The 72,089-nt window shown below is 42.6% G+C and overlaps 1 protein-coding gene and 1 long non-coding RNA gene across 2 annotated transcripts in view; both read right to left on the bottom strand.

Moving 5' to 3' along the window:
• Positions 1-32,597: 32,597 nt before the first annotated feature.
• Positions 32,598-51,819, bottom strand: EMP1 (epithelial membrane protein 1). Its single transcript, XM_090272873.1, has 5 exons — positions 51,660-51,819; positions 37,720-37,831; positions 35,861-35,960; positions 35,607-35,747; positions 32,598-34,881 (listed from the first exon to the last, which is right to left on the bottom strand). Exons 2-5 carry the CDS (start codon positions 37,795-37,797, stop codon positions 34,715-34,717), a joined length of 486 nt encoding a protein of 161 aa, XP_090128999.1. The 5' UTR covers positions 37,798-37,831; positions 51,660-51,819; the 3' UTR covers positions 32,598-34,714.
• A 19,565-nt stretch (positions 51,820-71,384) lies between these two features.
• LOC150011428 (uncharacterized) overlaps positions 71,385-72,089 on the bottom strand; it is a 12,120-nt gene continuing 11,415 nt past the window's right edge. Inside the window, exons 2-3 of the long non-coding RNA XR_016510657.1 lie at positions 71,770-71,917; positions 71,385-71,441 (exon numbers count right to left, since the gene is read on the bottom strand). This is a non-coding gene — a long non-coding RNA (uncharacterized LOC150011428). The remainder of the gene's footprint in view (positions 71,442-71,769; positions 71,918-72,089) is intronic.

Genomic DNA, 72,089 nt, shown 5'->3' with positions numbered 1-72,089 from the left:
GAGCTATTGAAATCTCAAGATTTTAATTAACCTTATTTCCTCACAGATAATGGAGAATTGACAACAAAGTCGTTTTTTCTGAAACCTTCTTCAGAAAAAAAAAAATTCATTTCTGATGCTAACTTCACACTGGGATGACTGAGACCCATAAATAATACATGTCCTCAAAGCTTGGTGAGAGAGACTAGAGACAGAAGACCACCCAGGTCTCTGGGTCATAGGGAAGCAGAGCCCACCTCACCCTCCCTCCACTGGGTTTTCTTTGTACCCACTTGCACCAGCATCAAACGCTACATCATTCCAGCCAGCCAGCTCCAGCCCACCCCTCCTGCACAGGCTTTATGCTACCAACCCCTGCACCTGGTCAGACTGGTCTGTAATTGCTCCTGCTCAATTACCCTCCCCTGCCTCACTCCTTTCTCCCTTCTAGGCCCCTTCCTAAAAGGCTTGACTTTTCCCAACCTGAGCCTTCAAGGCCTGGCTCAAGTCCAGCCAGACCACAGTGACCTCAAGGCAATGCCACTCAGCCCTGCTTTAAACTCTCTACAACAACCCCATGTTGTCCTCTTGGCACATCCAGTGGGCATGTCCTGTCACCAGCACAGAGTTCAAATTGGCACCAAGGGCAAGGATGGCAGCCATGTGCCCTGGGGCCAAGTCCACCTGCTGCAAACCCAGATCCTGCAGCTTCTTAGCTCTGTCCATGAGCTAAGTCACCCTCAGTTTCCTCTTCTGTAAAATGAGACTGGAATTAGAATCTACCTTTTAGATTTGTTTTGAAACCTAGATGAGAGGAAACTACAAAGCACTTAGCACGGGGCCTGGCAGAAAATAGGTTTTGGGTGCATGCCGATTATGGCCATCATTTGTAATGTCCCCACCAGCCTAGTCAGCTGTCACCTGGGATCTGCTCTGGGCCCACCGCTGGTGCTACACTCTGTCAAGAGTCCCAAGGTTGTGTAGCTTGTACCTCAGTGCCTTCTAGGAGTTTTAATAAAAGATCTCTTCTAGTATTTACAGGGATCTGTGTGTGTGTGTGTGTGTGTGTGTGTGCACGCGCGCGTGAAAATGCAGGTTTGTGTTCATGACTCTGGAGTCATTTTCAAGCCATTCACACAATTAGCATTTAGCGATCTAGGACCAAACTGTTACTGGTCAATTTCAGCGCCCACTTCCCGCTCCCTGCCCCCACCTTCTTCCCTCAGGTTGAATTTGTCCCCAGAGGAGCCTCAATTCTCAAGCAAAAAGGTTACTAGGAGAACCAGCTCATCCTGTTTCTAGACATTCCCAGATCTGTCTGACTTAAACCGAGTGTCTCCTCCCACCTCAATTACAATTAGAATTAAATTACGCTCCCTTCAAAATCCCAATTCGTATTTCCCGAACCATCGAACCATCGGAACACCTACCACTGCCACTGCTCAATCCTCCCTCCCTGCTCTCCCCTCTCTTCTGGTCACAGCCTGCTCCCTGCTTCACCCTGACTACCCCTTCCTCCCAGGTCTTGCAAGCAGCGCCACCTTCTGGATGCAAACTCAGCTGCAGTTTCCCCTTCCAGTTGCGGGGGTGGGGTGCTCGGAGCTGGCCCAGGATGAATGGATAGTTATGCAGCAGCACTTGCAATAGTTAGTCTTTGCTTTTAAAAAGCAAGGAGACACACATTGTAAGGGAAGAATGAAGGGCCAAATATAAATAAGAGGTATAAGTTAGGAAAAATAAATTTCCTCTTAGACAGCCTTTTACCTTAAAACTGTGAAGTGTTAACAGTGATGACTGCACATTTACATTTCTTATTCATCTTCTCTTTTCTCATGGGAAAGTGTCAGCTTTATAATTTGACATAATGGTATACCTTTTGCCTTGGCTTAAAAATAATTACCAGGCTAGAGACCCTCCCTAAGTAAAAAACAAGAAGACATAAACCCTGCTGGTGATGTGTAGGAGTAGGCTGGGGTTCCTCTCCTAATAGGAAAGCCTTGTTATTATAGAAAAAACACCTTATGAACAATGGATCCCACTTCTCACTGGGTCTCAGGAAAAAGTCCAGGATGGTATCCTAGTTACCCTGTTAACCTACAATTCTTATTTAAGAGTAAGGCACCTTAAGGAGAGAGGAGTTTGGTTATTTTTGTTGTTTTCCTGAAAGGAGGATTTCAGTGGCAGTGTTTCTCTTAGTAATCTTGAATTTATTATTTATAGTATGTCATGCTTTGCATATAAGTAATTATATTATGGGATTTTAAATAATCAAAATTAATAATAATAGCAGCTAACAGTTACTGAGCACTTACTAAAATATATTATTCGAACATCCATGCATATATATATATATTAGATTATTTAATTTTTATAACAATTCAATATGGTGGTACTATCATTATCCCCATCTTTAAAAGAGGAAAACTGAAAGACTGACGGAATTAATTGTCAAAGTTGCACACAGCCAGGATTTGAACCCAGAAGTCTAGTTTCAGAGGCTGTGAGATTAACCAGTACAACCTTCTGCCTTATAATAGATCAGCATCTCCAAGATGACACACCAACAAGCTCCCCAGAAAAAAAAGAAGGAAACATTCTAACTGCATAGCTCTTTCTTGCCCTCTACTATTCTATCCATTCATCCATTTATCCATCACAATCCTGATCCTAATCCTAAACACATTAGTGAAGTAGATGGAAACAAACAAAGAGATATAGGCAGAGATGAGAGAGAGACAGAGAGAACATGTGGGGCAAAAAAAACATCAGACAGACAGACAACAAATGAGGAGACTTTGACCCGGTGTTCTTAATCTGAAGTCTATGGGATCCATGGATATCCTGAGATTATATGCAAAGAGTCATGTGTATGTGCATTTTTCTGGGGAAAAGTCCTTAGCATTTTTTAAAATTTTATTGATTATGCTGTTACAGTTGTCCCAATTTCTTTTCCCTCTACTCCCCTCCACCTGTGACTCCTCCTCCCCCAGTTGTCCCCACCTTTTAGTCCATGTCCATTGGTTGTGCATATAGTTCTTCTCAACATCTTTCTGTCTACTCCATTGCCTCCTACTATGCTTCTTAATTCCTGCATCATCTCCCTCCCTTTTCCCCCTCCACCCCCCTCCCCTGCTGACCTCCCCTCAATATGTTCCCCATACCTATATTTATTTTCCCCTCTCGTTGCCTACTTAGTTTGCCTTTGTTTTGATTCCCTAGCTTCTGCTTTTGGTTGTTGTGATACAGTTTTTATTTTAATGTTTGTAGTTTTGATCCTCCTTCTTCTAAACAAGTCCCTTTAACATTTCATATAACAGTGGTTTGGATCTAACAAACTCCTTCAGTTTTACTTTGTCCTGGAAGCACTTTCTCTGCCCTTCTATCCTGAATGACAGCTTCGCTGGATGGAGTAATCGTTATTGTAGGTTTTTGATTTTCATTACTTTGAATATTTCTTGCCAGTCCCTTCTTGCCTGTAAAGTCTCCTTTGAGAAATCAGCTGATAGTCTAATTGGGACCCCTTTGTACATAATTCTTCTCTTCTCTCTTGCTGCTTTTAAGATTCTCTCTTTATCTTTAATTTTTGACATTTTGATTATAATGTGTCTTGGTGTGGTTCTCCCTGGGTCCAGTTTATCTGGAACTCTCTGTGCTTCCTGGATCTGTAAGTCCATTTCCTTCCCCAAGTTAGGGAAGTTCTGCTTCATTATTTTTTCACATAATTTTTCAATTTCTAGTTCTTTTTCTTCACCCTCTGGCAATCCGCAATCCTAGAATTTGAATGTTTGTTGGCTTATAGCTGTCCCAGAGGTTTCTGAGCCTCTCCTCATATTCCTCACTTTTTGTTTCCTCTTTCTGCAGTGGTTGAGTTTGTTCCCTCCGTATGTTCTGATTTGTTGATTTGATCCCTGGCTTTCCCTTCCTCACCACTTGTCTTGTATGTATTTTGTTCATTTCAGCAGGACTAGCCTTCATTCCTTCCCTGTCTTGATTAAGTCCCGCTGTTAGGTCTGTAAGCTGCCTTATGACTATAGCTCTGAACTGAGACTCAGAAAGATTCTTTATTTGTTCATTTGTCAAGTCCTTTATTTGTTTTTTACTTAGCTGCGTGATTGGTATTTCAGTCATTAATTCTGCCATTCTGACTGTTTTGTTTATATTTCTTTCTTGGGCAGGGGGGAGGGGAGGGCGGGGCACTGTCACGCCTCCTAGGCTATCTTGGGCGGAGCCCGTGTACTCATCACAACCTGGCAACGTTTCTCACCACACTGTGGCGCTTTGCGTGGGGCAGGGGTCCAAGATGGATTCCTGCTGTTTCTCTCCACTGACAGACCAGGGCCTCCTCCTCTGTCTCCATGCCCTCCGGGCCTCACAGTCTAAGACAATGGGGGTCTGCCCTCCCTGGCATTGGAATCATGAGCCGACCGGTCTGGTCTGCAGCCGGGGCCGGCTCCCAGGCGCTTCTCTCCTCCCCCCAAGTATGGGTGTCTGCTTACCGGGTCCCACTGTTCATTGCTGCAGCTGCTGCCTCCAGCACAGCTCGATTTTCAGCCGCAGGCTCGCCCCTCCTGCCTGTCCAGATGAGCACCACTTGTTTATGACTTCATACGTTGGACTTCCATGTAGCTTTATTTTCTGGAACTTCTGGTTATTTTTGGTTTTGTGGTAGTTGTAGTCCTTCTTAGTTGTGGAGGGAGACAGAGTGTGTCAGTCTAGGCCTCCATCTTAGCCAGAAGTTAAAGTCCTTAGCATTTTAAAGATCCTCAAAAGGACCTGTGTCCCCCAAAAAATTAGAAATTACCAATTGCAATTAAGAAAAAATGGTGCAAAAAGCAGCTATCTCCTCTGTTCTTTCATATGGAACCATCTCCTACACAACCTACATTTTCCCTTTTGGTCAGAAATTGAAAGAAAACAAAAAGGAAGCCTAGAACATCAGAAGATACTAAGACTGTCTTAACTCATGAACATGTTCTTAGTTACTCAAAAGTTAGTGCATTATGTACTAGATATTAATTCAAATGTAGATAAGGAGGAGAGAGATGACCTATTTCAGTAGTCTCCTCTTATCCATGTCTTCTGTGTCCCAAGACCTTCGGGGGATGCCTGAAAACACAGAGAGTGCCAAAGTTTCACTTTTTCATCAAAGGAAGCACTTCACAGCTTCTCTTTGGTGCACCCAAATTGCCGGCATCACTACTCTTGTGCTTTGGGGACATTCTTTGATAAAACAAGGGTTACTCAGACAAGCCCTGTGATGCCATGATGGTCGATCTGATAACCCAGATCGCTGCTAAGTGACTAATAGCTGGGAAGCCTATATAGCTTGGAGATGCTGGACAAAGGACTGATTCACATCCCGGGCAGGATAAAGTGGGATGGTGTGAGATTTCATCGTGCTGTTCAGAATGTCATGCAATTTAAAACTAACGAATTGTTTACTTCTGGAATTTTTCCATTTAATATTTTTGAACCACAGTTCACTGCTAGTAACTGAAACCACAGAAAGTGAAACCACAGATAAGGGGTGGGGGGGACTACTGTATAAGCTAGGCACTTAATTTTTCTAATAATATTGTAAGTATTATTACTGTTGTTCTTGTATTATTTATTAAAAACACACACACACAGGGCTTTGAGAATGTCTGGATCATGCCCAAGTTCAGGCAATTAATAAGGGGCTGCTACCTGAGTCAAAGGCAAGTCTACTTGAACCTATAAACCTGGACTTTTGCCTCTGTTTCATTCTGCCCTGAGAAAGACAGAAAGGGCTAATCACTGTACGCACCTCTGATGATCTTGGAAAATTTTTCCAGGATCTGTTCAAATGAATATAGGTATGTATATGAGTTCTTGAGTCAAGATGACCAAGCTCCATTGCATGGCTGATGTACCAAATATTCAGGAAAAAGATCATTATTGGAGATTAAATAGCTGAATGCTGTTATTATTTCTAGTTTCTGAATCTTCCCATTAATTCATCACCTTAATCCACAAATTACACTGAGCAACTGTCTAGGCTAGGCATTGGGTAGAGCCTAGCATATCATCTTGTAATGTTACCTCCGATAGACCCTATGGTCCCTGCCCTCGGAGGGCTCACAGGAGTGCGACCCATCAATTACAATGCTGTGGAATATGGATTAGAATCTAAGTATGTGCTGAGTCCAGTGGTGAAACAGAGAATGAGCAATATGTTTAGGCTGGACCTTAAAGAATTAGGAGAAGTTCCCAGACAAACAATGTGTCAACTTGGCTGGGCTTTGATGCCCAGATATGTAATCAAACATCATTCTGGAAGTTTCCATGAGGATATTCTAGATGAGATTAACATTCAAATCAGTGGGCTTTGAGTAAAACAAAGTGTCCTCCATAATGTGGGTGGGTCTCATCCAATAAACTTAAGGCCTGAATAGAATGAAAGATTGACCTTCCCCAAGCAAAAGGGAATTATACCAACAGATGGCCTTTGGACTTGAACTGCAGTATTATCTTTTCATCCTGCAGATTTTGGACTTGCTCACCTTCTTCCATAATCATGTGAGCCAATTCCTTAAAATAGATCTAACTTTCTTCTATATCCCCAACTCATCTCTCTATCCAAATATATATATGCTCCATATATATTGTATATTTTATACACAAACACTTAGGTCCTCAAATACATTGTTTTATTATAACATTGATGAGATGCCTGCATAGGAACTTAACTTGTTTATGTCAATTAACCTATGGCAAAACTAATGACATAATACATCTTTTTGCTGCAGTTCCAAGAACCTATCAACATAGTTATTGAGGATTTATATATTTGTTGTTGTGCTTATTTATCTCCATTGGTTCTGCTTCTCTGGAGAACCCTGACTAACACACAATGTGAGTAGGGATATTCTAGGCAGAAGAAACAGCATGGCAGCTCTGGACACCTACAAGTGGTTCAATCCATCTGTTAGTCTCATTGACTGGCTTGATCACGCTCTGTCTTACTCCCATAAAATAGATTCTAGGAATCTGATATTTTCATTCTGTTAGTTCATCCCAGTGCTTTTGAAAGTGCATAAATTGCTTACACTTGCCTAAAATAATAAGTCTCAAAGGGCAGTTGTAAGATTTGTCAGTTGGAACAAGCACATATTTTATCTGCCACCTTGGCAGAGGCAAGTACAGCTACTACTGTCAGGAAACAAGGTGCACTCTGGACATCATATTCCTTTTTGCCAAAAAGACATCAGTACCCTTTGGGAAAATCTGTGTCAGTCAAGTTTCTCCAGAAAATAAAAGTAACAGAATGTGCAGTTTGAGTCCAAAGGCAGTCTATTGGCAGAGTTCTTCTTGCTCTCCATCAAGACACCCCTGGAGGCAGGTGAAATAAGTCATGGTCATATCTTGTCAACTTTCCTAAGCCCTAGAGTCTCTTTAGAGCTATCTGAATGCTGAACTTATCCCATGAATAAGATTCAAAAAGTTCATGAAACCGTTGAAACTGTTTGTAAAATTATGAATGTATGTACAAATGTCTGGGGAAAAGGTCTATGGCTTCCATCACCTCTTCTAGAGACCCACAGCTTGCCCCCATCCAAAAAGAAGGTTAAGAATATGTGTTTTAATAGATAAAAGATCATTTTGATATAAAAGAACAAATCAGAGCTATAACCCAGGTAACTGGACATACATTGTTCAATGACTTTGCAGGAATAATAACTGTGAAAATTGACTCCAAAATTTCCACAGCTTCATTCATCTTTGTTGGATTCTCTCTTCTCAAAGTTTTGGCCAAAGGAACACAGTTTCTTTCTCCCTACTAAGGCAGCATTGGGATCAAGGACTGGGTGTTAGGACAGTTGAACTACCTGGTCTTGATTCTGACACTCATCTGCTCTGTGACTTTGATGACTCATTTCACTGCCCTGAGCCTCATTACATCACAAAGGTTGGGTTAGTTGATCTCTAATGTCCTACCTGACTCTCAAGAGTATTATCATCAGTGACTCTAAATTACTGTCATCTGCCTGTTGGTGGCATTGCTTCAGGCTGCTCTTCAATGCTCTGGACAAGTGACATCTTAGTCCTTCCTCTACCTGCCCCTCTAATAGAGCTAAATAGCCATGCAGATTATAAAAGGCCATGCAAATTAGTTTGGTTGGGAAAGAAATGCTACTGTGCAAAAGGAAGAATTTTAATACAATTCAAAATTATGAAGCACAGAACCTACACCATGGTTCTTTAGGCCATGGATACCCACTGCTGTTGAAGGAGGCATCACTGAGTGATTAGAAGTAGAGATAGACCAAGGACAATTTGCAAGATAGTTTAAAAAGTATTCTGGTTGTTATTTTCATCTCATTTGATTCATTAAGCCTGTTCAAAAGAGTCTTCCACAAGAGGTGAACTGTAATTATTTTTATTATCCATGCCACATCTCATACATTAGCTATATTTCACACATTAAGGAATCAGTTGCTATGATGAAAGAGACAGTTTGATGCAATGAAAAAAAATATTAGATAGGGAGTTCTGAGACCTGAGTCATAATCCCAGTTCTTCCATTAACTAGCTGCGTATATGTCTCCAGGTATGATTACCAGTGTGAATTCACTATCTTTCTATCATACTAAATTGGGAATTCACTGGGATCAGAAGTCTTATCTTACTTCATCTCTGTGTCCTGACTTCTAGCACAATATCTATTACATTGCAGGCATTTATTAAATGTGCTGGATGGAGAGGTAGACAAATAAATGAATAAAGTTACATTCCCTTTAGGCATCAATTTTCTTGTCTATAAAATAATATCTGCCACATTAGATTGTTTGGGAAATCAAATGAGATGCTATACATAAAGCTTTGTCCTGATCTAGTATCAGAATAGATAGATTAGGTACCTGAGAAAGCCAATCTGTACTAATGGGCTAGTGGTGCATTACAAACCATAGGTTGAGGTGTTAATCCTCCCAAATTGTGTCAGCAGAATCTTTTCACTTTGATCCAAAAGAATAGTTAAACTTGAAATTTCACACTCTTGGATTGAAGGAGTTATTTGTGGACAGATGTCTCTCCCTCCCACAGATTACTCCACCAGGGAACACCATCCTTGAACATCTTATTATCTCGTGATCCTGCATTGTACTTTTATCCAAGTTAGTTCTGATCGAAATGACCTTCAAAGGCAAAAAATAAATAAAAATAGAAAATAAAAAAAGGGAGGCAGCGGCACAAGAGGGTGGGTTGGTTTGAAAGGCTTAGAGGGAACTTTTGAAGACAGAAAGACCTCCTGACCAAAATCACTCGAACAGAAGGGAATGTGAGGTTTTCTATAGTGCAGATGAACTAGTCTGCCTCTCACTGCCCCACCAGTGCCTACATCATGGAGTCCTCTCAGCAGGGATGGATGCGGTCTCTGCAGAGCCTGGGGCACTCACTGAATTTGGATCATTGTATATCAGAGTGTGCTAACATTCTACCTACTAGAGATGCCACACGTCACTGACTGAAAGGGCTCTTGGGAACTTTGACCACAGTAGTCTGTTCTCTTTCCAAAAGTGACTTCAGGGTGTGAGAAAAGAGATGAGGGTGGTGTTCTTCTCTTTCATATATGGGAGCACCCAATGGGTACTGAAGAGTCAGCATGTGGAGGTGTCCGAGGGTTTGAATCCACTGTCCCATCCTGGCTCAGGACTCCTGTAGAAAATGGGCCCTGCCTGCTGGAGAGTTCCTACAAGTTACAGAAATGACCTCCTCTGGGGAGAATTCTCTGCAACTGCAACCTGAAACATTCCCAGCTGTGCTTCAGATGCCTCTGAATGTCCCTCCACCTTTCTTCCCCAGGGCATCTTTGAATGTAGAGGTTATCCTGTGTTCTGCATCATTCATTCATTATTATCTTCCATTCAAGGCAACTGTGTGACAGTGTATTTTTTAATGTGTTTTGGAGAATGACAAATGCTACATTGTACACCAAAAGATTTAGCTGGAAGGAGGAGGTAGGGATGGGTCTGGGAAGGGAAAGGTATGTCATTTAATTGACTTTCTATATCAGCCAGTTTAGCATATGTAAGTTAAAGGACAAAGTCAGTTTTGAAGGTAGACTGTCTCTGAATTCTTACAGTGGGCATTTTGATTGCCTCTCAACATCTATTCCAACTTCTCCCCAGTTTTTACAATGTAACACCCAGAGTTTTTTTGATTGAATACAACCCACTCCTGGCTGTAAGGGAGGCCTTGATTGGAATCATTCACAATGAATGATCCAGTATAGGGCAATAAATTGAGGCATTAAGTCAATATACACATGTCAGTCCTTTGCCCATGAGTGTGGGCACAAGATCCAATGTGGTTAAAAATAAAAAAACAAAAACAAAGGGAGGTTGTAGGTGGTTTCTTTTCCTTAGCCTTGGAGGAAGCAGTAGTCCCTGTTCCTGTTATAAATCATTCCTTCCTTTATTCCTCTCCCCATCCTTGTCTTATTGGTGGTCTATGCACCAAGCACAGCTCCATTCTTAGTGTTAGGAATACCAAGTCTTCAATCTCAAAATTTAGTGAAAGAGGCAGAAAATAAATAAATATAAATACATTGCATCCTGTCAAATGACAAGGTCTAAGAAGTAAAAAATAAAGCAAGATAAGGAAACAGAAAGTTGTGAAGTGTGATACCTATTTAGGAGAGATGCAACCAAAGAGTTGCTTAGAGGAAGGTGAGAGTCCCCTGAGCTGAGGACCCCTATGAAGACTTCTCAAGGAATGGAACATCTGACAGAGTCATAAAATAGAAAAAAAGACTGAATATTGAGACTTTTAGACAAGATGGAGGCCTAGATAGACATGCTACATCTCCCACCACAACTATGAAGGAATACAACTACCTCAAAACTAAAGACAACCAGAAGTTCAAAAAAACCTAGCTGCATGGAACTCTAACAAACAAAGATGTAAAGAATAAATACTTATCCAGACAGGTAGGAGGGGTGGGGCCGGGATGGAGAGAACACGGTGCGGTGGCAGCAACGGCGGCAGCAGCAGGCCAGTGGAAAGCGCAGTCACACGTTTTAAAAAGTCAGGAGTGACACTTGGGGAGCCCTCTCAGCACCAGACCAGACCACGCAGCTCATGGTCGCAGCACTGGGAAAAATAAAGCCTTATTGCTTCTGACTGCAAAACAGTGGAGGTTGGGGTAGAGGAAGAAACTGCCAGTCTCTCAGTAAAGTCTGCTTGTTTAAAGGGTCCCCAAAATCTACAGGTCCTACAAAATCTGCAGACTCACCCACCCTGGGAACGATGGCCAGGCAGCAGTTAGAGGAGCGCTAGTCCGATACAGAAGTGGGAGAAGTGTCTGGAAAAGGGGTGAGTACTGAGCAAGCGGCATTGTTCCCTCTCAGACCCCTCCCCTATATACAGTGACACAATGTAATGAAACGGGTCACTTGATGAATACCTAAGGCTTCATCTCTTACAATGTAACAGGTGTGACAGCTCTACCCAGAGGCAAACAAACATAGGAGCCTGTCCAGATGAGGAGACAGAGAAATATAGCCCAAAAGAGGGAACAGATCAAGGTTCCAGTGGGAGAACTAAGTGATGAGGAGATAGCCAACCTAACAGATGAGGAGATAACCAACCTAACAGATGCAGAGTTCAAAACCCTGGTAATAAAGATGCTCACAGACTTGACAGCTATGCTTGAGTACAGCAAACGCGTAAGGGAAGAAGTGAAGGCTATGCTCAATGAAACAAAGGAAAATTCACACAAAACCAATGGTGAAGGAAAGGAAATGGGTTAAAATCAATAATTTGGAACATAAGGAAGAAAAACAGTCAACCAGTACAGAATGAGGAAACAAGAATTGAAGAAAAAAAAAAATGAGGAGAGGCTTAGGAACCTCTGGGACAACTTTAAATATGCCAACATCTGAATCATAGGGATGTCAGAAGGAGAAGAAGAAGAACAAGAAATTGAAACTTATGTGAAAAAATAATTAAGGAAACCTTCCCAAATTTGGTGAAGGAAATAGGCATACGAATCCAGGAAGCCTAGAGAGTCGAAATAAGCTAGACCCAAAGAGGACCACACCAAGACACATCATCATTAAAATGCCAAAGGTGAAAGAGAAAGAGAGAATCTTAAAAGTGGCAAGAGAAAAGCAGAGCGTTACCTACAAAGGGATGCCTATAAGACTATCAGCTGATTTCTCAAAAAAACCTTTGCAGGCAAGAACGGACTGGCAAGCAGTATTCAATGTGATGAAAAGCAGGGACCTACAAGAAGATTACTCTATCCAGCAAAGCTATCATTGAGAATGGAAGGGCAGAGAATGTACTTCCCAGATAAGGTAAAACTAAAAGAATTCATCATCACCAAGCCATTATTATATGAAATGCCAAAGGAACTTACTTAAGAAAAAGAAGATCAAAACTATGAACACTAAAATGACAACAAACTCACAACTATCAACAAATGAATCTAAAAAATAAAAACAAACTCCAACTAAGCAAACCAGAATAAGAATAGAATCATAGGTATGGGGATCATTTGGAGGGTTATCATCTGAGAGGAGGAAGGGGGAGAAATGGGGAAATGGTGCAGGGATTAAGAAGCATAATTGGATGGTACAAATAGACAGGGGGAAATTAATAATATAAGAAAGGGTGAAGCCAAAGAACTTATATGCATGACACATAAACTTGAACTAAGGAGGGTGGGATTGCTGCAGGGAAGGTGGGTACTGGGTGGAGAGGAGCAAAGGGGAAAAAAAATTAGAACTACTGTAACAACATAATCAATAAAATATAAAAAAAGACTGAATATGCAAGTCATTTTTAAAATCTGTTAAGTGATAACTGATTAGCTTTGCGCATTAAAAAAGAAAGATGAAGCAAAGATTATATAAAAGCAATATTTTTAAACTGCAATATCTCCTTAGTGGGTCATGAAAGTGATTAAGTGAGTCACACGATTAGACTTTTTAATGGAATAGAACAAATTAGAATAAAATAAATTAGAGCGCATCATATATAGTAAGGGTAAGTACTGTTTCATAAAATTTTGCTTCATTTACATGTGTATATATGTCAGTATATGTATGTATACCAGTCATGATGTAAAATGTATTCCTTACAGTGGATCATGGTAAAAAAAAAATTTTGAAAACATTTACTTGAGATTTTAAATCTTCATTAATGTAACACTTTGATACCTACCATTGGGTTTTTTTTTAATAGATACATTAACAAATTCCCATGGTTTTGAAGATGAAGACTTTTAGTTTGAGTTTAAGGTTTCAGCTGAATATCTAAATAGAAAGGAACAAAGGCAGTAGAAAAAGTGAATACAAACAAGAAATGTCAAAGCTCAAGATAGCAATTTGATTTACCAACTGTTCCCCCTGATATTTCCAGTACCCAACTGACACCATACATAGTTAGTATGTTGTTGGCAGCCGTCCGTCTCGAGAGACGATGGTGTAGCTTCTTAAGAGTCTATCTGCACCGCCGAGAATGGCTGTGCAGTCCGACTCGGGAGTGACACGGTATCTGTCTCCTCCCGTGTTAAATCGACATCTTGCGATGACACTGGAGTGTCCTCTCCAGTGAAGCTGAAGCTACAGAGCCTGTAGTATGTATATTACAAATTATTGACTATATTTTCTATGCTGTACTTTACATCTCCATTACTATTTTGTAACTATCAATCTGTACTTCTCAATCCCTTCACTCAGTCACCCAACCTCCTTTCCTTTGGCAACCATAAGTCTGTTCTCTGTATCTATGAGTCTGTTTTTGTTCTGTTTGTTTGTTGATATTGTTCTTTAGATTCCACATATAATTGAAACCATATGGCATTTGTCTTTCTCCAACTGACTTATTTTACTTAGCTTAATACCCTCTAGATCCATCAATGCTGTCACAAGTGGTAAGGTTGTTTTTTTATGACCAAGTAATATTCCGTGGTGTACAATTCAAAAGAATCTATGCATCTCTATGTTCATAATAATGTTATTTACAGTAGCCAAGTTCTAGAAACAGCCTAAGTACCCATGAGTAATTGAGTGGATCAAAAAACTGTGGTGCATTTACACAATGGAATATTACACAGAAGAAAGAAAGAACTCTTACCTTTTGCAATGGCATGGATGAAACTGGAAAGTATGAATGCTAAGCGAAATAAGCCAGACAGTGAAAAACAAATTCCATAAGATCTCACCTATAACAGGAACTTAATGAACAAAACAAACAAATGAGTAAAATAGAACCAGAGGTATGGAAACAAGGAACAGACTGATAGTGACCAGAGGGGAGAGGGGAGGCAGAGAAGGAGGGAGAGAAGGAGAAGGATCTAGACAAGAAACATGTATAATTGACCCATGGACATGGACAACAGGGTAGGGATTGACTGTGGGAGAAGGGGTGGGGATGGAGCAGTGGAGAGCAATGGGGGAAAACTGGGAAAACTGTAACAGAAAGCAATAAAAAAAAATATTCCATTATGTATATGTATCACAGCATTTTTATCCACTCTTTTATTGGGTACTTGGGTTGCTTCCATAGCTTGGCTATTGTAAATAACACTGCAATGAACATAGGGGTGCATATATTCTTCTGAATTAGTGTTTTGGGTTTCTTCAGATATATTCCCAGAAGTAGAATCACTGGTTAGACCAGTTCTTAAAGCACCTCAGATTTTTCCTCAAGATGATGAGCATCAACAACACCAGACATGCTTTAAGGGCTCAAAAGGAGCATATCTTTGTCAAGGGGTGTGTTTTTAATATTTCCAGTGCTAACAGATGAATCCTGAGACTCTGGAGGGGCTCCCACTCCACTGGGAATGGCAGAAAAATGCCTCTGTGGGAAATTCCTGAACGGAATCTGTGTTTATGCAAATGAAAGCCTCAGTGCCCAATCTGGGGGAGAGATTAAGGCCATGATGACTTAAGGCTTCTAAATAGTAAAAGTGAAAGAATTGCCTGTCTTGAGTACAGAGACAGTAGTGCTGTTTACCAGTTTTTGGCTTCCTCGGGACTCAGGGACTAGGGATTGTGGTCCAGGATGTGGGGGAAATGGGAGATGAGAAAAGAATGTGTGAACTAAGGAAGACTATGATTACAGCAGGATGGGGAGGCCAAGGACTAAGAAGAAAACAACCCGTTGGGGACTCTGTACCACAGAGTAGCCGATGGATTCAGCAGCAGCAGCATCTCATATCCAGTTTCATGTTATTCTTCCCAAGGCTGTAATTTTCCTATAACCTAAATTCTTCAGTCAAGTTTCTTAACCATTACAACCTATCAATAGTAATAATTCACATACATTAAGAGTTTACAGTGTGCCACATGCTCTTCATATTATTAATTTATCGATCCTCTCAGCAACTCTCTGAAGGAACTATTATTTGCACCCCCAATCTCACAGAGAAAGAAACGGAAGTATAAGTAACTTGCTTAAGGCCACTCAATAAGTAAAGGTCAGAGTTGCATTTGGCCTGAATTTGAACTCATGAAGTTTGACTACAAAGCTCATAATCTTAACCACTACTACTCTCTGTATCTTTATCTTTGTGTTAGCTGGGGAAATAAACGGAGGATCTGTGATGACCTTTTGGGGTAGAGTGCACCAGAAAGGCTGGTCACTATGAAGAGGTGAAAATGAGCCCCGCAAAAGAATATAAGGAGAATATAAGCAATTCCCAGGAACCTCAGAACCCCTTGGGAAGGACCCTGGAGTTCCTGTTGTACCTTTGGGTATGAGGACACTCACTGGAGAAATTTGCATGTAAAAAGGGTGAGTTTCACCTCTGTGAAATGCGTCAACTGCACAGCGTATCACAATGCTTGGATGCCCAGTAATTGGCTGTTATATGTGTTAAGTCTTCCTGCCACTTTCTGATGCTCTTTCTAATAGTCCTTGAAGGACAATCCAGATTTTTCGTTCAGTCTCCATGATTCAGCTCATGTTCATTGCCTATTTTTGGCAGGTCAGCAAAGTTGACTCTGTGGCATAACTTCCCCTTTTCTGCCAATGTTACTGATAAAGCATATATATATGCACTCTCCCAAGATGCTCTACATACTGGAAAATAATTATATTTCTCCCCAGATAAACAGACCAGAATGAAATCAATTTTCCCCATTAATAAAAAACGATTCAAGTGAATATTATTTTTGATCAAGGAAATTGAAAGCCGATGGAGGAATACAAAGTTTATATGAACAGTTAGGAGTCAATTCAGCGGAGATGAAAATGTATTAGACTAAAACAAATATTAGTTGGAACAATATGTGGTCATTTTGTGTCTTTGAAGGAGGAATGCCAATGAGAACTGCAGGTGTGGAAAGACAAGATAACTGCCCTCCACCACCCAAAAGGAAAATAAACTGCTTATCAGGCATGGTGGGTCTATGGCACCTGGTCAGCCTTATTAGCATATCTTAATTGAGAATTAGGCTGTCATGGGCAAAGCATATTGTAAGTTAAAACTTTGGGATACAAAATAATTCATTTAAATTTCAAATGCACATATTGTTTCCTACCTGTTTCTTAAAGTGTTTTTACCTTTTTCTTTTCCTCTGCCTCCCACGCCCTACGTTGTTATTCATGTCATCTACCTTCCTTCTGTCTACAGCCGTACTCTCAACATTCCTGCTCACAGTTCTAACGCCATCTTTTCCACAGTACTGTTTGTGATAAATTTCCACAATTATCCAAAGTTATTATTTTATTTCTATCCCTCTGTTTTATATTGCTTTTCTTTTATCTCTACCTACCATTATTTTTTCCCATTCATCGTTTTCATTGTCTTTCCCACTTTCTCTTCTCTCATCCTCTGTTCCTCTCTACCTCTCTCATTCATTCACACAAGCTCCATCTGACATAAAAATTATGCCCAGAGACTTGGGATTGCATAAGATTGGACGTACCTCACAGCCTGTTGCTCTAAGTTGCAACAGTTTTCTTCACCCTCTCCCACCCCACTTCACACCACCCAATGGAATAGCATTATCTGTCATCTCCTTAGAGCAGGGCTGAGGAGAACACACTGCTGAATATACATTTGGCCAAGACTGCATCTGTATGATTGAAGACAACATTCACTCTCAGAGCACAAGACAAGAGCAGCCGCTTTCATAGCCTCATCTGTAAATGTGCCTGCATTGCTCAGCAGCAAGTGCCCCGGTGGACAAAATTTCCCCTCAACGGTCATGAAAGCTGTTGAGCTCGGCTCATATATAATCTACGAGAGAGTACTTTTATTTATTCAGGGCCAGTAGTAGTACTAGTGGGTGAGATTTTCAAACAAAACAAAGTAACCATACACCGTAACTGGTATTTATGTCACAGACCTGATCTGGTTATTAGAAGACTGTTGTGAGATATGAACCATTTGCCAGGGAATATACACAACTCTGTTGATGTGGGCTTTGGCTTTATTCTCGTGGCTGGGAGCTTACATTCGCCAGAAACATGATATGAATTACATGCTATTTTCTGGGTACGTGGTGGCTGGGACTCTTGGAAGAATTCTCCTACAAGTTAGCATAAGCATGAAAGATCGGACCCACAGGAACACTTTCTTCTCAGAGTGGGCCTGAAAGTGCCAAGTTCTAGCTAACCCCCCTCAAGAAATCTCTGAATCTTCACCTGAGGATGACTTTGAAGGTCCCCAACAGATGAGTGCCAAATGAAAAGTTGTCCTGGCGAGTCAAGAAGAAGCCCTACTTAATTGGTCTTCAAAGTACTTAAGATCCATTTGGCCTAGGATTTTTAAAAACCCCAGGGAATGTGGGAATTTGCCCTAAAACCACCAAATTGTAATTACTCTAAAACTTACACTCAGTTATTTAGTACACATTGCCATAAGCCATAGAGCTAAGCATTTATGGCATATCTTGCTTATTAAACCACATGGTGCAAATGATTATAAGCAATATGGCTTGTCTCCCTTTTTTATCAGTAGAACATGTCTGAGAAAATTTATTCTTCTACCCAGAAGTAGAGATAGAAACCCAAAGGCTGGCTGAGTGGCAGCTACCAGTTTCTAGTTGGTTTGGATCTCTCATTGAGGTTGGGTTGTTGGGACTTGGCCTGGTGTAGCCTTCTGCATAAAACCTGACATTAGATATGCCCAACTTCACCACTTGAATGCAAGAAGATTGTTCTCTGAGCCAGGCAAATGCCCTCCCCAAAAACCAAGAAAAGCAAGAGAGGACAATGCACCCTATAATACTGGTCTCAGGGTGTAGGTCTATGATCCAGAAAGACAAGTCCCAAGTACACAAATTTAGCTTTTTCTGAGACAACTGGCACTTTTCTGGAAAATGTCCAATTTCATAGGACTAACTCAATGAGTTTTCACTAGACACCTAACTCGTTGGTAACATTGGAAGTCACATGTTTCCAAATTTCAGATGAGAAAACTGAGACAAAAGATTATTAAGAAAAACAGCGAAGTGAATCAGGAAAAAGATGAATTTATGTATCTAGTTACTGAAGCTTCTGGACTGTATTGTATTCATTAGATATTACTGAGTCCTTTTTCTCAAAATTAGTTAAGAGATTATGTCATAGCATCGGTTTTATTTGTCTCAATTACTTATAATGTACAACTACCATGGGATACAAGAAAAAATAAAACTCAATTAAATTTTGGAAAGACATAGTGTTGCAGAAATACAATTTCCCATACACATGTGATCGATAGTCTAATAATATCAGCTTTCACAGTTTGCCTTTTATTTTGGCATATCAGATTATAGAAGACATTATCCCAAGATCTCCACCTTCTTCCTTTCAATACAAAGAAGGAGATTCAGAAATAATAACATGCATCATTTCTCTAAGGAAGCGTGGGCTCACAGAATTGCAGTGGAGACTCAACTTTCAGTTTAGGGTAACTATGCATCCCAGGTTGCCCAAGTCTATTCCAATGTTAACAATTCTGTCCCACTATCAACACAGGTGGCCTCGTTCTTCTCAGAAAAGTCTGCCTGGGCTCCAGAAAACATGGACTCCAGCCTCGGTGTTGATACTCATTTACCCATTCAGCAAGTATTATGAACCTACTATGCACACGACCAGTGGCCGATTAAGGTCAGTTGAGACCCTGGGCGCAGAAGAAAATATTGGGCCCCTTAAAAAAAGAGAGAGATAGGGAAAATAAAAATATTTATTTATACTTACAGAAAACTATTTTTTAAACTGTAAATGAAACAAGTACATATCCACAAACTAATTTACATCCCTGCGTATTTGCGTATATCATAAGTTTGCACTGCAGGAGAACCTTTGTAAGTACAAAGTAACAAATACAATTCCATTGCTCTGATGAGCAGTAGCGCAGCCGCACGGGGCCTTTGTATCTTAGTATGTGTATAGTATGCAGCATAGCAATGAAATAATGAAAATAAGCAAATATAAACATACTATCAGGTTTTACTGCCGATTGTAAACTTGTACATAATTAAAATTGTACATATGAAACCAAACTTGGTGTCATTAGAAAAAGGTGTAAAGTTGGGATTTTGCAGGGCCCTTCAGAAGTCGGGCCGCAGGGCAGGCTCCCGGTGCGCCCACTGTTAAATCCGCCTCTGCACACCACACTGTGTTAAAGTAGATCAAACACCACCCCTGCCCTAAAGAAACTTACAAACCTGGCAAAGCCAACTCTGTAAAATCAAACCAATTACAAGATACAGTCTAATTGTCATGGTGGCAACATGAACAATGGTCAGGCAGTTCATGGAAGTCAGAGTCTTCGAGCTGTTTTTGAGTAACATGGGATCGAATGAGCAGATCAAAGTGAAGGGACAGCATTTCAGATAGAGAAAACAGCATGACAGTCAACTTGACTTTAATGAAGCTTTGAGAAATGGTTAAGATGCCAGACACATAAGCGTGTGAGTGAAGGTCGGGAAGTCAGGGGAAGAGTAGAACAGACTGAAACTGCAAAGACAAATTAAGCCCAGACTTTGAAGTGTCTGGAATACCAGGTTAGGAGACAGAACCTTATTCTTCATATAATTGGGAGCCATTGAATGTTTTTGAGCAGAGTAATGACCTGAGAAAATATGAACTTTAAGAAAATGATGGTCCCAAAGAAAGAGGATGTGTGGAAGGAAAATCAACTGGAACCTGATTATTCCGATGAGAGGAGGCAATAATTCAGATGAGGTGCTAGAACCCAAACTGAGGTCAAGCAGTGAAGTCATGAAGAATGCCTATGGAAACCATAGTTTCCGTGGGCCACGCTTTTATCCTAACTTGGGGCTGGTATCTCCCCTCTTAACTCATCCTCACATTCCCCACAACATGTCATATCTGAAGTGGACACCAGGGGGCACAGTTATCCTACCAACGGTGGAAGAGACCAGAAAACAAGCAGGCCCAGTAGGATGTCCACACTAGGGATTAAAGCAGAACATGGATGAGAAGAGGTAAGGGATAGCGGGGGCAGATTGGGGGGCTGGGGGCTGGACGGGGAACCAAGGTGAGAGGAATGGAATTCTTATCGTTTTAGGAAACCTGAGATCAGTTTGTAACATGGGTAAGTGAGAATGGAAAATCACATTTATTGAGTTCCTAATCGGCAGCCGTCCGTCTCGAGAGACGATGGTGTAGCTTCTTCAGAGTCTATCTGCACCGCCAAGAATGGCTGTGCAGTCCGACTCGGGAGTGACATGGTATCTGTCTCCTCCCGTGTTGAATCGACATCTTGCGATGACGCTGAAGCTACAGAGCCTGGGCAGGGTAATATGGAGGGTCTGCTGTTGCCCATGCAGCAGACCCCCCCTCTCTTCGCAGCTGAAGGGTCCAAGGGAAAGACGGAGTCGATACAGCTTGGGTTCAGGTGCGCCGCAGGAGTTGCCGGTGTTGACTACAACGTCAAACCGCCTTAGGGACTCCGGCTCCGGATTTTCTGTCGGGGTTTACTCCCTTAGCCTTTCCCCTGAAGAGGTATGCCGCAAGGCAGCGGAGGTTTTTTGGAGTCAGAGTTTTCCTTCTCTGATGTACCCTGACTGGAAGATCGAACCAGCGACACTTAGCTCGCAGGCCGACGCTCAATCCACTGAGCTAAACCAGCCAGTATATCAGTATATCAGTAATATGTGCTAGGTGCTTTTCTCCTGTGTCTAATATATACATGATTTCTATATGATCACTATGTGTGGTCTCACTTTATAGCCAACAAAACCAAGTCAGAAATTCGCTCCCTGGGATATTTATTGTGCACCCACTATATGCCAAGTGCTCTTCCACACACTTGGGATACAGTGAGTGAACAAGACAACCCCTGCTCTCATGAAATGTATGTGACATGAGAAGTGGGGGAGGGGATCAAAAACAGTGAACAAATAAATGAATGAGACAATACAGATAGTGTGATTGCTATCAAGGTAATAGCAGCTCATTCACAGGGCTGGCAAGTTGACACTGGCTGTGGGGAGGAGGCTCTCTAGTGGGCTGCTTGAAGGTCCTCGTGACATGGCAGCTGGCCTTCCCCAGACTGGCTTATTAATGGGAGAGCACAGCGGAAGGTGCAATGTCATTTTTTCTTTTTCTTTTTCTTTCTTTTTTTTTTTTTGTAATTGTGGCTTGCGGTATCTTTTATGACCTAGCTTCGGAAGACACACTGATGTTTTTGCAATGTTCCACTGGTTACACAGGTCAACCCTGTTCAGAGTGGGAGGAAATCCATAAGGTCATGATCATCAGGACACAAGATCAGTAAAGAAGAGCTTGGAGGCTGGCTTGCATGGGAAGCAAGAACATTTACCTATTGTACATAATCTTACTGTGATATCTTCTTTCATTCTTCCAACAACCGTAGGAATTAATTATCATTGTTCTCCATAAGAAAGTCTAGTTTCAGAGGGGTTAAGTAAAAGTTGTCCCAAACTCGCAGTTACTAAGTGGTAGGGCTAAGAAAGAGGCAGACACAGGAGAAATGGTCCCCAGGATTCTAGCCCTAGATGTCAGTACTTAGGCAAGTTACTGACCCTCTTCGTGCCTCAGTTTACTTATCTGTAACATAGGACTCATATTGGTACCAACTTAGTAGGGTTGTTTTAAGGATGAAATGAATTGATAGTGGCAAAATTCTTAGAATGATACCTAGCATATAGTATGTGCCATGTGAGTGTTATATTAATAAATAAATAAATAAATAAATAAATGAGTCAATAAATTAATAATACTGACAGCCTTCCATATTTTTATTCCTGTCTGAATAATCTTCTAATCTGAGTTACACTGAGTGACAACCTTTATTGTTTTGGTCCACATCAATTTTTATCTTGAAGTTTCAGCAGGGTGGGGTCAAGATTGCTGTGTGTGGCAACAGGCAATCCTTACACATATCTATTATGAATGTTAGAATGATTTGTTGGCATGTTTCTCTCCTGTCTGCACTGTAATCCTTCAGAGAAGCTCTTTTTCTTCTCATGTTCCCTGTGCCTCGCCCAATATCCAGCTCACAGATAAATGAAGGTCACACCCATGTGACATTAATGCTATTTTTGACGATGATATAATGCCTTCCAGAATCACCAAGAAGACTCCTTCTGGGTGGACCCTCCTCCCGCTGTGGGAGTGCTATTTTTAACCTTGGGCAGATAGATGATGCCTTATTTTCAAAAGATGATTGGGAAGACTAAGGCCACGACCCTTTTGAACCGGCGGGAGGGGGTGGAATGTACAAAATGAGGAAAATCATGTATCCTTTTCTGACTTTGTCCTTTACCACTGTCCTGACTGATTTCAGTTTGTTCATAGTGCTTTCTTTGAGGTAAGAGAGAGAGAGAGAAAGAGAGAGGCACAGTGGGAGGAAAACTTTTTGACTGTGCCATTCACAGTAATGAAAAAGCACATGGCTCTTTATTACATCAGAAAGCCTGTTAAGGGGCTGAGAGCCTTGGGAATCCATCAATATAACTAAAGCAGGTCAAGATTTAGTTATTCTGCAGTAAAACCACATTTTTACTTAATATCATCTAAAACAAAATGACATTTTTACAAAATGAAAGGAGCTACCACAGAGTATTGCAGTGATCTTATGAGACATTCGTGTAATTTTTAATCAGTTTGGCTGTTTCCTCATTCACTAACAAAAAAGTTATAAGAACATGACTATGTTATATCTACCGTCCTTTTCTCTCCTAAGTAAAACTGAGTATCTTTAATAATAAAGTCGAAAGAGTAAATTGGTGATTCTCGGTTCTCCCCTCCCTCCAAAGAACCTAATTCTCTGAAGTGACCTTGATCTAACGCATTCTGTAAATGGGATTTAACAGCATCGAGGATATGTCTAATAGGGCGTGTGCAGGGTATGCTGCTTTGGCATAAGAACCCTGGTGTCCCCAGTAGTCACAGTGGGAAATGTGCCAATTTTCAATACCTGATTTCTCTCAGCAGGGAGCCTTCCTTTCTGCTGAAGTGGTGTTGAGACCTGCATATTAGAATGCTAAGTCTTTCCCTGACACCTAGTGTCAAAGTGTGAAATAACAGACTGGGATCCAGCCACTCATTAAGACAAGGATCTTAATCCCATTTGTTAACTGGGTTGACTAGCAGCGCTCCATAAGCGGTGGCTCTTGATCTCAGCCTTGAAGGGTCCCGTCTGTAAGCCTCTCTGAACTTCAGCCCCTCATAGGTGGCCCCAAGACAGAAGAAGCAAAGAAAATGGAAATGCATTATTTTTCTTAGTATAAAATATGCCTTACTGATATAGCGTTCTTTGGGCTTATTGACCTCCTTGTTGAAAAATATCAGAAATTATGACATATCTTCATAAATTGTCTTCTTATTCCAGGTCCTCTTATTCCAGATCCTCTCCAACCCATTCTCTGCCTGCACACGACCTTTTTACTCTTGATTTTTCCAGTATATGGAATTTACACAGAATGTACACTATAGGTCAGCAGATGCCACTGCAGGAAAGAGAGGAAGGAAGGAAGGAAGGACGGAAGGAAGGAAGGAAGGAAGGGAGGGAGGGAGGGAGGGAGGGAGGGAGGAAGGAAGGGAAGGAGGGAGGGAGGGAGGGAGGGAGGAAGGAAGGAAGGAAGGGAGGGAGGAAGGAAGGGAGGAAGGAAGGGAGGAAGGAAGGAAGGAAGGAAGGAAGGAAGGAAGGAAGGAAGGGAGGGAGGGAGGAGAAAGGAAAAGGAAAGAAGAGAGCAAGGTGGGGGAGGAGAAAGGAGGGGAGGGAAAGAGAGAAGGAAAAACAGAAGAAAAGAAAAGATGGGTGGGAGCAGATCCTGAATCAGGTTCTTAACACTTGATTACTAGCACTAGGATGTTCTGATGCACTTTATTTTTTAGCAGAGGGGTCATTGGCCCTCTCACATTTTAGTCCTGAAGGCACCTCAGCAGATGATGCCATTAATGTATTAGAGAAGCTATCATCTTTGCTCTGAAAAAGACTTTGCCAGTAATCATACTGTCAGAAATGCCTCAAGATCATTGTCTCCTATACTGCAGTGACCGTAAGGAAGTTAGAATGATCTGAGAAAATAGACTCAACCAGTTACGGGAGTAGGAAAGTGGGGAGAACTTCCTGAGGATCAGAACCATCAACAGCAAGAGAAGGATGACAACCTGGAGTAGCTAGTTCCATGCCCTCTTCCAGGCAGCCCACTGAAATCATTCCAGAACTCTTGACATTCTACTGTGGTCATCATTTCCTTAGATTACATGCAACTTCCTCAATAACCCATAACAGACTTTGACCATATTCCCTTCCAAGAAGTTCCCCTACAGGTATACGGCATACCCCTGATGCTTCAACAGAGTCCATTTCTCCTTCATGTTGGTCAAAATTCTTTTACCCCTTCTCTTGTTTAATTTGTTCATTGACTGTTTACTCTGTGTCTACTCTGAGCAGGCAATGTGGCCAGCTCTGGGAAAACAACCTGGAAAGCATCACAGAACAAGCCCTCAAGGCACTTACCATTGACGGAGATATACCTGGTGTTCATTAGGTCAGGCCTCCGTAGTCGTTACGATCTGGCCTTAAGTCAGCCCCTCAAACCACCATATCTCTGCATCACAGCCCTGAGGTCTGGAAGTCTCCCCTGGTTGCTTTTTTTAAAAAAATTTTTTCTCACTCTCTTTCAAAATAATTATTATCGAATCTGGCAGGAGGCTCTGCCTCCTTCTGAGCTATGGTCTATAGGTTTGTCAAATGAGTTTGCAGTTCATAAATAGGCAAGACAGGCATGAGAAGAGCTAACCCCTCCCTCTGTAGTTACCAGGCCCAGGGTGATAAGGGCACTGCGCTGGGAATGTTCTCTCTGCACTCTTGAATCCGGACACCCCCTCTGAGCTTTTCCCAGAAGGTACCTGGTGGCTACCTCGGGAAAGAAGCAGTAAAGCACCATATGTATAGCTAGCTACAAGAAGGCTCCCCAGTGAGGTCTCATACATTTCTTCTGATTATCAGCCTCATCAGCAAATTTCCTAACAGCAGCCTTATTAGCTCAAATTTCAAGAAGCTACTCCATTCTTTTACCAAAAAGGCAAGCGTGAGGGGAATATAAATAAAGAAAAGACGGTAAAATAAATAAACACTAAAGGTCAGTTGTTAAATTGCCCCAAAAACAGCAAAAATATCTTTGAAGACTAATTATATTTTCTTCATTATTTTTCAAAGATGAAACTTCAAGTGAGTATATGTAAATATCTGACTGGAGGAATATGGTGAATTTATCTTAAAAATGGTAAAAACTGTTGCTGACCTCATTGAAAAAAGATGCTTTTTAAAAAATCTATCTTATTTTTGTATTTCCAATTTAGAGTGCATGTTTGTGAGCCAAATAGCATTGAGAAAGAAGCTGCCCTTGAACTTAGCATTAGGAAAATCTTAAGGTTCTTTCATAGCATAATTAGTTCTTTTTATTTTATTTTAATCCATTTTGTGATCCAAAAACCTTCCTTCAACAAGACAAATGAGTCATTATTAGAAAAGCTAGAGAAATTAGATGGTAGAGAAGAAAATTCAGACATTAACAAGTTGGATTATTGGTCCCCTTTTTAATTGCCCTGATATATATCCCCATATGATGAGGGTACGCATGGCAAAGACAGAAACTTAGACCCACAGGGAGGGAGGGAATTTATAAACAAAGAAAGTTAAAACAGTGTGATTTGAAAAGTAACGTCTGTCCATGTGGTCCAGCCCTTTTCATAATTTACGCCAGTGCAACAGCAAGTATTGATTTCGGCCCTCAGCTTCCTGATCTGCCCTTCATCACTGTTTACCACCCGGAGACTCATGTCAGAAAAGCACTGTTTATCAGATTCTTTCACAACAATGCATAAAGAGCTGCAGAAAAGGTAGAGATTTCAACTCGCTTCATTAGAACGCCAGGATGCCTTCCTCAGCCAATCAGCATTCAAGGTCAACCTAGAGCCAATTTTCTTCTCCTGGACTAAGTAGAACATTTTAAAGAGAGGATCCTGGCTGAAACACTTTCCTTTTAACTAGCTCCATCCATATATTTCTTTTTGCTCATGCATTATGAGACTTTTTGTTAGCTTTATGAAACTCCCTAGGATGCCCGTGACGAGATTGTTTGAGAGGACAACTAAACTGTATGTGATCAAATAAGCAGCAAAATCCCCAGTTCCTTCAGTAAAAGTGTTCCGAAGATGTCTAGCTTAATCAAAGGGCCAAGATCCATTATCATCTATAAATTAAGTTCCTTCCTCATGAAACTCATTTAACCAAATGATTAAGTAGAATCATGGTTCTGCAAAGAGCTTTAAGAAATTATCTGATCAAACCTCAAGCCCTCAGAAAATTGAATATCTAAGTAAACCTAGAGTAGCATATGGGTTTCTTCTTAAGTAAAATTTTCAAAAGACTGGTAGAGGTTGCCTGGAATTCCAAGTGGAGGATTTTGAGAGTTGGCCCAAACTCTGCAGAAGAGTGTTGTGATTAATTAGTAATGTCTGCCAAGAGTACAGGAAGGGTAAAAGGTTCACTATGGCTTAAATTATCCAAGAGAGAGCATTTTTTTCTTAGATTTGCTCACAGTATTCCTCCATCATACATTCTAGTATTATATCTTTTTGTTAACCATCCATCGCCTTAGACAAACCTTTCAGAACCATGTCTCACCTTAGTAACCCCTTCCAAAGACATCAAAAATCTTTTCATCTTTCACCCTGGGACTTTTTTCCAATGCTTTAATCATCTTTGTTGCTCCAGTTTCTTCACATCTGTTTGAACGATGGTGACCAACACTGAACACAGACCTCTAAGTCAGGCTATAATCTGACCAATTTAGAATATAGAGAAATTACTGCCCCTTGTCTTTCTATTTCTTTATACATCTTAGTATCACATGAGCTTTTTCATAATGCCATCTGACTAATGTCCATGCCAGGTCACTGCTATCCATGTCCAGACATTATTCTAGATCTTTCTTATTGGTGAGGTTGATGTTCAGAGGTTTAGCATCACAATAGTTGGCCAAAAAAAAAGTCTCCATTTTGAGAGTAAGAAAGTTTGGACAAAAGTAAATGTCTTTTAAGAAGAAAAAAAAACACCCATTTTTAAAACAAAAGCAGATGTTAAAAATGTTCAAAAGGAAAGGTTAGTAAAAGCCAGCATTTTTTAAAAGAAAATTTAAGGAAATCAGATATTTTAACAAGAAGTTTTATGAAACACCAAATTGAAACTCCAAGTGTGACCCAGATCCATGCCCTGTTCTCTTGTCACCCTTCCATGCCCACGCCGCCCCAACTGCCTTGTTCCCATGGGGCTACAGGATCCAGATTGGAGCTAACATAAAGAGAAACTATGACGCTAATTTGAGGAAGCTAAATTTGGCAATAAAACAATTTAAAAGTAAAATTTAAAACAAGAAGACAGCTGAATTAAAACAGATATAAGAAGGGTCAGTCCCAAATGAGCTGACTCAGAATGATGGATGTGCACAGAAAAGCTTAACTATCGGGAACTTAAACATAGAAAATATACAGCCTTTTCAGGATTTATATTTTGGGTGCTTTGGGGACTTCCAGGACCACTCTGTAGTAAACCCTTCAAGATTATCCTAGAGCCTCTTTAGACTTGAAAGGGGAGGGGAGGAGCTACCTAAATGTCCAGCTGGCTCCTGATACTTAGCAAGTTCAGATCTAAGTTTGTCATCTTCCCCTAAACTTAATTCTTCCTCCAGCTTTCCTGTTTCATTAACATCATGGCCAGTTTCCCAGTGTCCAGGCTTATAACATCAAAATAATTTCTGTTGCCTTCTCCTGAAATTCTTGCTGAGTCATATGGCATCTAAGCCATGTTTTGGATATTAATCTCTTCCATTCCCATCCCACCCACTTTGTCCAGTTACTTCAAATATACTTTTGTCCTCAACTACGGTAACAGCTCCCCAAAATTCTCTCCACTTTCTCTCCCCCTAGAACCCACTCTATAATCATTTAAGGACTCTCTATGGTCCCACCAAATCAGTTTAAAATTCCACACTCTCAGAGTTGGAACCTTCTGCAGCAGAGATCCCAATTGGCCTTTCCAAATAGGTCACTTGCTCCAGCTAGCATTTCCATCTCTCTGCTTTCCTCGGCCCGTTCTTCTGACCCAGCTTCCCTCTTCCTCCTACAGGTGCAACTTCCAAAAGTTTACCCACCCTTCAAGTTTATCTCACATGCTCCTCAAAACATGTGCCCATGGAGGGCAGCTGGATGAGGGCCAGAGCAGATTGCTCTGGGGCAGGGGCCTCTCTGGAAACCCACGAATCATTCCAGGGGAATTTGTGAATGTCCTAAGTTTTATGAAAAAAAAAGTACATTTTTGCAGAGTTGGCTTTTACCAAATGTTATGAACCTGAAAGATTTTAAAACACCGACCTGGAGCTAACTGCCCTCCCTGCTATCTCAGCATCGGTCACACCTGCATTGGAGCCACACTTATCTCATTCTCCTTTAAACATATACGTTGTAGGGGACAGGCTCTGTCACCTTCGTGATATCCCCCGGAACATTTCCAGGCACTGCTCACTCAGTGATAGTGAACATCTGCTAATTGCCAGGCATAGGGCTCAATGCTGAGGGTAAGGAAACGAAAAATTAGTTCCCTGCATTCATGGGGCTCACAGTCTAGTGCAGAAGTCATGCAGTTAAACCCACAATTAAAATAGTTTGTGAAAAATATCCTGCTGGAATATGCACAAGGTATATGGAAGCATTGGCGAAGAGTGTCCCAGTAGGGCTTGGGGTAATCAGGCCACCGTTTCAGAGATGAGGAACAGGCTGAGTTGTGAGGGTCAGAGGAGGGAGGTATGTTCTGTCTTCTCCCTAAGGTGGCAATTCTCCCATCTCCTCTGTGCTCCCTCAGAGCCCCTTCCATCTTCTCTAGGTAGGAAACTCGCCCCCAGACTAGACTGTAAGACAGAAAACAAGCCTGCTTAACCTTGTTCCCCCAGCCTCTAGGTAGAGCACCTAGCACCCAGTAGTGTATAAGAAGTTGTTTAGTAGTCACTGCCTGCCCCATGAGTAAGCCTTACATGTGTCCTTACAGAAAGAAGGCCAGGTAGGACTCCAAACACTCCCTTCCTGGGGCTCCACACAGTCAACGGGGAGCCTTCCCTACTTCGTGCTCAAGGGCTGCCTGCTCCTCTGGACCACAAACACATCTTAAAAATGAATCACTCCTATTCAGAATCTACTCCAAAGTTTCCAGTGACTTCTCCTCTTTTCATCCTGAATCCCACCACCTGATTCATTCCCCTGTGTTCCTCATTGTGAAAATTCTTTTAAACTCATTTACACATATTTTTTAATTTTTGCTGGAGCATTTCATCTGCATTTTGGTGTTTTCTAGCTATTTCTTACTAAACATAGGATACAGCTTCTCTTTTTGTTTGAGTGTGGAGTCCTGCACAATATCCTCTTGGTTTCCATATATGCCTTCTTTCCGGGCCTTTCTGAAATAGTTTTTTCTGTGCCTGAAAGCCAGTAAAGTTGTATTACACAGGGACTATAATGGCTGAGTCCAGAGCAGGATGGTGTAGCTGTCTATTACCATTTGGTGCCCCAAGCTTATCACTTGAATGAATAAATAAGTTGTCATTTGCCCATAAGTCCCATTCTTGAGTGGTGATAGAGAGCTCTGTAGCTTATCTTCCCTACACTCATAATTTGGACTAATTTCTTCTAAGAGTATTTATTTAATAATTAAATACTTCAATATTCAATTCAATTTGATTTTTCCTAAGACATTTAATTCAACAAATAGTTATTAAGTTCCTGTTGAAGTGACTGACAATTTTCTGTCTCTTCACAGAATATCTAAGATCATCTTGCAAACTGACCCCCATGTATTATGTCACCACTTAAAAAGCTAAGTGCCACTGGATCGAAAGGCAGTTCCATTTTTAGTTTTTTGAGGAAATTCCATACTGTTTTCCACAGTGGCTGCACCAGTCTGCGTTCCCACCAACAGTGCACTAGGGTTCCCTTTTCTCCACATCCTCACCAGCACTTGTTTGTTGATTTGTTGATGATGGCCATTCGGACTGGTATGAGGTAGTATCTCACTGTGGTTTTAATTTGCATTTCTCTGATGGCCAGTGATGTTGAACATCCTTTCATATGCCTATGGACCCTCTGTATGTCCTACTTAAAGAAGTGTCTGTTCAGGTCCTTTGTCCATTTTTTAACTGGATTGTTTGTCTTTCTGGTGTTCAGTCATATGAGTTCTTTATATATTTTGGAGATCAAACCCTTGTCTGAGGTATCACTGGCAAATATGTTTTCCCATATGGTTGGTTCCCTTTTCATTTTGTGATGTTTTCTTTAGCTGAGCTGAAGCTTTTTAGTTTGATGTAGTTTCATTTGTTTATTATTTCTTTTATTTACCTTGCCTTAGGAGATGTATGGGTGAAAATATTGCTGTGTGGGATATCTGAAATTTTCCTGCCTATGTTTTCCTTTAGGACTTTTATGGTGTCCTGGCTTACATTTGTCTTTTCTTCATCTTGAGTTGATTCTGGTGTGTGGTGTAAGTTGGTGGTCTAGTTTCATTTTAAATGACCCATGGACATGGACAATAGGGCAGGCATTGACTAAGGGAGTGGGGAGGAGGGGTGGGGGCGGGGCAGTGGAGAGCAATGGGGGAAAAATTGGGACAACTATAATAGAACAATTAAAAATTAAAAATGGAAATAAATAAAATAAAATAAAAGGCTAAATGTCAACAGTAAACACTAAGGTTTTTTGAAATTATTTCTGAAAATATTTAGTAAACCAATGTCTTATCCTTTATAAGGATGCTTCCCCCTGTGATGGTTAATTTGATGTGTCAACTTAACTGGGCCATGGTGCCCAGATACATGGTCAAATGTTAATGTGGGTGTTTCTGTGAGGGTGTTTTAGATGAGATTAAAATTTAAATCAGTGGACTTTGAGTAAAACAGATTGTCCCCCATAGTGTGGTAGGCCTCATTCAACAAGTTGAAAGCCTGACTAGGACAAAAAACTGACCTTCCCTAAACAAGGAAGTATTCTACCAGCAGACAGCCTCTAGATTTGAACCATAGCATAGGCTCTTCTCTGGATCTCTAACCTGCCAGCTCCCTTCCCCACTGCAGATTTTGGATTTGCCTGTATACCTAATCATGTGACCAAATCCCTTAAAATATATTTCTTTACACACACATACACACACACACACACACATCCTATTGGTTCTATTTCTCTAGAGAATCCCAATTAATGTACCTCTGTTCACCATTCAGGTCTTTGAAGTGAAGATTCTGTCCTGGCAGGACCTGACAATTTGGGTAGGACTACAAGTTCACTGGAGATTCTGACTAAAGACCTATAGATAGAGGAAAGAAGGGATTCTCTGGAGGTCTTTATATGACATGGGAGAAAGAATTTCTGGGAGAGCTAAGGGAAAGGAGTAGCCTCTTATAATGATATCCTGGAAGCAATCTAAGACATCATATAGGTCTCTCAAAGGGTATCATTAATTAATGCAATTTAATTAATTGAATTTAAAATATGTTGAAGTTTGATTTTGGGGTTCCTTTGTGTAATTTTTGTGTATTACTCTGTGACGACTGCCTACCTCACATGAACACCATTCTTACATTGGTGTTGACATGGTGCTGGGGCACACAGTATCTACCCTATTTTCTAGCACTGATTCCAGTCCTTATGGCTCACAGAAAGCCGTGAAACTTGTCTCAAAGAGCGCATACAGATATGATCCAGTTGATGCAATGAATGGACTCCTGCAAGTGTACGTGTTGCGTACCTTTGTGAATTGCTTTATATATTGAAGACACATTAGAGGAGTTGGACATTTCAAAGAAACTTTGCAAGTATCTCATTTTTTAATGTATAAGCCATTCTGATTCAAGATCATAACCTCTAAAGTATTAGCTTATGAAGTTCCATTTTGTACTTGAGTTTAATTAAAGCAAGACAAAACTATAGTTAATAACATTCAGCTTGAAAGTGCTATTGTAGAAATGCCTAATGTATTGCCAGACTAGCTTAATGTCTTGAATAAATGCCAAGTTATCCAAATCAAACTGATTAACAAATTAATCAGGAGTAAATGATGCTGTTATCCATATTTTCCTACAATTTTTCAAAAGAAAAGATCCACACAGTGAAGGGAATCAGAATCTGATTTTATATCCCTAGAGTTATAAACATTTGTATCAAAATATTTACAATTATAGTATATGAAATATCAATCTATTAAAGAAGCCAAATACAGTACTAGAACAACCCACCAATGTAATGCAAATTACATGAGACATAAATGGCACAGAAACAAAGTAAAAGGGAATACATGGTTCATTCCAGTCATAGTTTGACTTTTTAACATAATGTGAGTATCTCTTTTGGATATATCGGATATGTAAATATGCTTCAGCACATAAAACAGCCTTCTATAATTATGTGATAATTAAATGATAATTTAAAAGTTTATCATCCCACACCTTTTGCTTACCAATCTGTCTACCTCCAGCCCAGAGAATTTGTTGGTCTGCCTTCAACATTCCCTTAACCAGAATGAACATAGAAAAATATACGTAGAAAGAGTCCTTTTACATAAATACCAGCAATCATGGCATAACAACTCCCCAGAAAGGAAAAGTATATAAGAAATGGGATGAGGAGAGCTGGAAGACAAAAAGTAGGCAAGATGTCTCAGATTCTCCCTAGGGTAGATCTTCCCAGGGTAATAAGAGGAAATGTCTTCCTAAAATAAACTATTTAGGCAGAATCTGAGATGGCTTAAAATAGCTGCTCCAGGCCAGACCCATGCCTGCTTAACCAGGAATAACATACTACTTCTAAGTCCTATATAGAAATGCTCTGTGGCAACAGAGAGACAGATCAATTACCATCTGACTGGACACCACCAGAGGGTTTTTTTTTCCCCCTCTTAAAGAAAGTATCTACCCATCACCTATATTTTTATTTACCTCACAGAAATTTCCTTACTTTCCTGGGAACACAGACACTCTGTTCTTATCATGACTTAAATCTAGTGTGCTTACCACTTTATAATTACATAGCACCTTTCACCCAAGGATTTGTTGTTTGCTTTTGGTTTGTGTGTGTTTCCATAAGCTTTTAGAATTGTCTTGCCTCACCTGTGAAGCAGGATAGGCAGGTCCCCTGAAAGGTGACCACTCCAGCCAGTGTCAAAGCTGAGTTGACACTGAGCCTAGGAGCCCTGATCCCCAATGTGGATAATTAGATAAAACATTCTGAAAAGTTTATAATTTAGAGAGTAACAGATTGTGTTACAAGGAGCTATGTCCATCTCTATCTCATTATATATTTAAGAGACATTGATTGCATGGGGAAGGAATCCTAAAATCATAACCCTACTATAGCCCTGTTGCAAGACTGCCTTTTGATCCCATAACTTGTGTGGTACTTTCACCACAGAATTGGTCATTAGTGGCTTTACAGAAACTCCAGAAGAGCTGCCTTGGCTTTAAGCGAGAGGCCTAGCAAAGTACATAGCAAGAGGTCTCCATGAGGGATAGCTGTGTGAGGTCTGGTCTGGGTTCTGACCAACTACCAGGCCTTTCATTGTGAAAAGTCCTCTTTCTTGGTTTAATTAACCCACCAACTTGGCTTCTTGACTATATATCTTCCTACCATTTTATCACAAATACCACTGAATTCCACAGAGCTAAATATCTGTTCTAAAGAGAGATAATGGCTTGCTGGCCAAAGCCCTCCTGTGGACCCTTCAGACTGGAATGTGATGTTTTGCTTTGGGTCAGGAGGATGGGATGGCTGCCAGGCTTAACATATTCAATACAAAAACAATATCCGCCCTTGCCGGAACTTGTACCGCTATTTTAACTTGGTGCAGTAGGTCTGAGGACCACAGTGCAAGACCCAGCATTCACCCTCGGAAGTGGAGCCAGTGGTGTGGCAGCTGGTGGGGCTCCAGGCAGTGTTTGTAACTGAGAACAGCTGGGGGCCAAGTCTGGTGGCTGGAGAGAGGCTCTCTGGCCCACATCAAGGAAACATGGAAGTTCTAGCCAAATACTTTCTCCCAAGGGCAGGGGCTTGACAACAGAGAACCTCCTGAGTAATGGTTTGGGTTTCAGTCTCTCCCATCCTTATGTCTCCCTCCCCCACCCCCTCCCCTGTCTTGGTTTTTCCTGCAGAGCAACTTTCACTTCCCTCCCAGATTCCATGGCTTCCTCTTCCCCACCCCCCACCCCCTAGGTCCCCATAAACTTGTTCAGCTTTATTTCTTTCTCAGGACCAGATAGAGAATCCCAATGATGAAGCTAAAGCAGAAGCAGATCCAGGTCAGGATGAAGCAATAGCCATGGTGACTTTTGGGGTAGCCGGTTTGACTACCTCCTGCATAATGATGAGTGTAGGTGGACACCCCAACCATAATGCATAGCCCTGCAGAGGAAAAAAAAAAGTTAAGGTTTATTTTGTTTGTTTGTTTGGTTGGTTGGTTGGGGTTTGGGGAATTTCTTTCTTTCTTTCTTTCTTTTTTTTTTTTTACATTAAAACCAAGAACAGGTTTTTAAATTTATTAAAGATCGTATTTCCCTCATCTGCACTGGGGAAATGAAATCTGGCTGTCTGGCCTCAAAAAGTAGTTTTGTTGATCTACCCTGATCCAAGCTTGATGGTTCTGCTGGTCAATGAGAATGTCTGGGCCCTCACACCGGCACTGGCTTGTGTGGCTGCCAGTGTGAAGTAGAACACAGAACTGCACGTCCGTGGCCCAACCCATGTGGGCAGGTTGCCTAGGGAAGCAAGCATGCCACCAAACTGTGTGTGCTTGGGAAAAATGACAGGAGCGGGAATGACAATGACTGTGAGGCACTGTGGCCGTGGTTTCATCTTTTGAGGCTTCCCACCCGTCGGCCCTCTTCAAGCATCTCACATCCAAGTGCTACTGGTAGGCAGCCTGCCACTCAGGAGCTGCCTCAGAGCATTGGACTTAAACAGTGAAGCAGATGAGGCTTGTTATTCCAAGCCTCTCTCAGGGGTCCTCAAAAAGAGAATAAATAACCGGGGCCATGGGCTCAGCTGTTCAAGTTGCCAGGAGCATCCATGGTACAATTTACTGAAAAGCTTTGCCTGGGTAAACTGGAGTCTGGGCTTCAGGTACTCACAGCACACCAGCATGGTGGCCCCCGAGAGGAAGAAGCGGTTTCCCTTCTCCATGGTGAAGAGCTGGAACACGAAGACCACGAGGGAGATGACAGAGAAGATGATGGAAAGGATCATGAAGGCCTGCACTGCCTTGAGCGCATCTGTGGACACAGCGGGAGGAGAGCAAGGGTGTCAGACCAACCAGTCCCAACAGACTGGACGGTTCCCCAATCACATGGATTGTCAGCACTGAATACAATATCTTTATAGATACCTTCATGGGCATATCCCAGGGCTGCATCACAGTTACTTCCGGTACAGTTTTTCCAAAGGCCTACTGATGCTTTTGTAGTAACATCTGAAACCACCCAGACCTGAAACCAGGAGGAAACAAAAGTTGTGTTTAAAAACCGACCCTCTGCTTTAAAGAAAAAGAAATACCAAATCAGCTTGTGCCTGGACCAAATCTTAAGCAAGACACCATATTTAGCCATAAATATGGCTATGCAATCCATCTCTTGGTGGAAGTAAGATTTGAGTAAGACTGAAGTCACAAAGGTCCAAAGAGAAAAGAGAGAAGAAAATGTGACCATGGGGGAAAAAAATCACCTAGCGTCTCTGGGCTTCACATTTCTTGTCACTTAAAAAAAGGGGGCGGGGGGGATTTAACCACAATGGTTCAAAATTCTAAGGTTCTAAGAAATGGAAAGCCTGGATGAGGAAATTGTTTTTAAGTGTCCACAATTCATATACTCTATCAAGAGTATGTCATGTAAGGGCCTGGCTAAAAAGAAAAAAAAAAAAAAAGAAAGTTCCACTGGAGACGATTTAGAAACACAAGGGTAACTAAGAAAACAGCAATGGGTCTGGGTCATTAATCAGCCACTTTCATCTACACAGAAGGACCAAACTTTGATTGTCAGAACATGCAAAGTAATTTCATAGCCAAATAGTATAGCAAGAACTTTCCTGTGGGGGCAGCTGCAAGTGGGAAAGTGACCAGATATATCCCCTGAGGCTCCCCATGGTGCCAGCTCCCCCTCTTACTGTAACCAAGAAAAGCAGTTATCCTCCTGGAATGAAAAGCAAACACCCAACTCTGTCCACACAGAGTGTCTGTTAAAATGCCAGTTCCTGGAAAGGCAAAGGCAAGGGCGTGCAATTGCCTGCTCTTGGTTCAACATTCAGCACCTTGGCATCCACTAATACAGTTTGGAGTCATTCATCAGACCTGTTGTGCTGAGAGCCTCAGGGACTGGCATACAGAATGGCTGAATTACTTTGGAGGTGGCTGCATGGGCAAGAGTTGTCTCACCACAGTCACGCTTTCATTAGCCTTGCTTATAATCACACCCACCAATGTTGGCAAACTCATCTATCTGAACTTTAAAACCCGTTTATCCTCTCACTGTAACAGGGACCTACACAGATTCTGGAACCATCATTTGCCTCTCTAGCAACTGGTGGCTTTGATTATTGTGTCCAAGGAACTGCCTCGTTTTTTCCTGAGAAAAACACAAGAAAAGCACATGGGAAGCTACAAACCACCACTAGAGGGCAGAAAAGCCCACGGTTCAGAGAGAAGGGACTTGCTACCTCCATATTTTTCTGTTGTTTTGAGTGATAGTCTTGCAAAATTCCACTTTCAAGTGCATTGCTCTCTCTGCTCAGAACTTGAACCCGTCAATCTGGCGACTAAAGCCATTCATGACCTCACTCCCGTCTCTCCTTCTAATCAAGGTTCCCAGAAGGAAGGGAAGTTCTGCTCCTGACACCTGGGTTTCTGCATTGTGCCCTGAACAAAGCCTGTCCCTCCCCTCTGGGCCCCTGCCTAGAATGTATCCCTGTGCTCCTTCCCCTGTTCATTTTATGCCAAGAGAAAGCCCAGCCATCCACCAGTCCTGCAAGCTCCACCTCAGCTGCGAAGACTCCTGTGGGGACTGAAAAAGCCTCATTGAGTTCTCCAGTCTCTAGACCTTCCAGCAGACACTGACTTTCATCCTCCTCTTATTTAGTTGTCAGACGTGCCAGAGTGTGTTTCTTTCCACAACTAAGCTGAAAATTCATGAAGGGCAGGGATTGTGGCTTAAACTTCTGAATGGAGAAATGAGTGAACAAAACAACATTACTCACATTGGCAATGGTCGAAACAAATAACATAATGACAGTGGCGATGTGGACCACAAAGATTCCAGCCAGTAATACCAACATCTTGGCTTTTTGATGATTTGGCGAGCGCAGAGTTCTGAGAAGAAAGGAGAAAACAAATGGAAAACAAAAGGTTATGGTCAGATTCAAGAAGATAATTCAGCTTTCCCACACATATGGACTATCTGCTAAAACCTGAAGAAGTTGCCATAAAAACCATCACAATTTCATCATAAGTTTCTAAAAACACTTAGTTTGCCTGGTTTCCTATGTGCCTATTTGTCTATTTACATATACCTAAGTATCAGTGTAATTCTGCATCTCAGGTATTTATATACCGAACTTTCTAATATAGCCTGTTTAAAAAAAGAGAGAGAGAGAAAAAAAAAAAGAGAAATAATATTTTATTTCGTTTGTGTTTCAGAGGCCAAAAGTAGGACTTGGGTTTTTAAAAAGGCCTCCTGACAACTATAATTTCCAGTGCAACAATGTCATGTAAATTTCCATTTCCCACCAGGGAAGTGTCCCTGCCTCTGTCAAACTGCTCATCCAGCAATTTTAATAGAGAAGTGGATGCCTTCCACAGAACAGCAGCTATTACTCAGTGCCCACAGACTGAATAGGCTACTAATTTGATCCCAGGTGAGACATAAAATGTGAGAGTCACATCTTCTATTATTATAATACTGTTCGGTATTCAATAATTATAACAACCTAATTACAGCTTAGCGGTCTGCTCATCTACTCATTTGACTGTTTCAGACTTGTGTTACTGTACCTGAGCCTTTGGGCTGTAAGCGCCCCATGGTAGGGAATCTGCTATTGGTCTGGGAGTCCTGTTATACTTCCTATGACTCAACATAACAATTCTGGGGGCTTGAGAAATATGCAGCTTGAGATACCACCAAATGTGCCTTCTACTCGTACCTCATGACTCAATACTGAAGACAGGCAACTGCATAAATCACGTGGCAGGAGGATTGCATAAATCACGTGGCAGGAGGATTGGGAACTAACACAGATTAAGAATGTTCATGGTTAAACAAAAGCTGTCAGCCATACTCTCAGCAGTGTAAAAAAAGAGCCCATTGATCATAAACCCCAGAAAACGAAGGAAGTGGAGAGGATGCACATGGGAGGCTATTCTGATTTATGTTGGCTGCAGGACTGCTTTGTCATGCCCAAGATAGTCTCACATAGTGCAGGCTCCCAGGGACTTCAAAGCAAAGGGCTCACTCAGGCTTACTGGCTTATTCACACCCTAGGCAGGGTGAAGAGTGTGGACGTCCCCACCTAGGGAGGAGATGGCCCTGCATATCCTGCCATCATCCCACTTCCCTCTCTCACTCCACCCCATTTAATTAAAGCTTTGAGTGTGCTTAAGCCACTTTCCTATTGGACTGAGTATTTACTGGAAAGCACTAATACCATCATTCCAGCATTTCAGGTGCCTTTTATCTCTGCTCAGGAAACACTAGAGTGCCCTGCTCTTTACAGGCCAGGAGTGAGGGACAGACACTGGCTCCCCCCTTCCACTCCCCACCATTCCCACCAACAAGCCTCGCCCACTTCCCCGGTCCAAGTACTTCCCTCCCACCCAAGCTATTTTGTAGGAATTTGTTCAATTTCACTGTGAGTGACAAAAGTGATGAAGTTTCTCCTGCCGCCTTAGGGAAGGACTTGGAGTTTTCATGTCTTCTATGAATATTCTCTCCACACACTCAAATTCATTTTTGCTTTTTTCAGTTTCTTGCACACCTCCACAATTTTCTGCTTGACTTTAATGCACCATGAAAAGAGGTTTTGGAGTTAGACAGAGGTTGAGTTAGAATCATATAAAGTTATTTTACTTTTGGGTCTCAGTTTCCTCCTATATGAAGCAGGGGATTACAATTTGTTCTGGGAAATATGAGGATTGAACTGGATCACATGTGTGAAACTCCTAGCATAGTGCCTGGCACATGGCAGGTACTAAGGGGGCTGTTTTGCTTGTGGTTATTAGTATACTATTATTATTATATGAAACTGAGGAGTTGTCACCAACCCTACCCAGTCAGTCAGTCACCAGGCTGCTCCATGTTAAGTGCAAGTAATAAGATATCTGCCATCTAGTTCACAAGGTGTATGTATAAAATCAATGTGGTCCTCTTAGAAATTGCCATCATGACTAATCCTTGCTGCTTGAGTGGGGATACCACTAAGAACACACCCTCAGGAACAAAGAGAAAGTTCATTCTTCTGAGCCTCACATGCTTCTAGGGGTTTAAGAACATTTTCTGTCTCCTTGGCTGCCTCATTTGCACCTGCTCACACTCTCCATTTTGATGTCCTGATCATTGCATTCCAAATACCTTCCTCCTCCTGCACCCCCACTTTGGCCCATCCATGCACCCTGGGGAACATCTCACTTCTGATCTCAACCACAGCCCCAGCAAATCATTGACCATTGTCCCCTGCCCAGCAGAGGCAGGAGGACTGGACTGGCGGGAGGCGGGGGGGGGGGTCAAGTAAAGAAGCAACTCTTTCATCTTTGATTTCTGTGATTGTGCCACATCCATTCTTCAAGGAAAGAAACACAACCTATTGGAATCTAGCAAGTGTTCTTCGTATGCAGAAAACACAATTCTCTCTGCTTTTGGCTGCTGGAGAGAACCAGAGTTAGGGGCTGTTTAGCTGGAGCTACCACGTTAATACCTGTAAGTGTCATCCATTGTCAGCAGAGAGGAGCTTTCATTATTTTCAGTGGCCCTCCCAACAATGTGGAAACAGAATGCACTATATCCTTGCATTTCTGGCCTGGATCATCCCTAGTTGCTCAGTCCCTATACTAATGACTCCCTCCCCCCTGACCCCCCAGGAGAGCAACCCCCAGCCTGAGGAACGGGGTGGACAACAATGAGCGGCACCTAATGAGTGAGTGTCTGGGAATCTAACAAATAGCAGAGCAGAATGGGTTTAAATAACAGCAGATCCCATTCTCTTGACCTCCACCCACCCATCACGTGCAGTGTAGCTTGCAGGGAGGCTCATTTCCCACCCTGGTGTGTATCTCACTTCATACAAAAGCACTGAAAAGAGACCATTTTGGAGCACATTTATCATTGGAAGTATTGGTAGCTACAACTTTCTTTCCTGGCAGGATGTTTTACTAAAGCAATAATGGACTTCTCCTTTATACCTCCCTAGACTGCTAAGGATGGCCTTCTTCAATGGAAAGCATATCCTTAGTCATAGCTGGGTCACTTGAACCCAGAAGTAGACAATAACAGCATTGCAATTTGGAGTACTTGGGGGTCATGCCTGTCTCTCTCTGAGCATTTGGTATACCAGGCAGTCCCAAAATTTGTCAGTTGGTATTGGGAACTCCCATAACAAGACAGTTATTCGTGGTGCTTAGACTCTCAGTCCCAGGCCATCAGAACTAGTCAACTCCAACGTCCTTAAAGATAGGACGTCCACTGACTGTACTATGGGGTTCCGGCAACACATTTCTCCACCCACCACTGTAAACAGAGTAAGATCTCCCCCTTTACTCTCATCCACCCAACATACTCAAGACAGGCATGGTTAAGGCTCCCTGGTGGGGCTGGGTGGGAAACTGAGAGAAACATAGGAGGCATGGATGTTAACTCTAGAGAGAAGTGATTGTTAAGAGAAATGGAAGTAAGAGACTTAAAGCCACACATTGGTTCTTTGTTATCCCTCCTCAGTTCTTCTTTCTGCCCTATTGGACAGGCTTGCCAGTTCCCTTTCCACCACCGCCATTTTTGTTTCTGACGGCACTTCTCCTTTGCTCCCCACAACATCCAGACCACATTAGAGAAGCGGTCTTTTTATACACCTGTCCCAGATACAAGCCTCACAACCACTGACACTGCTAGATTTGGACTGAGTTCTTCACTAATAGAAAATTTACTGCTGTTAGTGGAAATGACCCTGAGGATTACACCTGCTGGTGATTGGAGCTATAAATGACTACCTCATGTGTGCCAGGGGCGTAATTGCGCTCTCCAGTGTATCCATACACTTAAATTATTATGGGTGTCTAGGCTCCCTCTTATACCTGCACCCGCAAATGAAAGAATTGAAGGAGCATAGTTCTGAGGCAGCCTTGCAGTGCCTCTTTGCCTTTGTTTAGGTAGCCTAGTGCTTTTAAGATCCTCTGATCATGAGAAGTTGATCGTGCCCTTGTGGACACCCTTCCTTTCTTAATGAGCAACTTTAAGAATAATTGACTTCTAAAAATGTTGGTAAAATAAATAAATAAATGTAAATATAAAATAAAATTAAAATGTTGGTGATTTGGCTCCATGGTTGCTAAGCTCGGGGTCAAATAACTCTTTCCTGCCATGTTGTCTGCGAGTTTATTAAGCTGCCCCTGGAGACCAAGGGAAGAGGCTCTTTAAGGGTGATCTGGTGTACAATAATTGGGAGCAATACAATCAAAGAAAGTAACCAAAAACCTACTCCTCCAGCAAAGGAAGTGGTGGAAATCCTGGGCTTGAGTCATTGAAGAACTACCCTGGGCCTGGCGGTATAACATAATGAGAAACAGGGAGGTTGGGGGCTGTGTGAGCAGCAGGAGAGTCCCGCAGAGCGCAAATGCCATGATTCATCTGAGAGTGGGTGAGATGCTCCCAGACAATAACAATGTGGAGACACCCTCTACCAGGTGGCGCAAGAGAGCTTTTTGGGAAGCCCATGGCTCTGGCTGACTAGACACGGCAGTTGGGTCATTTCCCTGGCAGCCTAAAATGGCCCAGGCTTTTCTGGGGAGAAGAGAGCCATAACAGCCAGACTCTAAGTTCCCTATTTCTCCTTCCTCTCATCCTGGTTTTATTGCCCAAAACATCACAATCAGGCCATGAGTTCTTCCTCCATGATTCACCTTGCATCCATTCTTTACCTCCCATTGTCCTTGTCCACATTCAGGTCCTAGTCTGGACCACAGCATCAGCCTCTCCCAAGATCCTTTCTCTGAACTTCCCCTCTAATACATCCTCCACACTGCCAGTGTGTTATCTAACCATGTTTCTCCTCTGCTCAAAACCTTCCAACTCCCCACCACCAGAAATTACTCCAAACACTGCATGCATGCTGGCCCTGGTGATCTGAGAAATTTGGGGATCCTAGGAATTTGGATCCAAAAAGAAAAAGAGTGTCCATTCTCCAGTATATACCTATAAAATTCTTTCCAAAAAGCTCAGATCCTGCCTCCTCTAGGAAGCCCTCCCAGATACAAAGGTCAGAAGTCATCATCTCCCCCAGTTAATATTAGCCCTTCCATAGCCCTTTATTAAAACCACTAATGGCTGCCTGACTGGTAACAGTTATTTGGGGAAATGTTTGGCTTCCCCATCCCAAAGAATCTAAGTTCCTGAAGAGAGAATCTTGTCTGTGATAAGTACCAAATAAATATCTGTTCAGTGAGCAAATAAATATTTTCTTCTTAGTAGAAAAATAATCAATGTCAAGTGACTGGCGGCTTTAAAATAAACAACAGAATTCTAGAGGGAAATGTTTCCTTTTTTATGATGCATGAACTCTTGTCCTTGATTATTTTTGGACATTATTTATATATTACCATAACTATGTATTGAGCATCTTATTACATGCAAACCCTCTGTTACATATTTCCATATAAATACCTATGTAAATACATGAATATTTCCTGAGTACCTTTGACATTTCAATATATAGGGATATTATATGTGTTTAGTGCCTTTTATTCCAGAGGAAATAAGTGAATGCAAAAATAGTAACTTAAATTTCTCAGCATTAATTTGTCCACAGATTTAACATTTCTATCTATCTCTTTAAGTTATAGAATCTCGAACTACAGAGAGGCTTTAAAGTTCCTCCCCAGTACATGGAAGCTCATCTATAAAGCTATACCAAGGAACTACCTAAATCATGTTCACACTCCTCTGGTCACAGAGAACTGACTACCTACCAAGACACCCTCCTTCACCCAGTTAGGAAGGTCCTTCTGACAATGCATCAGAATTTGATCTTGGCCACAACTAGCCCTGAACTTCGTCCTGCCCTTTGGCTAATGCTTCCTCTTCAGCCTTTTCTAAAATGCTTACCTTTGCAGCAGAACAATCAGGTTATCAGAGAAATATCGAGAGAACATCACCTCAGATTCCCAATCTCCATCATATTACGACACAGTCCTGAGGTTCCTCAATTGCAACACACAACTCTGACTTTTCATTGACTGATGTCTTCCCAACAGGGACATCTACTCTCTTTCTGGATAACTGCAAAGTTTGAAGAAAGCTTTCTCACACCATCTAACCAAAGACATGACGCTTCATCCAAGGCACAAGAAGAGTGAAAGGCCATGCTGCTCCCAGTCATAGGATCTCCATGAGTCAGCCCATGTCCCCGTGCCATCTTCCTCAGCAGGACATCCGAAACTTCACGGTGGCTTCTCCCTCGGAACATGGTGTAGGGCGGTGGGAAGCACATCTTCCCATCCTCCACACATCAAGATCATTTTGCTTTTGTTGGTTTGTTTTTGACGCATTTGCATCCCATGGAAGATCATGTGGGTTGGCAAAAATAAATGTCCATTTAACCCAAATGCAGAAAAAGAAATGCTCTCTTTTGGAAGCAGCCATAGAGAATGTATCCAGAGGAGGAGAAGGCTGGGATTAAAGTCAGGCCGAGTGGATGAGACCTTGGATGAGCTTTTCTGGCCATTGTTATTCTTGTTTCATGTCAAGTGTACTTTCCATTCTAAATATTGTTTTTACGTGGGGGTAGGAGAGGGGGACATTTATTTCTCCATGGGAAACCTGTAGAGAAAAAGGCTCCTAAAGAACCATTTCTTCCTGCCTCAGGATATCTGGTGCTTGGTGTGGGAGGAAAGAACTCCAGGTTGCATCTCACTATATACACAGCATACCAGGCCTCAATGTTTTTAAGTGCAGGAAAATTTTTATCACCTGGAGAAACATCAGTCATCAAGCAGCAAAAGTAACAGGGATCTACATGCTCCAAGGAAAGTATCTATTTTTTCAGGGTCCCGGGGGGAAGGGCACTGCATCTCTCAAATGTGAGCCATCGTAAACGGGGTTATTATAGAAAGGGTAGTGTTCATCTGGCACTGGTATAGACTAGCATCCACTCTCATATAGTTAGGGAAAAGGTACCGGGGGTGGGGGGGGACAAGCATATTATTTTTAAAAAGAAGAAGAAAAAGCACTTATTAGAAAGCCAGTTTCTCATAAAAATTCAGCTTCTGACCAACTGCTGACTTTGAGAAAATCACAAAACCTCTCTGGTCAGTGGTTCCTAGAGAGAGAGTACCTAATGGTAAGGTACACAGGTTCACAGTTCAAATCCTGACTCTACCACTTCTTTTTTTTAATTTGCTTTACTGAGGTATAATTAACATATAAAATTGTAAGATATGTAAAGTATACATTGTGGTGATGTGCTGACTCCACCGCTTCTTAACTGTGATCTGTAAACCTCATAGAGTTAATGTGAGCATTAAAGGGCTCATGCCTGACAGAGAGCAAAGGCTATGTGGTTGTTGGTTATTCTTTTTGTTCAATTATGTAAAATGAGAAGCTTGAACCAGCAAAATCGGCTTTACACTTCTCTGGCTGACTCTGAGGACCAGAAACTACACTAAAGGCAAACAAACAGCACGAATCTTGTTTTTGCAAATGCTCCCAAGGAGGATAACATGTCTCTCTTATTTCCCCTTGTCCTCCACCATGTCCGGCGAGGGGGTGGATAGGGACCACAAACGCAAAAGCTGAGGCCAGGCTTGGGCTGCGAAGAAACGGGACCAGCCTACGCCCCCAGACCGCAGCTGGTCAGGCCATCTGGCGAGGTCCCCTGGGCGAGGACGGAAGCTTCAGTGTCTTCTGCTTTTGACAAAGAGGAGCGTTCTGGGAGCCAGAATGTCTTCAAGGGAGAGGTTGCCAAGATAATAACTAGGGTTTGGGACGGAATATCAAGGTGTGGCCCAGCCCCCGCGGCGCTTGGGCGGGTCGACAGTGGATGGCAGCAACATGCTTCAACCAGCAAAGCTGCAGCCTTGAGGGGTGGCGACAAGCTGGGAGGGACCCTCCCCGTTCCCCCATCCCCTCCCTTAACCAGAAGTGGCCCAAGAACACTGGGTGGGCTGTGGGTTTCGTTTTTCTTTTTGAGGGCAATTGGTTGTTTAGATGTTCAGAGGTGGTTAGGTTATTCAGTCCAATCCCTTGACAAAGGAGGAAGTGGAGGTTCCCCAGAGAGAAAACAGAATCAGAACCGAAGCCCACCATCTCCCATCATCTAGACCAGGCCTCTTCATGCCCGTGCGATCTCTTTCCCATATTTGTCTTAGAGTCCAGCAGACTTCTAGAACTTCATTCTGTTCCTCCTGCTACCTCCTACTCAGAGGGACAACACAGCTCCTCAAAACAGGGCCGTTGGCAAAAACAAAATGTCTTGCAAGAGCCTCTGCTTCTTTCTGCCTGGCCACCAAAGGCCCAAACTCGTCCCCACACTGCAAACCCTGAGACAAACTTCAAACCCTGCCCTCCTGCCCTCCACCCATAGCACAGTCTCCTTCGCACTGAAGCTCAAAGCCAAGGGAACCTCCAGGCCTCACCTTTCTCTGAGCTAAGTGTGAACACACCCACTTGCCCAACCCACTGTTTCAGTATAGTAACCCGCTCTCCAATACGCTGTAGCTCCAGGCCACTGAGGAGGGGCCTTTGATTATTTGCAAGAAGATGTTTACGTATCAAAACCTCAAAAACCTGAAAAGAGGAGAAATGTTGGGAAAATTACTGCCCTCTTGGCACAAACGTTCCATGGAAACACAAATGATACCAAGGATGCACTGACCAAAATTTGTGCTTGAGCAACTAAAGATTCTTCACCAGGCACAATGAACAGAATATTTGACCCTAAGGAAGATCCTGAAACATTGAGGGGTGACTGGTCCTCAAACAAGAGCGGAGGGACTGAGGAGTGGAAACATCCTCACATTTCTGTCTTGCTCTTTCAGCGCCTTGGTCTTTCTCTTACCACTCCGCTTTTTCTCGCTCTTCCAGGCCTTTGTGTTTGCACCTCTTCTCTGCCCCAACACACGCCCTTTACTCCTAGCGCCTTCTCTTTCCTCCTCTCAATTTGTTCTTCATTGGCTCCACCTACACTCTTACAACCACACCCTCACGCTGCAGGGTCTCCCTCCTGGAGAAGAGGGTGGAGCTCCTTTCCCAGGACCTGCTCAGTTTCTCCCTGAGTCTGTTTGGGTCCCTGGCTGTTCTCCATCTTAACAGGCTTAGCTAGCCTGCCTCTCCTCATCTGAGCTGGCTCCTTGACGTTTCATTAATCAAATCTCTTCCTTTTCATCCCAGAGCTGGGTGAATGCTCACTGCTATTAGTAAAGGCCCGAACACCGCGCCCAAATGAATGAAGCGGAGGAAACTGCCTGCGTCCTCAGTCCTCCGCCTCTTTCAATGTAACACTTTGCCTCGTTTCACTTTTCTACCAGTTTTCAGGGATTAAACTAGCTATTAAAATGTGCCAAGGATTTCTCAAATGCATCAGCAGTGGATGGTGGCAACATGCTTCAACCAGCAAAGCTGCAGCCTTGAGGGGTGGTAACAAGCTGGGAGGGACCCTCCCTTTTAAGCAGAGTTTCCAGAGAGCACTGGGTGGGCTTCAGGAATGCTAGGACCTTAGAACGACAGAATTTCAGAGCTACAAAGGGCGTTGGATACCAAGTTCAGTTTCCTCAACTGGGAAGACTCAGATGACCTAACCATGGTCACAAGGGACTAGACCCCAGCCCATCCGTCTTCCTATTCAGCCACCTTGCATCTGCTCCAGGGTTTCTGCCAATAGTTTCAACCTATGCTTAACGAGTTCTCAATTCCACTTATTCCACTGGAAGAGAGAATTTATGGAATAGTCTCAGAAAATACAAAAACTGCATGATCCGCATAAGGCTGCCGGCACCAGGAGCAGAGGAGTCCATTTTAGTTCTAGGAAAACGCCATTTCCACAACAGGAAAGGAAATGTTGACCCAGATATTTTGTTAAAACAAAAGAGAAGCCCTGACCGGTGTGGCTCAGTTGGTTGGGCGTTATGCCGCAAAGCAAAAGGTCGCTGCTTTGATTCCCAATCAGGGCACAAGCCTGGGTTGCAGACCCCGGTCAGGGCATGTACAAGAGGCAACCGATTGATGTTTCTCTCTTACGTCATCTTTTTCTCCCTCTCTTTCTCTATCCCTTCCCCTCTCTCTAAACATAAATAAAACCTTACAAAAAAAAAAGAGAGAGAAAAACAGCAATCTCCACAAGGGTTTATAGTTTTGTCTTTATTCTTCATATCAGTAGATCTGCTGATTAGATTGAGAGAAATGATTTTATCCAGTCACAGCACCAGGGACTGACGTGTTACAAAGTATGATCTTGAGACATGGGCGTTTGGGGAGTGTCGATCGTCAAGTAAACTGCTAATTGGAACCATATTTGGGCTTTCTTTATTATTGAATAGAAATCCGGAGTCATCTGGGCAGAACCAGGAAGAGAATTGGAAATGGGAAGTTTATGGTCAGAAAATTCCAGTCCTGCCCTGGTTAAGAATAGTGAACTGCCCTTAAGGGATTGACATCAAGATTGCCTGCCAGCAATCACAGCGAGGTTGCACTAGATTGTCAGCCTGTTCCCGGAGGTACCAGGACAGGTGGTAACAGTGTAAAGGCACGGGCTACACAAACTATGGACCAAGTTAAGAGACAACCCCCATGGGGCCAAGTCAGAAGCCTCTGTGTCTGGAATTACATTTATTTAACCATGACCTTATGAGTAGTAGCTGGGTGTGTCCCCCTGAGTATGCATATCTGAGAGTCCCAAATGTCTCTGAGCTTTTGGATATACATGTGGCAAGTTAAAGAAGGAAACATATTCATGTGTAGGGAAGGAAATATCTCTGAATCAAATCATATGGCTATGGTTTACTATATGCATAGTTTCAAAGCTTCAAAATGTCTCCTGCTCCTCTTGCTGAGTGTGAGGCAATAATATTAATACTAATCAAGTTTTGCCCACTAAATGTTTAGAGCATAAGGAGCGCTGGGTGGAGCAGCAAGAACAAAAATGGAATAGATATTTTCAGGGTCGCTTCAGGACTGCAGAACTAGGAACAAAGAATGTATATTATGGAGAAACCAATTTTGCCAGATTTAAGAAACTCTGATCATTAGAGCTGTCCAGTGAAGGGGGATGAGCATGGAGGTGTGCTCTGAGGTAGTGAGCACCCCCCGGAAATCCCCCCGAAATTTTAAAGAAATGTCAAACAGCCATCTTTCCAGGGTGGTGTAAAATAAGATTTCTGCATTTGGTAGAATAAAAGAGATGACCTTCAAGATCCTTCCCAGACTGAGAATTTGATGAACAAAATTAAGGACGGAATAACTATATTTGTCTTGTGCCCTTTTCTGTGGCCATTTTTCAAATGCGTTCCCTATCGGCCTCTGAGGGACCTATTTTTAAAAGGCTGTTTTGCTTCTTCATACCGGAACCATTGATCTCAGTGGGCCCAGCATGAACCAAAACCCACAGAGCCAGCCAGACCAGGCCAAGAGGGTCTGCATCCCCAAGATGGTCTTGGTGAATCCCATTCAGTAACAACCCCCACCCCCGCCCCCATCGGGATGTTTCCCCTGGGAACTGCACGCCCCCACCCCCACCCCCCGCTGGTCTCAGGAGGGAAGCGGGAAGAGTTGAGAAAGCCACAGTAAGTCTTTTCAGTGGTGTGTGGAAGGATGTCTTTCCTTCCTCAGAGGTCTGCCCTGCACTCTTGGAAGGTAGCCGGCGACTCTTCTGGGATGTGATCTCTTCTGGGTTGGTCTGGTCCTTGATGGCTTTCTGACAGTTCCCAGGACAGTTTAGTACCCTCAAAACATGTACAGCTTGGCGGGGGGCGGGGGGGTCCTCCAACCGGGACGCCAAACCGGATGTCCTGCAGCCCTCCAGACGGCACTCCACCCCCGCCCATTCTTCAGTCTGGGGTGGAATTAGATCCTCCTGAGGGTGGGAGGCAGCAGGGGAGGAGAGTATACCCCTCACAGTTAGCGTCAACGACTTCCAGCTGCATTCCAGAAAAACTGCTGCAGCTAAGGACTCTCTCACTACTTCTTGGAGGAGGAGGGGAAATCAGGAATCAGAGTAGCATTTTTTTTCAATTGCCCTCAAAGCCCAGGAAGTAACACACAGACTATTTTTTCATTTATAAAACTACAGTATAATGTGAAATGCTGCACAAATCATGCAATCCATGACAACTTACAACACCAGAATTTTCAATATTTTCTATTTGCTGACTGGTAAATTAGTTTATTAGTTTTACCCTACACAGAACTAAAAGATTTGTACTAACTTCATAGAGTATCATTACTATCAACTTAATAATGGCTTCCCTAATCCACATCCAGGTACACTGTAATCTGGAAATAATAAACCTTTTAAGCGAGTGTAGGAGTTCCCTGCATCTTGAAAAGGTGCCCTCGCATTTACTTAATCATCCCCCTGCAGGCAGTTTTACTATGAGCATTGCCTATACAATGTACACAGGCTAATTACATTTAAATCTTCCCTTCCAACGAACTGCATTTCTAAAGGAAAAGTTTAATTTCACCAGACAAGCTGAATCCTGTCATTTTCCTCGTCTTGTTTACGCTGGGGGGAGAGGGTGGAATCCATCAGTATCTACGTTGAAACAGACCATGCCTCAACCAAAATGCTAACCTAAGAAAAAAAGAAATTGCCCTCGTTTCTTTCTCCAGATTCACTTTGTGATTAGCATGAGTGTTTGTTTGCGTCTGTATAATCACAATTTGGAAAAGAGTGAGAAGATAAATGTGCCCAAACAATCATTGCCTTCCATGCAGAAAAATTCCACGTCCATCTAAAAATTTTTTTTCTTTATCACTTCTGATATACCAACTTTCCACTCAGCACTAAAATTCAGCCATTTCTGGGGTGGAAGCACAAAGCCATTCAACATTTTTGTTACAGAAACAGATGATGTTCTCCTGCCCCACCCTCTCCCCCAATCCAGTTTCCCTCTGGCCTCTCGCATCTTGCACATCTGGCCAAGGAGAAAAGTAGAGCTGGAATCTGCATCAGGCTCCTTATTTCAGCAAGTGAACCCCCCACCCCCGCCTGCCGCATTTTATTTGAAACACCAGTTGCTCCCTCCTTCTGTTTTCTCTCTCTCTCTCTCTCTCTCTCCCCTTCCTCCTCCCCCTCTTTCTCTAACGGTTTTCTTTAAACAAAACCCACCCCTCTTCTCCCTCCGAGAAGAAAAAACATTTAAAATTCAAACAGAAGTGAATGAACAAGCAAAAAGACAGTAGTAAAAGCAACGGCAAAAATAAACTGAAAAGCAGCTCTCTCTCCACCGTAGTCACCACCCCCCCTCACACACCCCCACCCCGCCAAGGCCAGCAAACAACCAACAAGCAGAGACACAATTAAGTCCTGAAGCAATTTGAATCAAAATGGAGGCATGGAAAACATGTGGCGAGCGCAGCCTGTCATTTCAAAGGTGTATAGCGTTTCCTCCATAAAGCCCGTCCTTTCCAGGTGTTTTCCAAAGTCCGTGCTCCCTTCACATCTTTAGAACAAGAACCCAGGTGCTGCGGGACTTAATTACAACCCAGTCCCGCTGATTTCCCTGACCCTCTCCCCACCCCACCGTCCAAATACGTTTTTCTGAACCTTATGGAAAAAGTTGTCTCAGTGTCGACTTTTAGCCAAAAGTTTCAAGGATTCATTTCAAGGAATCGTAGAAAAATTGCAAAGGGAAAAAGGAAAAGCAGAACTTAGATGAGGTCAGAAGAAGGAGGGCAGTGGAAAAGAAAGAGAATTTTCTGTTTCCCCAGTGCTGTGAGCTGTCCTACCTGAGGGTCCCGGTCACAGAGGCACCTTGAATGGCAGGAGCTGGCAGCTGCCGAGTGATCGTCTGCTCTTCTGGAGCTTTGTGACCACAGTGAAGGGAGGGACCTGCCTCCCGAGGTTATAAGTTTCCTGCGCTGGCGTGCTGGGGTGTGTGATGGGCGGTTTCTTTTCACTGTTTTAAAGGAGTTTCTATGAATCAGTCTGGCTTAAAAAAAAAAAAAAAATGATTTGTTGGTAAGCTACGCCCTGCTAGATTGGCAGTCAGTCAAGAGAGGCTGGGAGTGAGCCATCAATTCAAAGAAGCCTGTTTAGGCTCCCTCTGACTCAGACACACAGACCACAGTGGAAAAAAGAGTGACATGGCTTCAAATGAGTAATAGAAGTCACACAAATAGATCTGTTTACCGAAGCCCATTCCTCCTTACCAAAAAGGAGTCTCGGTTACCAGGGTGATAAGGCAGAACATAAGCTGTCTGCCCAAACTTTCATCTGGGGAAGGGGAGGAAGAGACCAGTGTCCTGCCCATTGAAATTCTATTTAATCATCAAAGGAGGGTCCAATTCTTCCTCCCCCATCAAATGCATGATCTGTTGCTCACAATCAAGAATAATGAGTTTTATTTCTTATTTACTTCCCTGCCTGACCCCGGTGCACCGTCCTGTAAGGCGGAAGAGGACACACCGAGAGCCTAGGGAACGCTACCTCTGAATGAAGGAGCACTGGGGACAGCAGACTGGTTTATCACTCTGCTCTGTGAATGCCCATGTGGACTCCACACATTTCGAAGGAAGTCCTCTGGCTGAGCATTTGCTCTCTGATCTCCATGCACTAATCATGTGGACTTTGCCCCGCAATTGACTTTCTTGTGCTTGACCCAGAGTGTAATCATCATAACCTCCCTGCACCACTCCTCTGTCACTCAGGACTGGAACCGGGAGGGGCCAGAGGAGTCACCTAATCCCACAACCAGGCATTCCACTGGAGAGGAGAGCCCAGACACCTGAGTTCAAGCCCAGCTCTCCCCTTTATTGTTTACGTGACTGTGTGCAAATCAAAACCTACCTCTCCAGGTCTCAGTTTCCTTGTACATAAAATGGGGGTAGAAGGTACCTTCCTCATAAAGTAGTGGGGAAAAGTACACATAGCTTATAACAATGCGTGGCACATAGTAAGAACTTAATAAACGTTAACTGTGATGATTATCTTACCAAAGAAGAAACTCCGGCCCAGAGAGGTCAAGGGACTGATTCAAAGAGACACAGTAGCAGTAGCAGCTTGGTTCCAAGTTTGTCACATCCAAACAACTCTATTTCTAGTATTCTCCGCTGCATCATGACAACCTATTTCAATTCAAATTATTCTTATGTAGTTATTCATTCATTCATTCATTCATTCATTCAACCAACATCTATGGGTCATGACACACTAAGCACTGTCAGAGCATTGGGTCACAGATGTAAGCAAGATCCCTATGTGTATGCTCTTGGAACTTAGATTCTATTTAAAAAAATAGAAAACAGACTGGTGGCTATTCACCAAAACATTGATAAAATTCAGTGGTAAAATTATAGGTAAATTTTAGTTTCTTCTGTAAAACATCTCCATATTTCCCAAATCTCCTGCAATGAATCTGTAAAACTTTGGCTTTTAGGAAAAAAAATTTAATGGAAAGGAGAGAATATTTTCTGAGGTAGATGATGGGAAAAACACCACACACACATACACACATGCCCATGCATACACACACACATACATGTATGTGTGCACATACACAAACACACTGATTTGATGCTGCATCTTCCCAAGTCCAAAGGCCTGAATTATGTCCCTGTGAAGATGAGACAGTGTAGAGTTTTCATTAAAAACTGGCGCTGTGACAGCAGATTGCTTCAGTTTCTCTTATCTTTCCTCACCCCCCACCCCTGTCACTTGCTTCATAATAAAAATGCCTGTTTGAGAGGAGCCACGCCCAGCGATGGGTTGTGTGCCTGTGATCTCGGAGCAGCCTAACCTTCAGGGAGGGCAGGATGGTGGGGCTCGGGAACCCTCTTGGGCTATAAGAACAGAGTGACACGCATTCTCTCGGAGCTGCATTCTACCACCCTCCCTGGCCTCCTCCCTCCCTTCCGTTTGCCTTTCACATCCAAGGCCATCTGCCAGTTTCAAACTCTTCCCCTAGCAGCTTGTAAAGAAAGGCTGGGCTCCAGAGGTAGAGTCCTGGGATGCTGAGGCATCTGGTCTGGTGACATTTCTTAAAGAGAAATCCTTGGAGCCAGGGAACATTGGAAGGGCAGCATGCTCTCTCCTGCAGCCTCCTCAGGGTTAACTATAGAAAAAAGCATAGACTTCTCTTTAGGTGCTCAAGTAGACAGGCATTTGACTCTTCTGCATCCCCACACTAGGTTTGAAAGGGAGAGGCAGTGGGTTGAGGGAGAAGTCCTGAAAATGGGATTCAGAAAACAGGAATTCTGATTTTATTCTACCACTGCCCAGCATCAGGATGAGCCAGTGATCTGCCTCCTACATTTCAACCTTAAAGTGAGTAGATATCATAGCCTAATAAATCTCACCTTCCCTGTACTTTTGGAGATGTAGGGTTTCAAGAGAAAATGTTAAATGCTGTGAGCTCTTAAAACACACACACACACACACACACACACACACTGGATCATATTAAGCTAAGTTGTGTAAGTATTTTTTAAAAATAAACGTCCTTCCAGGATTGCTAAAGGCTCATAATTAACCCTTGAAACCTCACTGAGCTCACTTTATCAAACAAAGTTATCAAGTCTGGGAAGGAAATTGGATCTGCTCTAGCTGAAGCTCCAGTTCATTGTGCCTCTGGATGGGATTAAAACATTAAGCCTGTTTCTTTCCATGGCCATGAGCTGGACAGTTTTAAGTCTGCGGGTAGTAAAATGCTCAGGGGTCTAACACCACGTAGGGCTGGAGAATGCAGCTCTGTCTGACCTCCTCTCCGTCTGTTCAAACAGGTAGGGGCAATCTGCCATTCTGCTCTGTGCCCCCGTTCCCCTCAGTTGGAAGGTGAATTGGATACATTCACTTTCCACATGAGTAAAGAACTGAGCAAAATTTCATTTGACCCCAATAAAGCCATACATTCTTGGGAAGGAATGTCTCCTCTTGCCCAATGCCGCAGATTTTTCTCAGACATGGCGATGTTTCCTCCTCCTTCTGAAGCAACAAAAATCAACTTCTGGCATGATGCCATCTGGGGCAGATTTTCAAGTCTGAACTGGCGTAAATAGTTTTAGCGAATGTATGAATCAAGGGCGTTTAATGACTAGATATAAGGAGAAATCCCCTAAAACTAGGGCTGGCACCAATGGCCCTCAGGAAAAAAACAAAAACCAAAACCTAAGAATAGCTTGAATTTGTTGCTGTTGCTCAAACTCAGTTATCCAAAAAGAATCTCAAACATGTCCCCCAAAGCTATGATATGTGCAGGGGTGTCCCTGCTCATATTAGCAACCACTGCTTGAAAGGTGAATTGATTAAAAATATTAAATAGTATTTTCCAAAGTCAAATGAATGTATATGTTCCTCGACACGCTTGTCTGAAATTTGAGAATTTACCAGAAATATCATCTGCCTTCCCGTCACTTCTTTCTGCTATGCTCTTCTCTTCATTTCTCCCGAAGGCTGTTTTCTTCCTGCTTTCATTGTCTGCTTTCTTCAAATCCTCTCCTCAAGATGTAATCTTAATATAATTTTACAAAATGAAAAGTCTCTAGGATTCCCCTTAGTCTTCCCCTTTTTTGTCTCTTAGCGAGCAGGTCCTGAAACTGCTTTGAAATATAAAACTGGTAAAACCCCAAGTTTCCAAGAATATGGGCTCTTGGCCTGACATTTCCAGCTGCGTGAGAAGTCTCAAGGGCAAAGCTCTGTGATGTATGTGGTTCTAGGAGAGACATGGCTGTGTTGACAATGGCATCTGAACCTGGCAGGTGAAATAAGCCTACCCTGCTACCTTGGACAGTTAGCAGATTGATATTAACTGCTGAAATCCACTTGTCCAGGCAGTTGGGATGTGTATGGATGGTTGAAATGACTAAAAGAACAGACCTCCCAAGCTATGTCTACATGGTCATGGCTTCAGAGCAAGAGAATAACAAGCAAACAAAATAAGAAGTGGAAAGATGCTTTCTCCGACTACTGTCAACTGCAAGACCAGAAGGGAGATCTTAAAAGTACATATATCACCTTCTTCACTTTGCCCCTCATGCTACTGAACGCATGATTCCTACTGGTTAATGGAACATTTCAGGTACTGAATATTCATAAGCAATGAATATGCATAGCATGGGCAGCAGGTCCAGTAGTTAGATGCTGCCTACATAGCAGGTACTCCATTAAAATCTGGTACGTTTAATAAATGGAGTGTCCAGTTTCCAAGTAAAAGAATCTGGTGTCCTCCAAGATTTTCTCCTCAAACTCAGCAGCTAATCAGAGCACCCTGTAGCTAAGCACCCACAGCTGTAAGAAAAGCAATGAGCACATATTTTTAAACTTGCCCAAGGAAATTGCCATGGAAGGGGGCCAGGCAACCCATCATGGGGGGGTTCTTCAAATCTGTTCCTCACTAGGATTGTGTAGTCAGCAGAGTACATAGGGACACTCTGGAAGTGACCTTTGAGACCAAATTAGCACTTTCAGGCTCACAAAGTGTTTCTTGGTGATAATGAATAAAAACTAGGTAGAATGGCCCTGGCTCATGTGGCTCAGTGGATTGAGCACCAGCCTGTAAACCAAAGGTTGCCGGTTCAATTCCCAGTCAGGACACATGCCTGGGTTGCAGAGCAGGTCCCCATTTGGGGGCATGCTAGAGGCAACCACACATTGATCTTTCTCTCCATTTCTTTCTCCTTCCATTCCCCTCTCTCTAAAAATAAATAAATAAAGTATTTTTTTTTAATAATAATAAGAGTAACTCAATAACTCAGCCTCATTGGAAATTCTTTCTGATTAAATTTTAGAGTGATTAGTTGAATATTTTTAGGTCTTTTAAGACTTAAATGACCTCTTTTGAATCCTTAAGACACATGCACACACAGGTAACGTTTGCCATTTCAAATACGCAATGCCAGGTCCACCCTACTCCTTGTGGGTGGTATGCAGGGAGTTGTCTCAAGACACTCAAACCTGGCAGAGTGTGTGGTCTCAGAATTTACAGCCATTCTTTCCCAGCAGGGCTGGGTAAATGCTGACAAACACGCAAAGCTCCTTTTCCAGACCCTAGACTGGTCATCTCCCTTTGGTTAACACACTGGGCCTTCAGCCAAATTACAGTGCTACCTAGTGTGATTTATGCAGTTACATCTTTCTAGTTACAATCTCACCTTAGCCATACTTGCCTGTGATTACACACAAGCATCTTAATTAGAGTTGGGGTTCCATAATCTCTGCCATCTTTTGTGACTATTTGGGGTGGGGTATCACCCACAAAGGTTCAAACCAACCACTCTATTCCTCCTAATTTTTACTTTTTCTTTAATTTTTTTTTTTTGATTGTAAATGTATTAAAGCATGGACAGTGAACAAAGAAGAGCCTAGGATAGAAGAAGCAACAGGAGAGGGTCTCTAAAAATGTTATAGGGAAGAGGTGAGCCAAGGCAGGGCTGCTATCAGCTCACTGAAAGGTCAGTGGAAAGGGGCCTTTCGAGACCGATTCAGGAAGTTAGCCAGGGACGAGCTGCCGCTGCCCATTGCTCCCTGGGTTGTAAGTCTCTGGGGACCCTTAGAGTTTAGGAGAAAGAAAATTCACTCCCAAAGGAGATTTGAGTGGGCGTGCCCCAAGGAAGGCTTGCCTAATTCCTGCTCTATTCTGATGCTCTGGGGATGTCTTAATATACTCTTTGTACTAAGAACTTTTATTTGAAGATCCCAGGCATTGTGTCCTCCAAAATGACCTTTCTGGATTGTGTGCTGGGCAGAACTTGTCTATTATTGAAGAGAAAGAAGCTATAAACCAACTGGATGTGGAGAAATTTATTCCCACCAGTAAACCTCTGAAACTACACACAGAATCCATGAGCCAAGAAAAGATATCCTTTTACTATTTGATTTCTGATTATAAAAATGAATCACTATCTTTGAACAAAATTCTAATAATGCATGAAAATGTAAATAAGAACATTAAAATCATCCAAAACCTCTGAGACAATTATTGTAAACAGTCTTTCTTATATGTATATTTATATAAAATATCACCCATACACGATGCACTGACATCTGCTGTTATCACACACAGGTCACAAATGTCCCTCTAGCTCAGCCTCACAGCTTCCCATGTCAGGAAATCTAGATCTACACCATTATTTGTAGTGGCTACAAAGTATTCTGTGACATGCACCTATCATAAAGTTATTTTTTTAATTCCCTATTAATGGAAACTGGGTATTTATGTTGCTTTGATTTTTTGTCACCCTAAACAATATTGTGGTGAAAATCCTTGTACATGACATATCTGCCCATGTAATGACGTATTTGCCATCTCATTGAATATTCTATCCTTCATTCATTGGACTGGCATATAGTACAGAGTTCATCACTCAGTTGTGTGCAGCCTTAGAAAACTTACTTAAGCACGCTGGATCCTAGTCCTCATGATCTTGAGGGTGCCTTTTGGTATTTACATTTTTTGATAGTCCCTTTCCCAATTCTAAAAACTCATACAAAGCCTGTCTAAACGGGTGCCAATCAGCTCTCTCTGGCTTCCTCCTTCTCTTTTTAATTTCATCAACCATCATCAACAGTTCATATTATTGTCCTTCTGATCTTTTATCTGAGAACATGGATCCAAATGGAACTGCTGAACCCTAAAAATATAGGGCTGAGTAGTTGCCAGGAATTTGAGATTTTAAAGATTCTTTAGTTCTGACTAAATTCCATGGACTGCTTCATTAGTGTTCTCAACTTGAACACACCCATTTCCCAAAATTCCAGACGTATGGCGTCACTTCACTCTCATTCTATGCCTTAATCCCATGGCTCAGGATATGATCCTAGCCAGTGTCACAGGATGGAGCCCCCACTGAACTCAAGAGAGGCCACCAGATGCGTGCCAGTAATCGGTCCCTGATGAGCTTATAGTTCCTTGTCTCCTGGTGCCGCGTGTTGCCTTCATCCAACTGCAGTAAAACAAACGAGCCTGTGCTGGTGGGGCACTTGCCAAGGAGTTTCCAGCCTTAGCTCAGAAGCAATAAAATGCTAGGTCTGTGCTAGATAGGGGCAAGGTGACAGCTGCACAGATTCCTTAGCCCCATGCTGGCTGACTGATGGGCAGGGCAGGGAGGGGGTGACTCACTGGGCCTCGGCTGTTGAAGGAGTGCCCTTGGAGCAGCTCTGAGCATTCAGGTTCAGAATGGTACAGATGCCAAGAGGGAGGCCTGCTAAAATAATAATAACAATAGTAAAAATTTATATTTTCATAGCATCTTATGGACATACATTCTTTGTATTTTAACTTTTTTTTTTTTTAACCTTAATGAAAGAGTAAAATTGAGGCTCAGAAAGGCCTAATTGCTAGACCAAGGCCACAGAACTATGAAGAAACAGCATCTAGACTTCTCAGGTGTTTTTTTAAACTCTTTCTTTGCTATAAGTTTTCTCTTTCTTCTACATCACTTAACTTTTTGTGACTCGTGGAAGCTATAAGGGGTCTGCTATAGATCCAGGACTATCTCAGAGGGTAGAGGACTCCAAGTATGTAAGATGGTTTTGAACTACTCCAGTTGGCTTCCTATACACTCAAGGAGCAGCTGTGACTCCAAAAGACCCCTCCCCACAACCCAGACCAGTGTTCTCTGAGTGGGCAAACATCTGGGTTCCTCATTCCAGGCATGTCTTACATGCCTGGTGATGTGATGAGAACTAATCTCCCAAAGGAAATTTGTTTGAGTGTCCTGCTCTATCTACCAAATTCAATTTAATGGACAAGGTTAAGCTTCAGTACCCTTTGGAAACACTGGAGATCTTCCCCCAGAAGGACGCTTAATTGAGGACTAAGAAGTAAAGATGATAAGGGCTTTATGACAGAAAATGTACATGGGAGGATTTAGAATTTATCTTCTCAAAAGAAAACATAAATTGTTTTCAGAGTATTATAGAGGGGCTGCCAACTATGGGATTTTCAAAGTTATGATCAGAGCTCTGGCCTGGTGGTTCAGTTGGTTGGAGCATCACCCTGCATACCAGGAGGATGTGGGTTTGATTCCCGATCAAGGCATATATCTGGGTTGTGGGTTCCATACAGGAAGCAACCGATCGATGTTTTTCTCATCTCTCTCTCTCTCGCTCTCTCTCTCTCTCTTCCAACCCCCTTTCCTTTCTCTCTAAAGACATATCCTTGGGTGATGTTTTTTTTTTTTTTTTAAAGCTATGCTCAGAGAAATGGCAGTAGCAGTGATATTTAGAACTTGGGCAAAGCACTTAAGTTTTTGTTATGGAGAGTGGAGTTCCAATCACCGGGTTAAGGAGCTGCCGTTTCATGGAAAATCCACACTAGCGAAATGGAGAGGCTCAGGTGATGAAGTGCACAGCCTCACATGAGAGAGGGCTGGAGGAACACTGTCCTGGCTGAAAGGGGGCCATCCATCTATACACATCCCCCAAAAGCAACATAGAAGTCAATAAGAGCTCAATCATTAGGCTGCAGCAAAGTAAGGCTGCGCGAGGCTGGTAGTCCTTCTTTACTCACAGATGCATCCCAAGCAGCTAGAACAGTTCTTGGCATTTGGTAGACGCCCAGTAAATATTTGTGGAATGAATGAAACAAAACCTTTAAAAGGATTTAATAAGGAATGTAGAGTACTCTCAGAAAGCAGGTAGAGTGATTAACAACACACAGTGCTTCCCCCTTAGTTAATCCACCAAATAATAATAATACCTGAAAGAAAGCAGATCATTCACCGCAACAGCAATGAGTAAACTAAAACAGCAAGCACAGGCTCATTTTACAAATATTGCAACATGTAAGATAGACAGCAAGTGGGAAGGGACCTGGGGAAGCTGTGCACAATGGTGGTGACACCAGCATCTGCTACACTCTCAGCCATGTACCCACTTATGCTGACCATTTTAATAGAGGACAGGGGTAAACATGACTGCAGGAGAAGAATGTCTCATAAAAGTGAGCAAGCCATCTGGGCTTTCAACTGTCACAAAACTAAAAGCATCACAGAGGGTATCAGATCACAGATAAGGCTCAGCTCAAGTAATCCAAAATCACTCACGATCTTCTCTTTCACATGTGCAAGTCTCCTGTTTTTCTTCTTCTATTTTTTGTGAAGATTTTATTTATTTGTTTTTAGAGAAGAGAAGGGAGGGAGAGAGAGAGGGAGAGAAAACAATTTGTGATTGCCTCGCGTGCACTCCCAACTGGGGACCTGGCCCACAACCCAAGCATTTGCCCTGACTGGGAATCAAACTGGCAACCCTCTGGTTCACAGAGCAGCTTTCAATCCACTGAGGCACACCAGTAGAGCTTTCCTTGACACCTCACTTCTTAAGGTTGGAAGAAGTACTTCTTTGTGTCCCCAAATCTCTCTGCACTTCCCCTCCAATAGACGTCCTCACCAAATTTTGGGCTCCCTCACAGCAAAGTATTATGTCAGTCCTTGATTTATCTCAGCTCCTAACATAATACCTTACATGCAGTAGATATTCAATAAACAATTGTCCAAGAGTTAAATAAATGAATGGCTCCATCATCCACCCAGTCAATTTAGATTCCTCCCTCTGCCACCCTCCAAGTCCAAAGTCTCCAAGTTCTATTTAATCCACTTAAAATGTATTTCTGTCTTGACCCCTCCTCTTCACGCCTACTGCTATGGCCTGTGCTTAGGGCTTCTTTTGTCTAGACTATTACAGTGGCCTCTCCCAATTTCAGTCTCCTTGCCTCTGAGCACTCTCTCTTCCAAGCTGTCCTCTATACTAGAGGTGGCAAACTAGCAGGCACCCACAAAATTTGTTTGGCCCTGAAAAAGTTCTAAAAATAATCTGAATTAGTTTTCTACATTTTAAAATGTAAAAATTTCAAATAAAATTTTGGTTTTCCAGAATGTCTTTGAAAATCAGAGGGACTGTCAACAAAAGGACTTTATTCCCACATGGGAGCACTAAACTGCAAAGAGTTGGAGGCATGAAGCCTGTCACCTTCAGCGGGGACATCTCCTTCCCACGTGCACTGGTTCCTTGGCTTTCTGGGCCTGGTTCCCTAGGCAGGCAGGTTTGTGGCTCCTGCTGTTTCCTGCCACCAGAGTTATCTGTATAAAACACAGATCTTACCAAATTGGATGACATGACTGCAATCTAACTTTGTTGACAAAATAAAATCATGGTTTGCAAGGCCCATCACATACTGGCCCCATCCACCTTTCAAGCCTGTGCCCTCCTGTTACCCACCCTGGCTCTTGAATGTGCTGGACATTTTCTCATCTCTGAGGCATTGCTCAAGCTCCAGGCTCCAGTTAGAGTGCCCAGCCTTGTCCTGCAGTGGTAGAAAGAATGTGCTGGAATCAGAATGCTTAGGTGCAAAGCCTCTCTAAACCTTCATTTCCTCATTTGTAAAATGAGGATAATACTAGTTGACTCCTCATGGAGTTCTTGGGAGGAGCAAATAAACAATACTTGTAAAGTTCTTCACATGGGGCCTGGCACATAGCAAGGGCTTACCGAGCGACACCCGTGTTGCTGTCGCTGTTGTACTGCCCTCCCTCCCTGAAGAAATGCTGCCCTACCTCCATAGCCAGGTCAATGTCACCTTCCCAATGAGGCCCTCTCCAGCCCTCCACCCCACCCCCAGAAGAGTGAGTAATCCCTCACCCTGAGCCAGAAGGCTCTGTGCCTTCCTCTAGGATGACACTGACCACACCGTCTCACCCTTAGTTGAACTGTGTTCACGCCCTCTGTGCACCTCTTCCTCCCTAAGGGCCACGTTGGGCAATTTGAACACGCAGTGCCTGGACACTGTAGGTACTTAGTGTTTCTTGAATTAGCTGGGCTGAAGGTGAAGACAGAAACAACCGAAGGGTCAAACAATTGTGTGCCAGAGTTCCATACACCAAAGATGGTCGTGAGATGTCATTTGCCACCTGAATGTAGTCAAAAAAGGAAAAGGACAAATTCAGAAAATTAAGAACAAGGTACATCACTTAATTTTATGGCTTTTGCTTCTCTGAGTCTCAGTTTTCCCATCAGTAAGGGAAAACTGGACTACATGAGGCTCTAATGATGGTAACTTAGGTGAAAATATTTTGCGAACTACAAAACCTTCGTTCCATGCCTGGCACAGCATGTGACCCTTATTTAATATGAGAATTGGAGGGTACAAAACGAATTTTGTGTAAATCTGGATTACTAACATACAGTTCTGAAGTGTGAGTGGAAAAGCTGAAAATTAACCCCCAAAACAAATACCAAACATCCATGATGGTACTTCACTGAGAGATGGGCTTGGTCTGAATCCCAGCTTTGTTGCTTTGAAGAACTCGGGCAAATTCTTAACCTTTTCAACCCTCAAGTTCTTTATCTCTAAAATGAAGAGAATGAAATCCATCTTAGAAATGACATGGCATATGTAGAAACCTTGAATAGTACTCGCCACCAAGGCTCTTAGTAAGGTCTGCAGACTCTGTGAGTGATAATCAATGAGCATTAGATAGAAGAAAACTAGAAATACCAATATGAATTTAAGTATGACATAAATGACATTAGAATTAAGCCATAATATGTATAATATTTTCTGATTTGTGATACAGGGGACTTGAGTGTTCAAAGTCCTCTGCCCATCTGCAGTCCAGTTCCTGATTATTCACTCAGATCTCTGTAGTCATTTCTCATCTTGTCTTCCTACTCCAAGCATCCTCTTCTGATTTTTCTCTGCTCTTCCCAGAGTGGCCTTCTGAAACTACCATTGCTTTCCTCTATGGAAGTAGTTCAATGGCAGCCCATTGTTGCTAGAATATTGGCCCATTACTTGGCCAGTATGCAAGGACTTTCATGGTCCCATCCTACCAGTCTCACCAGTCCCACCCCTCACCAACATGTCACCCCACTCCTTATACCTCATATCCCAGCCACATGGTTCTGGCACATCTCCAAGCCCTTAATGTCCTGTTTAAGGAAATACTCTTTCCCTCTGGCCTGATCTCTAAGACTCAGTTTGGGCATCAATTTCCCCTGGAAGACACCCTGCACCTGAGTGTGAATTTTGTTCCCTTTCTAAGAGCTCCTACAGCCTCTGAGCACACCTGTTTTTACACTCATCACAAGGAAACACAATATTCATTTACTTGTTTGTCTCCCCTTTTCCATCAGATGGCAAGATCCTGGAAGGCAAGGATGGTCTTCTGTGTTTGAATCCTCACAAATTGCTAACCATACCAAAGCACAGTTAGTGCTCTATTATTTTTATTGAACAAAATATATTTATCAGTAAATGGATGACTATGAAAATGTACTATAAATAAGTAGATTTCCCGGCCCCTTCCAAAAAAATCACCTATCTCCTATCTTTAGGAACTCACCTTTATAGATAGAAAGAAGTTAAAAAGTAAGCAATGATGGACTATGAGGCCTTGTAGCACTGTGTAAAGCACACAGAAATTGGTGTTAGAGGCTGAATTTGAATTTTGACCCTACAACGTACTAACTCTAAGGCCTGGGCATATAACGTAATCTAAGGCTCAGTTTTCCTTCTCTGCAAAACAAATATAATAAGAGTACATGCTTCATAAAGTTTTAATGAGAATAAGTCAAGGGGATATAAGCAAAGCACAGAGTCTAGCATGTGATAAGTGTTTAATAAATGTTTAAAATAAATTAAGGGTTAAGTCTTAGTAATTGTCTTTTTAATGAATCAGCATGTAGTTGAATGCTTGCCTATTAGACCTGTGGGAAGCAAAGAGAGGTCCAAGTCACCATCATGATATGGAATCTAGATCGTGCATGGGAGGACAGTGCACAAAGACACAGAAAGGTTTGTCCCCATGCTGAAAAAGAGACCTGAGCTCAGTGGTGAGCACCCGCCTTGGCAAAGTGGCTGAAACCCTTGAGAAGCCAAATGCGGTATTTGCAGCAGCTCCTGGTCTTCCTACCACTCAAGTGTTGGCCTCTATCACTCCATGGACCTTTAATTTGCCCTGAAACATTCAGCTCTCTCTATTCCCTGCTTTATTTCCCAAATTTCCAAGGGTTTTTTGGTCTTCCCATCTCACTTAGGATGCATTCCTTCAGGCCTTAGGCAGGTCACTTTTAAATGCCTGAAACTTCTCATTCTGTCAGAGTTGGCTTTATCGGGATTTTTATCAAATGGCTTCTGAGCACTCACATGAGTGAACTGTCACGGTCAGTACGACAGGGGAAGGAATAGTGCATGGGGAGAGTGGAAGTCCCAGGGCCAGCTCTCCCCAGGCCCCAGCCTGAGTGTCACTCCTCAGGGAAGGATTGGTGGGCAATCATCAACTCTGAGTTGGTGGTGAACTGGTAACTTCTGGTAGGAAGTTTTCCCGGAGCTCCAGACCCATTGGCTGATGCCTGGCTTAGCCCTCCTCCTTGGTCAGCCCCACCTACCTTCTCTCTGTCTTGTCTCGACTACCCTTTCCCATCAACAGCCCCAAGGCCCGAGAAGTGCTCTCTGCCCTGATGGCTCCAGGTATACAATCCAGCCACACCCCCAGTGTATAGTCACCAGGGTGCATCACTTAACCTCTCTTTGTCCCCCATTTAGTCACTTACCCTAGGGTGAAAGCTCTACAGTGAAATATGAGTTTGGCTTAGGACGAGATTCCACAACAACCATAAGTTGCCCACCATTTTATTTCACATAGTTACACGATATCATGATAATAATAATGGATACAGCTTTCTGCATCCTTATGTGTAACGTACAACAGCCCTATTCCTTTTAAAGGTGGTATTTCCAGGGGGGATTGTTATTTTTTTATTGTTAAAAAATTAATTAATTAATTAGTTATTAAAAAAAAAAGAATATAGGAAAGGGTGAAGCCAGAGAACTTGTATGTACTACCCATGGGCATAGACTGGGTGGGGTGGATTTCTGGGGGAGGGGTGGTGCTGGGCAGAGGGGAGCAAAGGGTAAAAAATTGGAACTATTGTAACAATATAATCAATAAAATATACTTAAAAAAAAAAGTAGTATTTCTAATTGAGAGGAGAAGGAACAGAGGCTCAGAGAATGCCCAGTCACAAGGTTAGTAAGTGGCCAAGCAAGACTTGAACCCATGGTCCTATGGCTGAGAGCAGAGCCCTGCTTTTCTGCCCATGCCACCTCCCCAGAAAACTCTGCTAGGAAAAAGGACACCCCCATACCCATGCAGTCTCCCAGACCAAGAGGCAGTGATGGGGATGCCTGGACATTGCTAGTAAATTTGGGATGCAGATGTACCTACCCATATAATTAGGCAATATAATTGTTTTTCTTTAAAGTGTGTAACAGGAGACACAGAGAAAATATTTATTGCAGTGTACAGAATTTCAATATATTTTGACCCACTCATTTCTTCTTCTGACTAGAGAAATCTTTCTCAATTTTCAAAGGTTTAGATCTAGCCTCATCCCTGCATGAATTTTCTTTTTGGCTACTCACTGATTTGTCCTTCTACTAAAGTACTTACCCAGCCAGGACCATGTAATTTCAGTACTTTTGTCTTTCATGTTTTTACTCAAATGTCATCCTCTCAGTAAGAACTTTTCTGGTCACCTATTCTAAAAGTGCATCCCCTCCCCAACACTTGCTATACCCCTTTGCTGCTTTATTTTTCTCCTAAGGACTTACACTAACCAGCATATACATTCTACTGATTTCTCCTGATTATTCCCTGCCCCCCCCCCCATTAGAGCATAAACTCCTTGAGGGCAGGCTTTCATGTATGCCTTTTTTCAAGGCTGCCTTTCCCAGAGCCGTGTCTAGTAGGTGCTCAGTACTTATTGTTTGAATGCCTGGTGTGTATTATTTCCACTTTACTTCAGCTAAGTTAGTTCTTCTTCTTTAAGTAACTATAAAGTCCTCAAAGGTAGTCAACAGACATCATATAGAGGTTAGCAAAAGTAGCTTTACAGTTGTGAGTACATGAAAGCGTGCATGAATATAGCAAGTAGACTACCAGAATGTGTAAATAATGAAGGCCGGCAATTTGAGCACTTACAAGACTGTACCTAAGTGCACTGTGCCATTGTGGCATTCTTTCGAGCTAATAAAGCTATTGTAATAATCATAACTGCATGTCTTTTTCTAGACAAATAACTGTAAACCTACTTTTGCCCACCTGTGTATGTCATCTGTATCCTCCCAACACTTTGACAGGTGCCACGTACGTAGAGAGACGTTGTTTTAAAACCCACTTGCCTGATTAATTGTGTAACAAATTAAGCAAAATTAAGGGCGATAAGCTCTATATTGAGGTTACCTCCATTTTTCATCATTGTGAATTTACTTCCACTCTGAGGATTTTAATCTGTGTGGCAGCAGGTGGAGGTGGGCTAGTTCATGGTAAAAAAAAAAAAAATTTCTTCTTCTTTATTCTTCAGAATTAACTGCTGGTGACCCTTTGTGCCTTCTCAAATTATTTTTCTCTTCTGCTTGCCTTGGAAGCTCATTCACTCCCTTCGGTACCTGTCCTTCTGACAGCTCCCTAATGCCAAAAGCAGAATTCACCATGTGGTACAAATTCTTGTGTCTGCCAGGTTCAGGTGAGGATGCACGTGCCCCAGACCAGCAGGAGTGACCCCAACTGCAGAGAGGCTCTGCCCCAGCCTTGCCTTCATGAACCAGGATAGGCACATGGCGCCTGCACTGCACACAGGCTCTACCCAAGGGAGATTGCTGATTTCCAAGGCTGTCTCACCCACAGTGTGTCTGTGCATGCAGGTGCAATGCACGCGTGTGTGTATAAGCATGTGTGTGGTGAGCCAGCTCTGCTGGATTCACAGCCCTCCCAAGATGGGCCGGCTCTTCAAGGAGCACCAGGTGTTGAAATCTTGTGGCAAGGACCAGCCTTGACCTTAAGAGAATTCTCCAGGTGCCGAGTCAGAGGATTAGTTTCATCTGCCACCACCCAAATCAGGCCAGTGGGTGGACAGTGAAATCATCTTTTCTTCGGGCTTCGGTGGTTACTATTTTTAACTGTGTTGAATGGCCAGGAAGAACCTAAGGGAAAGGTGGCCAGAGCAGCAAAGACCAATTTCCTGGCTCAGGATTCCTGCAGCCTGGGCAGTTTCCTGTTTGCCAGAGGAGAGCTGAGGGGCACAGGGTGGGGGATGTGGGGGAGGTATTCCCTTATAGTTTTAAGGTTTTGCAGCACTTTAAGGAAGAGAAAGAAGGAATCTTCAGTTCTGCCCAGGCTTGGCCCTCATCTCAACTACTTTTTCTGTTGGGTTGAGGCAGGGGAGGTTGATGAGCAGGAAAGAATAAAAGGAAACTTGAGCAGAACAGGACATACTTAAAATTCTCCCTGTCTGTTATCCATCCAAAAACTAGCCTCTCCTTGGGTGTAGAAGGCCACTGTGACTTCTGCATATTTATAGCATTTGACAGATTTGTGGAATTCAACTCTTAACACTGTATTTTAATGAAGCTAAATGAAATGCATTCCTGTGCATAGTAAGGTTCTTAATGTTTTTGCTTTTTGTTTTTAGATATAATGTGGTATGAAGAGTGGGTGCTGACTGACGCGTCACGGAGAATCATGCAGTGTGTGAAGCTGACATGAATCTGGTTGGGAGCCGGGTGACCCAAACGAGAATGGGGCACCCTCGAAAATCCAGTCACTCAAACCGTTCCCAGACCTTGGAGCCCCCAGAAGCAGGGTGCAGCTCCAGAATACTACTGGTTCTCTACCTACCACGCTTTCCAAAGTTTTTTTGATGACCTGATTCTCTCCATGCACATTAACCCTAACGCAACTGTCTATCAACCAAAGGTCTCCAAGGGTCAGGGTGTATAGGGGTCCAATTTCTGGAATCAGCCTGCCAAAGTCATGAACCCAAACCCAACATTCTGTTTCCTCTGACCTCCTAATTATATTACAGAAGATTCTGTGCCGAAACCCTAAAATGTAGGCCTACTTGAACGCCGCTGGTCATGTGGATGTCTATATGTACACCTTTACTGACCTTACAGAGCCTTAGTTTCTGCATTTGTAAAATAAGAATATTGGATATTGAACTAAGCATTCTTCCAGCTCAAAAAGTCCAAGATTCAACAAAAATTCCTTCAATATCACTCCTCCAATCCTATAGCCTTTTTTTCCCCTGAGTCCTGCTAATTGTTCCTGTGCCTTACTTCCTATTTTGAGGCATGATATTTCTCTCCTTTCCAAAAGTATCAACACTAGTTCATCTTTAAGCTTCTCAATGCTAGAATATTAGAGCTATCTTCTTAGGGATTTCTTAGGGGTTTTTGTTGTTGTTGTTGTTTTTAATGCAAAGTCGTACTGTAACAGAACCCCTGTGCTGCTCCGATTGAAACAGAACCCACGAGCTGTTTAGTTAGGGGCCCGACTGCCCGCCGCCAGAATTGTAACTCTCAACACCAGAGTTTGGTGAAAAGAAAAAGAATTGTTTATTTGAACATAGTTCTGCCTCCCCACCCCAGACCTGGCCAGTCTTAGGAAAGTCAGAAACACCGTTTCCCTACTTCCTAGGCACAGTTCAGCTTTACCAGCAGCTGCCAGTCACTCAATTCTGATTGGGGAGGTCCTTTCTGTGCTGTGGTGCCCTCCAGCTCTCAATGCAGAACCGCCTGGATTCTCAGCCTCCTTGTAACTACCTTCTTCCTGCAAACGGCATGGCCAGAGCCTCTTCTTAAAGCAGCCTGGAGGCCCCCTCCTCCAAGCCTCATGGAGAGAGCGCATGAGCTAAAATGTCCGCAGCTGCTTATATATCCCTGACTGTGTTCTCTGACGCAGTGGGTGTTGCAACCAGTTCTGCCCATTCACAGAACCCTACACAGGCTCTGTAGGCTCCTTCCACACCATCCCATAGTCCAAGACCCCTACCATCTTCCTGAGCCTTGGAAGTTTCAAAGTGGATCTTTGTGCAACAAAGTTTCCAGCCACTAGCCCCAGGCATGCGAGGCATCCTGAAAGCTGCTTCCTTCTCCCCATCTCCCAGCTGGGGTTTGTTTTTGGACTCCCCTGTTTCTGTAACAATACCACAGGTACTCTTCCAAATAACTAGCTTCACAGACCATTTCATATCTGATTCAAGACCAGTACATGGTTCCTCACTTTCCCACTCCCACATTCTCCTTTAATCCCCTTTTCACCTGTTTTAACAAGACCTGGCCCTATGGTTCTAGTCATGTTTGAATATTAATTACCCAGTCCTCCTTCATTCGCCTTGAAGATTCCTACCCCTTTGCTTCAACAATAACATCTCCATATGGCCTCCCCTACTCTCTGAACCAGTCTTTGTTCATCCTTTCCCAAACCTTGGCCAGGATGCACTGCCCAGGACCAACACCCGTTCCCGTCAGGGCTTCCTTCTTACACTTTGCCATGCCATTTTGATAAATACTCCATGTCATTCTCTAGTGGCCTTCTGTTGATTTATTGACCCCTCTCTAAGGGAACACATCAAGAAAGGGGATTCTGGGAAAGGTATGGCCTTCTCTCTTTTATCTGTAGTCAATAAAGGATAAAGAGGCACTTTTCTAAAAGTTTATTTTAAGGATTCAGAAATTAAACCTTATTCCCCACAGTCATTTTGGATTCAATAGTCTTCTCAATGCCGTAAGAAAGAATTCCCATGTGACCTCCAGAAAGGCCATTTCTCATGTTAAGACTGCAGAGTTATCCTGTGACTTTCAGCTTTAAGGCTCTGTCAGGGGACTAGTTCGATCTGCTCAGGACTGTCTGTCCAGTTCCAGGAGGACATTGGAGCACATCAATTTTCACCCTTGGAAACTACGGCACTGCTAGGGCCTTACATTTGTGTTTGTGTGCCTAAGGTACTCTATGGAAGGAGGCAGGATGAGGGTGTAAATCTACCCTCAACCATGCCTCAACTCTGTACTTACATGAGCTTGTCCTCTGGTGGCCAAGAGAGGTTGTTCTTGAAAGTGTCGAGGGTATGTCCAAGAAAATAAATTTAAGAGGAAATGGCTCATGTATTTTTTTAAAACAAAAACACTACCTTGTTATAAGTTCTAGCATGAATATATGCACTTTTAATTGGTTGATAGAAATGAGTATCAAGTCCTTGATCCTGTTTTATCTCTCTCTGATAACTCCAGCCCTTTGTTCCATCACTTAGGCCTGCCAGTTACAGAGTCTGCATCTCCAAGAGCAGGGTCATGAACCTGAAAGGAATCTCCTCAATCAGGTTCAGCTACAGAGTTAAATCAGCTGACCCAATGAAAAGGGTGGTGGCAGGTTCACACACCTATGACAAAAGTCATTCGAAGGGAAACATCTAATTTTTAACCCAAAATCTTCCTTTCAGTGTAGAGGGGGTGATTTCTAACCTTTCAAGCTCTGACATACTTTTCTTCTCTCTTTTACTTCATTACACCACCTATGAGACATATAGGCATTATTTTGGTTAATAAAATGAACTCAAGGAGACTGGTTTGGGCATTTGAGGATTTCTTGAAATCACAGAGGGCCTCCTGGGGTAACCTGAATCAGAACTAAAGTCTTTGGAGAAGAGGTTCTGAAGACAGATGGACCAGGTTTAATCCAATTTCCAGCTGCAGGGCCTTAGGCAAAGCATTCAGCCTCCTTGAGTCTCAATTTCTTCATCTGTAAAATGGGGATAATACCATCTAGCTGACTGAGTGTTAATAACAACAAATGTGATAAATGTAAGTAAATTGCTTGGCACATAAGCATGCAATAAATGGTAGATTCATTCTATTAAATTACTATTAGAAGACTAGGTGCCTTAGCATGCAGAAAGGAACTTGTGGATGGAGAACAGTTTGTTCCTGAAGCATTTTCTGTAGCTTAAGTCACCAAAAGATAAGAATTAACACATGCATGCAAGAGGGCAGAGCTAAGCATAACAGGCAGGTGAAAAGAAAGGTGGAGGACAAGTCAACAGAAAGGAACATGCCAAATAAAATTATACCTTGTGGAATTCAAAGACAAGGGCTGGGTTTCGAGCTTTAGTCACTGCCAAGGTATGATTTGCTACAGAGGACAGGGCTGAGATCCTCTCTCCAGCCCTGTGACAGGAGAAAAGGCATCTGCTTCCTCTCTGGAAAGGCCTGTTGGAACTAGGGAAGCAAGTGTAATGAATATATGAACCCCTATGTTCATTGCACTGTTATTTACAATAACCAAGACATAAAAGCAACCCAAGTGCCCATCAATAGGCGAGTGGATAAGAAAGCTGTGGTACATACAGGATAGGCAAAAGTAGGTTTACAGTTGTTCATATGGAAAAAT

Source organism: Furipterus horrens, unplaced genomic scaffold, assembly GCF_987537825.1.
Source record: "Furipterus horrens unplaced genomic scaffold, mFurHor1.1.pri manual_scaffold_4, whole genome shotgun sequence".
NCBI classification, from domain to species: domain Eukaryota; kingdom Metazoa; phylum Chordata; class Mammalia; order Chiroptera; family Furipteridae; genus Furipterus; species Furipterus horrens.
Note: the sequence above shows the minus strand (reverse complement) of the source record. Positions and strands in the feature narration are given on the sequence as shown.

Coding starts and splice junctions, on each gene's coding strand:
- EMP1 (XM_090272873.1), bottom strand. CDS start 37,797: ATGTTGGTATTACTGGCTGGAATCTTTGTGGTCCACATCGCCACTGTC. Junction 35,748..35,860: donor CCTGGGATATGCCCATGAAG/GTATCTATAAAG, acceptor CTGTGTCCACAG/ATGCGCTCAAGGCAGTGCAG. Junction 34,882..35,606: donor GGCCACCATGCTGGTGTGCT/GTGAGTACCTGA, acceptor TTTCCTCTGCAG/GGCTATGCATTATGGTTGGG.